This window comes from Daucus carota, chromosome 3, assembly GCF_001625215.2.
Source record: "Daucus carota subsp. sativus chromosome 3, DH1 v3.0, whole genome shotgun sequence".
Classification (NCBI taxonomy): domain Eukaryota; kingdom Viridiplantae; phylum Streptophyta; class Magnoliopsida; order Apiales; family Apiaceae; genus Daucus; species Daucus carota.
This window is the reverse complement of record NC_030383.2, coordinates 34,376,983-34,438,942: the sequence shown is the minus strand read 5'-3', so window position 1 is coordinate 34,438,942 and position 61,960 is coordinate 34,376,983. Positions and strand designations below refer to the sequence as shown.

Sequence of the window (61,960 nt, the reverse complement as noted above, 5' to 3'; positions counted from 1 at the left end):
ACTTAAAAATTGTTATATTAATTAATTTAAATCTGATTAACAAGTTAAACTCCGATCAGATTATTCCGCCGCGATTATTTTGTGACGATTGTATTCAACCCCCCCTTCTACAATCGTATCTGGACCTAACAATTAGTGATGTATGTTTGTTGGTTATTCTTTTATAATATTTGTTTTGTTTATCGGACATGTTTGTTATTGTTAATTTTTGTATGATTTATTTTGTATAAGGAAAATATGGTGGAGAAGCGAGGGGCGTGGATGTGGCGTCTCTCACATCGCTCTGTTCTATTTTTCCTAATTTTCTTGAATTTTCGGATGAAAAATATCAAAAATTAGAACTACCTTTTTTAGTTTCGGGTATATTAGAAGCAAGTTTCAGAATCTGATTTTGTTTCAGATTATTTACGGAATACAGTAGCTTGAATGTTTTAATCTGATTTTGTTTCAGATTATTTAATTATAGGAAAAAGTAGCACACAAGTCTCTCTGCACCTATAAATACCCCTATAGATAGTAAGGTTTTGGATCATCTAAATACAATCTCCTCTCTCTTAATACTACAATCTCACCAATTTAAGTTAGATGTTTTTGTGCACAATCAATCCCAAAAAATTGGCGGAAGGTGACAATGTAAGAACATGATTACTTTTCAAAAAAAAAACACAAATAAAATTAAGATTCGTCGTGTTTTAAATTGTTAATTACCTGTATAAATTTATTTTCATTTTTTCAACATGAATTATAGTCCAATTTTGCAAATTTGTATATTGGTATTGGTATTATATCAAGATTTTTATAATATAAAATTTATTTTATCTTACAAATATTAATTTTGAAACTTTAATATAGTTTTTATAGACACCACAAAATTATTTTATTCTACAAATATTAATATTGAATCATTAATATAATTTTTATAGGCCGCCGCAACGCGCGACTTCTCAACTAACCTTATATTTATGAATCAATTTAGAATTTAGAATATTTGTAGATTTGCTCTCTAATACTCTAGGTACAATCTATACTATACTATAATAAGCCAACATGGGTATAATTTGTAGTTCAAAATTTTAATTATATTTTTTGGTTTGGTACTCTCCTTTTGGTACTACAAGTCTTCAAATGTGGAGTCTATTAGTATTATATTGTTAAACAGTTTCAAATACTAAAAACACTCATAACATAATTCATTATCATATAATATTTCATTAAAAAATTATAATGATGTTATAAATAAAATTATAAATATACAATTTTGAATATCTTTTTTTAACAAGACCGTTCATATAACTCTTTTTTTTTTTGATTAAGTTCATATAACTCTTTTTTAACTTTAACGTGTTATATTTCAATATAAATATGAATCATTACATAGCTCTTTCTAATTCTAATTTAAAAGTTATTGCTGTCAAACAAACCAAAATTACAAAATTACGTTGAAATTCGATTGATTAGATTACCGAATCTTTCAAAGGTATTACACGATCGGCTATGTTTGGAAAAGATTTGATTTTTCTGATTTTTTTTAATTTTTAAATCTACGTGTACTAGATTCGGATAAAATGTACTAAAATCCTGACACACACGCATATATATATTTATTAGAGTTTGTCCATTTTCAAGTAATCGGGAGAAATATATAGATAGTTAAATAATATAATTTAATTAAAATTCAATCCATTAATATTAAAATACTAATAAAATGATGTTAAAATAAAAATTATAAATAATAAATTACGAACTATATACCCGCCCGTGCTTCACACGGGTTAAATGCTAGTAATGAATTAAATTATGAAATATCGCTAGAAAACAAAAGTATATGTGAATTTGAAAATATAATAATAACAACAACTTAGACTTATTAGTACGAAACTTAAAGGGAAAATTAAATTGCAGGTCCATGAACTATTGACGTTTTATTGTCTAGGTCTCTGAACTAAAGATTCCGTATTTCAGGTCACTTAATTTTTCTGTTTTCTGATCTAAGTCCTTCTGTCAAAAAGATTCTAACGGTGTTAACTAGGGTTCTTGAGTTTCATACAGATCAAAGCAATTTTAAAGGTGTTAGTGATATCCAAATTCAAAGTTCAAGTAGTCAAATCGAAGCTTGGGTCGCTGGCGACACTCATATGACACCAATTTTTAAAAATTATGTTTAATTTAAAATTTTATAAATTTAGGTCACTAAATTCGATAAAAAACCTTAAATTTATGGTCCAATTTGGGCTTTTTTAAAATTAAATCTAATTTGTGAAAATTGTTGTCATATGAGTGTCGATAGTGATTCAAGATTCAATTTGACTACTTGAACTTTGAGTTTGGATATCACTAACACCTTCAAAATTGCTTTGATCTGTAAGAAACTCAAGAACCCTAGTTAACACCGTTAGAATCTTTTTGACGGAGGGACTTAGATCAGAAAATAGAAAAGTTAAGTGACCTAAAATACGGAATCTTTAGTTCAGGGACCCAGACAATAAAACGTCAATAGTTCAAGGACCTATAAATTAATTTGCCCAAACTTAAAATAAACAGTAATTATATCGTTTCTCCGAGGTAAGGACCAAAGACCTTCGAGCCACCAATCTGGCCATAGCAACAGTGCTAAACTTAAAATAAACTTATACTGTGCTTCTTTTTTTTTCCCGCCGTCGCAACCCAAAACGATGCTGACGCCGCCGTCGCAACACGGCATCAAACTCGCCGTCAATCTCATATCCGCCTATTTCGGTGATATCGTCGCTGTAATTATCTATATCCTCTGCCTATAACTATATGTTATGTTCTTAATTTTGTTAGTAATTGGTTTTATTCAAGTTTTTTTTTTTTTGCTAAATGGTTTTATTCAAGTTATGATTGATAATTTATATTTGATTGTGTGCATAATTTGTGTGTACAGAAAGTTTGTGAATGTCTTCTTCGAAAAGGAACCCTACCGCTAGCACAGATTATACACTTCACTGAGCTTAGTAAACAGAATGCGGTTAATTCGTTACTTGTTCTTATTCAGCATAATTGTGTTCAGGCCTTCGCTACTCAGTCTGAAGGTGTGCTTTTCGTGCCTTTAATTTCTGTCTTTGTTTCGGTTATTATGTAATGTGAAATTGTCGAGCGGTATTGGTTATTTAAGTCACTTGTGTGAGTTAGGTTATAAGAAATTAAATAAGAATATGAGATGTTTCGTCTAAGTTAGTTTGTGTTGTTTGATTGGATTGTTATGTAAAAAGTTGCAGTGTAGTTATTTTTGTGTTAATGCAGGCAGGTTTGGAGGTGCTCCGAGGATTTCAACTCAGTATATGGCGCTATTTCATAATATCATTCATCATATGAGGTTTCCAAAATTTATTGCAATAGTAAATGAGGAATTGGGTAAAGAGGTAGGTTGGCGTGGTCTTCATCATTGAAGATTGAATAATTATTGGCGTTTAGGTTAATCGTGTTTTGGATTTTGTTCTTGCAGTGTGAAGAGATTTTTGTATGGTTGCTTCAAGATGGCAGACTTTCGGTGAATGATATCGTAGAAAGGCAGAAAGAGCCATCAAGTTAGTATTCCTCACTGCAACTTTGCATATAGTTGATTGTAGTTGTAATCACTAGAATAATTAATAGTATACCCTTGGTGATATTACGTATAAGTGGTATATCCAATTTCAAATCCTGGAATTTGTCACATATGTTCTGCTTGTAGTCCGCTATGTTACCCGGATTCGGCTGAAAGTGTCCAAACTGGATACATTTCCGAGTGGCGGACTCGGCGATAGTTTGAAAATTTACGTGGTTTTGGCTTAAAATAAGTGTCGGAGTTTCCATGCCCATGTCCTACACGGGTACTCGAGGCAAAATGAAGAGTTGGGGTAACGTGTAGGTAGTCGGCTATATTTTTTTGTTTTTGTGATGAGCATGAAGCAGTTTTTATTTTAAATATCTATAACATTGCAGTAACAATGGTGTCAAAGTGCCTCGTCACACTGACATCTAATTTGTATGTCAAACTAGGGACTTTTTTTGTTACTCGAGGGTCTAGTTGAAAAGAGAGAGTTAAACCTAAATATTATCTGCAGTTGAGTGGAATATAATACGTAATCATGCAAATGTGCATGGATAGGGGTTGGGGATTATTGGGTGCAAGGTATGCTGTAATATTCATAAATGACTAGAAGTCTAGTTTGCTAATGAATTGTTGCACTCTATTTAGGAAATTCTACAGCTTCAGATGCCTTGCATGAGTGTTTTAGAAAACTTGTGAATGCCCAGTATGTGGAACGATGCCCTGCTCATGAACCGTTTCTTGCTCCACCAACTGAGGAGGAAACTGCTGCAAAGAAAAGAGCTGCTAAATTCACCAAGGTGTTGTATCTTTTGTTTGATATTTTCTTCAGGAACAAGGAATATTGTGATGTACATAAGTGACTCTACCAAATTAGTGTCTATACCCTTTTGACGTTATCATTTGCCCTCTCCCTCAGACTCCAAACTAATAATATTTTAACTTTGATATTCTTGTTCGATAATTCTGGTAGGCATTGAAGATATTTTTTTGGTGAAAGCAGGCACGATCTTTGTTCAAAATCTGGAACTTGTGTTTAATAATATACTGATATCATCCCTTCCTTTCAAATCCATGAATACTATTACTGTCAATGTGATAGTATTTGAATCTTCCTATGTTTTGTTGCATTATAAATATTGGAGGTTACATTCGGACAGTAAATAAGTTCTTGAAACTGCAGACAGTGGAAGATACTATAGAGGCACGTGCTTTGGCAGAAGCATCTCCTATGGATTCAGTTAGATTTTTACTTGAAACAGATACATGGACAGATGATCCTGAGCAAAAGAGCAATGATAATTCCAGTAACTTGGCTTCTGCTGGAGAGAAGGTTGATCAAGAATTAGATTAGATTTGATATACTTGCTTGATTAAACATGTTAACTAATATGACTCATAACAGCGGAAACTGGATGCTTTGGAGTCTGAGACTAAATTATGGGCTACAAATCAGAAGAAAGAAGTTTTATGGCGGGTAAATTTTGAAGAATTTGTACGCCGCCTTAGGCATAAGGTAAGTCTGGCTCTCTTTAGTATCAATACAACAGGTGATAACTCTTGTTTACTTGCTAGATCTTTTTAGACATTAATCAACAGTTCAGGTTTTCAGAACCGTTTGGTGAATGAGTGAAAGATGTTTTGTTAATATCTGAAAGTTGCTGGTATTAATTTCTTAATGTTCTGGTATTTATAAAACCTCATACTAATCTACTTTTTTGTCATAGAGCTGCATTGAAAATGTCCGAGCTCGGCTTGATTCTGGAGCGGCAACTGTTTTGGGGGCAGTTCTAGAGGCAACTAGAAGAACAGAAACCAAAGTAAAAGTGGAAAGTTCAGGTAATACAATTATCTATTGCATCAATTTAAATTTTAAATTCATGTCTACTAGTGTATGTTAACGAATAATTGATACTGAGATTTTGGAAGTAGTAGATTACGATTATACTGGCAGTGGTAGATCCAATTACTATATCAGGGCGCGTGAAGATAGCTTCATTTTATCCAACAGATTATATGTCAGGAACTAATGAGTTCTGACCTAGCTTTGTTACTATATTTGGTGTTTTCTGAGTTTAGAAGTAAGATAACAGCTTGATAATAGAGATTTAGAGAAGAAATAGGCAGAAATGGAGGTGAGAAACAGAGTTCAGATAGATCAGAGTTAGATGAGAAGAGAAACTTGAAGAACAAGATAGATTTCTAGAGAGAGAGAATTGTGGAACAAGTTCCATTTTCATATTCATATTCAACATAACTGGAAATACAAAGCTTATCAAGTATTTATAGGCAAACCTCAACTATAACTAACTTCTAGTACTGAAATGACACAACTACCCTTACTAAAATGTACTACTGTGCTAAGTACTAATCCTGACTACTACTATTAGCAAGTACTGCAACTAATTGCAACTAAGATAGGCCATTCCTGACATATCTCCCTCCTTGAAAATAAACCATGTCCTCATGGTTAATCTTGCACTTCTCCACTTTGTGTCTTCAAGTATGTTGGATAATGATTGAGCCACTGGACTTTCTTTTTCCTTAGGTGCATAGGTCATTTCCCTTGACAAATACACAAATACAGTGACAATTGTTGAAGCTTTGGAATACCAGTCAAAACACCTTGGAGACGGCTTCAATTTCCTCCTGGATCAAATATGTATACTGTCAGTCTTTGGCTTTTCCTTGAGGCCTTATGGTAATTCAATCTCATTACCCTGTCCATTTCAAGAAAACCATATCTCATCACAAAGTACATGGGTGTCACTATCAGAGCAGCCCTCACAGATTGGTCAAACTGTTGATTAATTTCGCCAACAACTCTATTAATCTCCTCATGAACTCCCAAAATATCTTTGACCTTCAAGAATACCTGTTAAATTGATGTTTTGAACAAAACCACCCGGGTCAAAAATAAGCACACCCTTGCCATGAAAATTTCCAGTAGTTGGACTAACACTACATGGGGCATCCTCCATCAAGTCCATTAGATTGGTAAAAGTAACTGAAGTCACTTCTTCAGCATCATCTTGTCTCTCTTCAGCTTTGTAATAACCAAGCTTTGGTATGTCACCATCTTCAAATACCTCATTTGGTTTGTTTCTCACCTCTAATCTTTCGCTTGTGCAAAAATCAGACTGTGATAAACAAGATGAGTGTAAGTCATCTCCTCGTAAGATTCCTGAAATGAGTTCATGCTCAGGCCAGCACGCCTCCCCCTCCATCGGATCTTCATCATAGATAGGGTCATCATTTATAGATACGCTCAACAGCCACAAGGTGCTCAAAATCATATGATGACTCGAAGACTCTGGCACCTTCGAACTTGGGAGGTCTTAACTCAAGATGATGCACTGAATCCCCAATCTGATATTCTGAGATTGAAGAAATTATTTCAGACTTTTCCTCTGAACTTGGTTCTGAATTTTCTGGAGAAGACATCTCTTCTTCCCGAGTTATCATAAACAGTGGTATGGTTTCCTTAATTGCTCAGTATACTCCTCAAATTGAGTGAAATGAGAATCCAATGGTTCCTGTTTGGATGCGAAAGAATTTGGCAATCTAGGTCTTCTACTCTTCTGAGCCTCCCTCTTCTTCAATAACTCCATCTTTTGAGCAGCCAAAGCAACTAAATCCTCCAATTCCTGAAACTTCCTACTGGATTGTTCTCTGTACCAGAGAAATTGCTGTTGAACTTCTTGCAAGAGTTCATTAAAAGCCCTGTCACTTCCTATTTCCATTACTCCAATTAGCTAACGACTTGTTTGTAGTAGTAACTTCTTAGTACAACCACAATCAAACTGATCACCTCACAGTCACTTGATCAGACAAGTTGTTTACAGGACAACTAAAACTTCTCGTACTTCACTACACAGCAAATTACTCCACCAAATCCAGTACAACACAAACACACAGAGGCCACTATTCAATTCGCCACTCAGTTCTAGAATTTCCACTAGTTTCAAGAATATCAACTCACAACCAGTTCAACTCTGATCAACTACAAGAAACAGAGTGCTACAGTTCTGGAATGTAAGAAAACTTGATAGATCTAGTATGTTTGTGATTTTTCTCAATGAAATTAATCGGAACTGCTAAATTTATCTAAATGAGAGCCGGAAACTATCAAACTTCAACAAACAACTTTGAACTAGTTGAGACCAGAAATCAAACACCTGATGTGCACTCCTCCAGTGATTACTTTTCTTCACTGCTACACCTTTACTTCTTATTCCATTCACCAGCATTACCTCCACTACTACACAAATCTCCACTAGTGTTGCAGATCAACACACCAACAGCAAAACTATCAAACACAATTTCTCTTATAAGCACACTTACACAAATAGATTCTCTACACACAAGAGTGACTTCTGAAAATCACACCAAGACTAATATTCTCCTCTATTTATGTTCTTAGTGCCAACAACACAGATATGAATCACCTCTTCAGTCCAGTTCAAGTCACAGTAACGGCAATTCGACATAACAGAGTAGTACTATCTCCAATTTACCAACTCAGATGTAACTTCCTTCTTTTTGTGATTATCTTCGACAACAAGTACAAGTAACTACTAATCACTTCTAAACGACAGTGAATCAACACAAACTAACACGGAAATGCACAGATCTAAGAGAGTGACATAAAAACAAAGAACCTGAACTGTTGAGAACAAAGTTTCTGACTTGCTACTGCGATTACTACACTTCTAGTCTCGCTCGGCTAGGATTGATGTGCACAACATGATTGAAGCAGTGGTTGATTGATTTGTACAGCTCTGATACCAATTTGTCAGGAACTAATGAGTTCTGACCTAGCTTTGTTACTATATTTGGTGTTTTCTGAGTTTATAAGTAAGATAATAGCTTGATAATAGAGATTTAGAGAAGAAATAGGCAGAAATGGAGGTGAGAAATAGAGTTCAGATAGATCAGAGTTAGATGAGAAGAGAAATTTGAAGAACAAGATAGATTTCTAGAGAGAGAGAAACCCTAGAGAGAAGAGCGACAGAATTGTGGAACAAGTTCCATTTTCATATTCATATTCAACATGACTGGAAATACAAAGCTTATCAAGTATTTATAGGCAAACCTCAACTATAACTAACTTCTAGTACTGAAATGACACAACTACCCTTACTAAAATGTACTACTGTGCTAAGTACTAATCCTGACTACTACTATTAGCAAGTACTGCAACTAATTGCAACTAAGATAGGCCATTCCTGACATTATAGTAGTAAAAATGTCATCCTTCTGTGTTTTCTCAAGCAGGCTGGCCATCTGGGCGAACTCACAGGGTGAATGTATTGTAACATCCCACATCGGTTAGATGAAGAGTGTTTAGGCCCTTTATAAGCACAAGCAAATAATTAATGTATACCAATTTGCTAGCACTTTTGGGCCGACCTGTGGTAGGTTGTTGGGTCCGATATGCATCTAGTGGTGGACTTTGGGATGTTACAGTAATAGAATGGTTGTACCAGCCAAAACTCATCTACATATCCCATAAACTGAAGTCCTAAGTTGATCGTACTCCTTGCTAGCCAGGAGCAGCCTATTTTAAGAATCATTTATGTCTAACTGGAACCTGGTGCCTTCACACGAAAGGGACCGAACGGAAGAAGAAAAGAAGGCTTAGCTACTTGGTCTACTTCTATTTAGACTTACATGGCATCTTTTTCGACGTCTAGACTTGCTTCCGTAGCTTCGTTACTTTCGCAGTATGACCTTTAATATAGAGCCATGACCGAGGTCGATTAGAATTACATGTTTAACATATAACTGCTTTTCTTGTTCCACTTGTTGGCTGGCTGGACTCTGTTCTAGCTATTTAAGTGGAAAGATGGCTGTGTTCTGCTCATTGTCTACTTACTCCAATCTCACTCCATAAAATGATACCTACATATAGAAGCTTAAGATTATGTAATATATCGACTATCCTTCATAAAAATAATTAAGGTTTGTAAATCAAATGTTGAAGTTTCTGAGACAGTTGAACAACAAAGTTGTTTGCCATTATGACAAGAATTTAATTATTATTAATAAACAAATGGTTTATACATGTGCATGTGACAATCTATGATTTTTGCCAAGTATTGTCATCATCTGGAGGTTATGTGAGTAAGGTGGTAGGTGGGGGTCTGAGTAGCTTTTTTTAAAAAATATTTCTATTTTTTATATTAGGGGCGTATTCAGTATTCACCAATAAACTTTGGTAGCCTTTGGCTCATTGCACTTGACGTGTCGGGTTAAATTTCTAAATCTTTTACAGTTTTACCAGTTAGTAATTCTACCCTGCATGTTGCAGTTTGGATTATAAAATCTATTTAGGTGCCGCATCCATATGATAGGTGCTTGAATTTTTCATACTCTTTTATATATCTGCAGTTCCTCTGTCTATTGATGACATTATGCAAGAAGTGATAAAGAGCGAAGAAGGACGTACTATGAACTCAGATCGAGTTAGAGCATCCCTTGCTCAATTGGGATGTGATATGCCCAGTATTACTGGAATAGATGAAACATATAGTATTGGTAATTACAATGCATCCCATCTTATCCTATCATTTGAAGAATTTCAAGCGTATTTTTTGTGAATTGCTACTGAACTGTTGTTGAATGTAATTTAACAGTATTATACTCATTACAGATCTAAAGAAAATCCTTGAGTTGGCTCAAATTAGGGAGGTATAATTAATTGCTTTTGTTGCAGATATATAAAAAGAACTAAATAAGCCAATGCAAATCTGATATATGTTATGCTGCAGGTGGAATCTATTGTGCTGAAAAGATATGGCAAGGAAGCTTCTAGGATTTTCAAGTTACTTCTACAAGCAGATCGTGTTGTTGAGACTGAAATGGTAAAATATATCAATCTTGTGACCACTATTTGAATGAAGTCACAATTGTATATATTTTTCTTGTGGAGTGACCCTCAAGAGATTTGCATTTGGAACATGACAGGGATTAGCATCACAACATTCCCTGTCAAGGCCACTCTGTACCAGTTCTAGAGAGTGTAACTATGTGCAAATCCTGTCAGTAGGATTGCTGGAATAATCTATAATACTACAAAATTAATATAAATGGTAATTTTTCCTAAATATTCCACCCTCTTACTATCCAAGAATGCCGCTGTATCAGTTCAACCCTCCTGGACAATAAGCTTGCCTGTCCTAAGCTCAACTTCTGGATAAGCCTCCCCAAAAGTAACATCTTTCAGCATGGAGTAACTGAGTAAGTGAGTAACCCTTGTCTACATTAGGAACTTTCTACCTAAAGCTTGATGAATTCATGACTTTGCACTTGAAGCATGCCATTTGAATACATCAATTATTGATCAAACATTATTAGACGTGCCACTTGCTTTTACAAGCTTCAAGTTCCGTCTAAGAAAATGTCATTTTGGACCCCATTACCGGGCTCTCCACTTCTATGTTCTTCAAACAACTATAAATCCCAATTAACAATACAAGATTGATTCCCCAGAAACATATCAATGAACTTCTTCCACTCACTATTTAACTGACTCCTATTATCAGAAACTCATAAACCGTCTATAAAATAATTCTAGGAACAATCTCTTTATTCTCCATTAATTTGATTCCATTGCTTTTTCGTTTTGGAACTTTCTGATTGTTATATATTCTAGCATGTCGTGCAAAGATGTAGAATCAGTTATACCATTTTACGTCGAGCACTCTAGTGTAGGGTGTAAGAAATTACATCAGCCTTCACATACTTGTCGTTCTATTGTTTAAATAATTATATTGTGGTCATTACTACTAGATTGCCATCGCTTTACTTTCCATTGTATGTAATTCTGCTGTTAGTTTTCTTTGGGAAATATCTGGTTCAGTCATTCACTCAAACATGTTGTGTAAAGTTTTTACGTTGGGAACTCTTGTTTAGAGTATTCAGGAATCACCTCAGTTTTTGTGTGCTTATCATGTTCAATTCTTTAGGTATTGTATTGTGATCTTTACTTCTAGATTAACCATCACTTTCGTTGCATACTTCATTGCTAATGGTCAGGGTGGATGCCTGGATGGTAATAACCCCCGTGTTTATATGTTGCATGTGTTAGAAATTAGGAGAGGCTTATATCTAATATATCCTTTTTATTTGAATTATGCTCAGTTGTCTGTCAAAAAATTTTAATGGGATGTTTGTAACAAGTCATTTGACTTCGTTTTGTTTGAGATGACTACTTAAATTGATAGTTTTATCATATTTAGAATTGATGCATTTGTGAGGCAATATATTATGAATTGAGAAGGTGTTAACAGATGTATCTTATATTTTTTGGGTAGATTTCGAAGGACACATTTGTTGATAAAAAAGATGCAGCCAAGATTCTTCATCGGATGTGGAAAGATGATTACTTACATTTGCAGGTATAGATAGTTAGGCCTTGTCTGAGGAATTAAGGAGCAGCTTGATGCCCTCATAAAAAGTCAATTGTCTTATTTTTGTGTACATGTGCTGAGCGAGTGCATCAGTGTGTGTCAAGTAAATAGCCAACTTTTTGAACATAGTTTTAGGTGTTTTGTTTAGGACCTGTTTGTCATTTGAACTTCTGCAAGTTCTGATTATAAGTATAAACATAATATGAGTATCTAAAATAGCCTGATAACCATTGATCCAGTATTGTTGTTTCTTAATTGTGGTGCTTAGTTAGCTTGTAATTCTTATCTTATTTATTGCAGGTCATGGAAAAAGATAAAGGAAAACAGAAGTACCTGTTGTGGGCAGTAAAGAAGCCTGTACTTTGGCAACATATTCTAGATGATATGTACCATGCTGCCTTAAATTTACGACTTCGAAGTGCTTTTGAACAAGAAAAGGATAAAGAGGTTAGTATTTGCATCTAACTTCAAACACAAAGCAGTGGATGCATTGATAAAAGCTTTCCCTTTTTACATTAAGAGCTCGTAAAAAACAATTTTGTCTTTTAGAAGAACAAATGTTTCCGGTAAGCAGCCCCCAGTCTAGCTGGAAAGGACTGCAAACTATCTTTGAAGCACAAATTACAATCTAATTGTATTCATGGTCCTGTTCGATCTTGAAACACAGTCGGGAATTTTGATAGTTATCAATTATTTCCAGCTATGGAGATTGCATCTAGTCAAAATGCAACTGTCTTAGAACTGTGTAACGTGAAATTTAGCCATAGTACCTGGCACGACCTGCATTAGGAAAACCGAGGGCTATTGATAATTCTCAAAAACAGTTTATCCCAAATAATAATGTGTCCAATGTGAAACTACATATATTACTCAAAACAAGAAGTTTGGAATTGAAAGTTATTATTCTTTCCAGTCATAGAGATTGCATCTAGTCAACCTGCAACTATCTTAGACCTTTGGAGCATGATATTTGGCCATAATACCTGCATTCGGAAAACAGAGTGCTTTGATGATATGAAAAACTGTTATTCCCAAATAATAATGTGACCAACGTGAAATAAGTCGGATAAAAGCTTTGCAGGACAAACTTTTAAAATTAAAGAGCAAAATTTCTTTAAATTAGTTGTTTTTTGGTCTCTCTTTGGGAAGGTTTGCTCTTCAAATTACCTCTGCTAGCATTCTGAGCTTCTTTGCGCCATCAAGCTTTTCTTGTCTACATATATAATGGTTAAACATATGCACTTATTTTGTGTGAACTTGTGCCAGATTGCTCAGTTACCAAGAGAAAAGCGTGAAGGAGAGTTGGGGAAAAGATTTGATAGGTGGATGAAAATCAGACTTGTTTTAGAATCTTCATTGATGAAGCTTGATGATGCTATCCTGCTTTTCAATGACTTTTAAGTGTACAGCAAACATTTATCTAAGATATATTAGTCGGTAGCATAAATTGTAGGTTTCTTTTTCTGAACAAATAATACCTAATATATTTTGTTTTATGGTTGTAATATAAAAAAAAGGAGTTTATTTTCACATGGCAAAGGAATGTGTCATGATCTTGACAACTAGAACAAGCAATTTAAGCTACTGAACATAAAAGGAATGGGCAAAGGAGGGGTTTTGTTGATTTATCTTCTAGTACTTTATGAACTATTTGGTCTCTGTTTTCTGAATAATCTGTGTGCCTTTTAATCAACTATCGTATGTAAACGTATCTGACCTCATCCTAATCGTGGATCTGTTGTGGTTATTGCAATCTATATAACTTAACCTGCATATAAAGCGGTCACTTTAAAATCAAATTTATGCCCTCTTCAATATGCCTGTATATATGGTACTTGGTAGTCTCTTAGAACACAAGTCTATGCTCTTTTCATTGTTTTACATGTAATGATGTAAGTTAACGTCATGTTCCTTATCAACTGGTTGCCGGGAAGAGGTTATCTAACACACTGTACGGGACCATCTAACACACTGTACGGGGCCATTAGATTTAGATTTCAAGGGCTCAGATCCAATCTGAGTTTATAATGTATCTGCTATAAATATCCGCGGAATGAAAGTTTTCCTTTCCGCGGATATTATTTGCGGAAAGGGAGTACATCTTTCCACGGATAATATCCGTGGATACATTAAAAACTCAAGATTGGATCTGAGTCCTTGAAATCTAAATAGATTTCAATCTAACGCCCCTCGTACAGTATGTTAGATAACCTCTGGCAACCGGTTGGTAGAGAACAGGATCCGTAAGTTAACGCATTACATCAAAGTCTGATAAAATAATAACAAAAAATATTCTACTATCCATAATTAGTTGTGAAATTTTCGGTGTTTTGGAGTTGTGAAATTTACGGTGTTTTGGTTGTCAATATGTTTGTTCTACTTAATTTGAAGAAGAGAAGCCTCAAGTCTCGTCTCTCTTTTAATTTTCAACATACCATTTTATTTTGAATCACAATAAGGAAAAGCCACTTTTTGCTATATTTTATTTTTTGTCGATTCAAAATAAACTTAAACCAACTTATAACCCGTGCAATGCACGGCAATTATAATATTTGTTATTTTATCGTATATATTTTAAAATTAATTAATTTTATTGTGAAATATAATTATGATATAATAATATGATTAAATAATTTTTTTATTTAACAGTTGAATAAATTCTTAATAGTTAAGTCTATCAAATAGCTAATTAAAAATTATGTTAAAATTATTTCTAAATTTTAGAGCAATAATATTTCTTCTCCAATTTTCCTTCTATTAAATTTTAACCAAGTTAGGACCAATTACAAATCCCTCCTAAATTTTAAAGGGTCCCAAGTTAACCAACTTGAAAAAAAGAAGCCAACTCCTAAATTTCATCAGGGGACCACTATTTTCCGGGATAATTTTTATTCCGAGTGACTTGAGGAGCCAACGAAGAACTAATTTTTTGAATGTATGCAATTAAACTGGCAAGTAACTTTGTCAAAAAAAAAAAAAAACTGGCAAGTAACTTCTGTAATCAACTTCTAATTAAATTCATAAATGTTGCAACCAAACAAATGTACAGTGACCAACACAGCAGAAACTTCAAGAATGGGGGCAAAAATCTATTGCTTGAAAAATGAGCATCCTAATCACTGAGCTGTTGACGCTGAAACTAATTCAAAAATGTATAACGTATAACAAGTATACTGAAGCAGATAACCAATCATATGTGAATGTGAGTTTAGCAACAAACTCAACACCAGAAGGGAAGTATTAACTTGTACTGCATTTTGTTCTTTTGCCATTAGTGACCGAGGTCTAGGTACTCTTTGCTAACCAAAATATATCTGACTCTGTGCTTAAACACACATAAGAGTCTAGCAGGTGTCTCAAAAACGTTAAGCAAATTAGGCCAGCAGCAATACTTTCAGTACGTCAAACATGACCAGATAGTAGCATGTTTGCTAGTTTCCCGCCAAACTCATTTCCTTGTATTTTAGTTTAAAGTATCCAGCAAATTCAAGTTTCCTGTGTGCTAATACCAATTCATGGTTTGCGCCTGTTACTGCGATGTGTCTCCTTTGTGACTCCGTAGTACTGTGGCTGTTTTCTGTTTTTAAATGTGATATAGTTCCATCCTGTAAGCGAACCACCCACGATGTAAGAACCATATAGTCTGCCGCCACTCTCATATGTCATCTTTGGGCTGCTAGGAGCTGCAAAAAGCTTCTTATCATCTGCTTCCTTGGTGACTTGTTTAGCTTGATGGGTTGCTTTTTGTCTTCCCAGGCTCTGTTTAGCTGATTCAGATTGACGAGGTGCCTTGTCCATTTTATCTCTTTTGTTTGCCTCGGTAAGCATCTGTCTGTAATATTCCATCACAAGCTTCATCCCTGAGTTTCACAGGGCATATCCATGTAAACAAGAAAATAATTAGAAACAGCAGCTAGTGGCATCCAAGTGTACACTAAAAGATTACGCCAAGCATTCATTAATTTGCATGTCCATACAATACCAAGGCTGCTGTCAAGAATTATAAGAACAAGCGAGAGTAGGACTAAAAGGATACACCTGGAAGATGGCAACTAGGAAGATCTTGACCAGCAATACATTTGACAATTGTTGAAAATAAGAAACGCAATATTTGTTTGATGTGTCTATGTAATTGACATATACTATGAGCACAAACACGACTTTATAATTGCTGATTGTTCTCTGTCAGCTTTACAGATAAAAATCCGAGGCGGCATTTACCTTGTTCAATATCTGTAGCTGCTTCGCACTTGTGAAAGTCAGGTGTTTCGAGAACCTACGTTATAAAAGATTTGCAATTACAGTCGTCACAAATCACAATCCACAACAGCTGACTATTACAAAAGAATTTAGGAAATATAGTCGGTATCATATGAATAAAAGATATATATTGAACAGCATATCATAATCATTCAATTAATTATAGAATCATTCAAGTATCAAGGCTGAAGAAGATTAATTCTAGCTCTCCTGACTTTGATTTCAGCATAATCATTGAATAAATAACAAGTTGTTCCGAGACGACTACTGTACTTAGATGATATAAGAAAGAAAATAAAATAAAAAGAGCAAACAAATAGAAGAAAGTCATTGAATACATTGGAAGTTATTGTAATGATATATACACAAGTGAATATTGAAGAGAGACAGGGACCTGAAGAAAACGGGGACGAAGAAGAGAAACAAGAGCACGAATCTTGAAATAAGGAGAATCGCGAATGTCAACATCACCAATCTTTCTCTTGCTCACCGCCGGTTTCGCCATTAAACCACTTCTGTTTTACACACCGTTGTCGATGTTGTGTTGTCTCAATTGCTGCAGAAGTCCTGAACAACAACAACAAAAAAAAAACGGCTGCAGAAGCTTCCAGAAGCTTTCAGGGTTTATGCTCAAAAATCAAAATTCGACTCTCTCTCTCTCTCTCTTTCGTATTCATTTGTGGCTAGAGCTGTTCATGAACCGAGCCGAACCGAGTTTTGACATAAACGAGCCGAGTTTTTATATTTTTTCTGACAAACCGAGTCGAGCCGAGCTTTCTTATCGAACAAAAAAAATGTGTTCGAGCTCGAGCTCGTTAACTAACGAGCCGAACACGAGCTTGTTCCCGAACATATCGAGCCGAACCGAGTTTGTTGTTTACCGAACAGCTCGTTACGAGCTCGTTAAAATATTTACCCAACCCAAAAAAAAAACCCGGCCCAATAGTTAAAAACCTAAAGCAAGCGTATAATGTAGTCACTAGTCAGAGCCTCTTTAATCCCTCATTTCTAAATCCCCAAAAACGAATCTTTGATTCAAAACAATCTCCTAAACGGCTAAATCTCGCGTATGCTAATCTCTCGTGAAGTAAATGTGAGTTCCCGGCTTTCTTTATTGTTCCATTTCTATCATCTATGTGCTCTTACTTGTTCATCAATTAGGTTTACAAACTACTAAAACTTTGTCATTTACTTTGTAATTTGTGTTCTTATTTGAATTATTAAGTAGTTTTATAGTTTAAGTTTCTTATATGTGGGTTTTGGTCTATTTTCCCTTGGCTGTGATTAAAAGACTCACCTTCTGTTGTTGATGTTTGCGGACTTAGTTTGGTTTTTTTTTTTTTTTTTAAGTTGAAATGCTGATGATGAGTGATGACTGATGAGTGTTATGTACTTATATATTGTATCTTTATGATTTAATTAGGATGTGATGGCAAAAACTTATATTAAAATTTAGTTTACACATTAGGAATAGTAACAGATTTACAGATGAATTAGAGAAGTAACAGCCAGCTACAAGCCTATAACAAGCACAATGTATCTGAGCTGATATTTACACTCCTCCTAGACCCTCGTCCAATACTTTAAAACCCAAGGGCTTAAACACACTCTCTGTGTCTAACTCTAATGCTACTGCGTCATCTATGTTTTGTAATCCATGTCTTGTTCCAATGTCCACGTGGGCTTATGCTTCTGATTCTTCTGAGGCTGATGAGTGGGAGTATGTTGAAAGTTGTGATGTAGTTGAGGAGAAGGATGTGGGTTTGTGTTGTAATGAGAATCTTGTGTTTGGGTCTGTTCCTTTTATTGTGGTTGATGTGTATACAAGAGATCCCATTATTATTAGTGTAAGTTGAACCTTGCCAATTAAATTTGGGGCGGGGGGAAATTTGGGAACATTTTTTTGGGTACCTAGCATTTTCCTTAATCTTAATGCAAGATGCAATTTTAAATGAGTATCTGTGTTTAGGATAAAAGGAACCGGCTAATTTGCATCAAAATTTTTGTTTTTGTTTATCTATTAAACAAGAATTAGGTAATTGACTGCTTGTGTGTCTTTGTACCAGAATATTGACGGTCGTAGATATTAGTTGCACATCTGAAGATACTTAATTTTAAATACCAAAAACCAATGAGCAGATAGTTTGTTTATGCCAAAAATTGTGTTTGTAAATTATTGTATATGGATAGATTTTCATAGAAAAACTCTCTACTCTTGGGAGGGTAGTTTGTGTACATTTTATCTACTTAGCCTTAGGAATGATGCACCGGATACACTTGGTTAGATTTTGTTATTGTTAACTTCGTATAATGTATTTTGATTAGCATCAAAGACAATGCATGTGTAATTGCATGTGAAGTGAATTGCTGGGATAGCTACTTGTATTAACTTGACCTGGCTTTTGCGATGTTGCTTTGATCCCCTTAATTTCAAACTAGATTTCTGAAGCAAGTAAATAGTTGTTACAGTTACTTTATTGGCATAGATAAGAATTCACCAATGTTGTGCTTCTGAGCTAAATGCAGTTTCTTCTCTCTTGGCATCTGCCCAGACTTTACTAATATTTGGCTCCATCTAGGGTCCCTGACCCAGTGTTGTTCCAACAGGTTCAGAAATGACTTTAGTACACTGTGATCATTTTAGAAAAATACTTATAAGCTGCTTCTTGAACTTGTTCAAATTCCTTTTTAGTGCTCAAAGACTCAAGTCATCTAGTCTGTTGGAATTTGTTGTATTGTATTTACATCACAGGAACTATATATCGGCAACTCCTGATTTATTTGTCGTTGATCATATCCTAATGAATTTGTTAAAATCAGAACCAGTAGCCATATAATATTATTTCTTAGCAGTTATTCAGTATCATCTATTTCCATGAATTCTATACTTTCACCAACTTAATAGTTGATCATATCCTAATCTTGTTCTATGGTGTTGCAGAACTGTAATGGCGCCTTCCAAGAGAAAAAAGAATCACTTTGAAGTTATTCCAGAAAATGCAGAATTTGAACAATTAAGAAGTCTTGGTGATGAATCAGAATCTGAAGATGTCGGTGAAATTGGTGATAATAACGACATATCAGAACAGCAACAAGTTCAAGTGCCTGAACAAGAGGAAATCTCGAGAAAAAGAAAAAGTGGCAGCCATGAAACTCAACAATCACAGCCTTACCAAAAGAAGTCAAGGAAGAAGAAAGCTCGCTGCTGGGCATATATGGACCTGGTCGAAGAAAACCAACAGAAGAGTGCTATTTGTAGATTTTGCAAGCAAAAGATGAAATGTGATGCTACAGGGTGCACAACCACATTAAACAGACATGTCGATAAATGTCTGAAGCCATATGGACAAACAAGTCAAGCACTACTTCAGTTTCAACCGAGTGATACGAAATCGACGGAGGTAACACTTGGTACTTTCAAATATGATCATGCTGAAATGAGAAAAGTTATATCTCATTATATTTTAGTAAATGAACTGCCTTTTAGACATGTTGAGAGCTTTATGTTTGACAAGGTTATGAGAACAGCTACCCCTTTTTGGGAGAAATTTAGTAGGCACGCTGTTAGAAAAGATTGTTTCAGTACTTACGAAATTGAGAAAACTAAATTAAGAGAATTGTTTAAATTAGTTAGAAAGATTAATATTACAACTGATATGTGGACTTCCTCACATCAGAAAATTGGTTATATGGTTGTCACGGGTCACTGGATTGATGCTGATTGGAGGTTAAACATGAGAGTCCTTAACTTTTGTAATGTCCCTCCCCCACATAGCGGATTTATAATTTCAGAAGCTTTGTTCAAATGTTTGGATGAATGGGGAATTATTGATAAAATTGGGACGTTAACTGTAGATAATGTTGCTGCAAATGACGTTGCTTTAAGATATTTAAAACAAACCTTTAGTGTTAGAAGGTCATTGCCTATTGAGGGAAAAATGTTTCACGCTCGTTGCTGTGCACACATATTGAACTTATGTGTGCAGGATGGGTTAGACCCAACTGAGGAAATAGTGGATAAAGTCAGGGATGGGGTTAAGTATATAGCAGCCTCAGAGGGTCGTAGAATTAAGTTTGCTGAAATTTCAAAGTCATTAGGATTGAAATGTAAGAAGCTGATTTTGGATGTTTCAACTTGCTGGAATTCGACATATAACATGTTGGCATGTGCTATTGAGTTTAAAAATGTTTTTCTTATATATATCACATCTGATCAGGGCTTTAAAGTGTATGTACCAAGTGAGGAGGACTGGGAAAGAGTTGCAGGAGTGTGTTTCTTTCTGGAGGTATTTTCTGATGTCACTAAGGTTGTCTCCGGAACGGGGTATTCAACATCAAATTTGTTTTTATCAAAAATAAGAAGAGTCAAGAAAATAATTGACAAAAAAGCCATCGATCCTAATCTGCATATTCGAGAGATGGCACGAAAAATGGAATTGAAGTTTGAAAAATATTTGGGGGAAACTAACTTGGTAATGTGTTAGGTCCAATCAGACGTAGAAGGGGGGGGGGGGGGTTGAATACGTCGTACCAATTTCTTCGATTTAATTTAATTGCGGATAATTGATTAGTCCATATTTTTGCAAATTTAAGTGCTTATTTTTTGTTTATTTTCGTAGTATTAATCGCTTATTTATTTTATTTCAGGAAATTGTAGATAAATAAAGAAAGAAGAGAAAATGCAAGAAAAAGAAGAAAAGGGAAAAGAAAAGAAGAAAAAAAAGAGAGTTGGCAACTAAGGGACACATGGAGGGCCACAATCTTCCCAACACACAAGGCACATGGATGGTCAAGATTGAGCCACCCTACCCCTAAACCCTAATTCTTTAGTTATAAATACCCCCTTCTCTTTACTTGTAATCACCAACCTAGCAACCTAGCCACCTACATCTTTTCTACCTAGTCATTTCTATAGTTAGTATCTTAGATAGATTTACATTTTGCTAGCCCCAATTTCCTTTCCAAGCTTGTATACACTTTTTAATTTTTATGCAAATCTCTTTTAGCTTAATCTTGCATTGTCTTTTTAATTTATGTTCTCCAAGTTGAATGACTCTTCTAAAGTACCACCACATGCTTTTAAGCTTTTGGGAAATGAGGAATCATTGAGCTTGTGATTAGTGTAGATTTATTATCTCTTGAAATAATCAACTAAATCCTAGCACAAAATTAATTTGTGTTAGGGTTTAGCTAGAAAATTCAGGAGTAATTTATTACTTGTTCTCGGTTTGTATTTGTTAGTTTTGCCCTGCTCTCCTTGCTGTTCATTTCATTATTAAACTAAAGATCTCCTCTGTTTTTTTTACCTACAAATGAACACCCCTTCCCCTGTTTCCTTTTATGTATAAAAACTAAAACCCAAACCCCCCTTTTAAACTCGCCTCCCCTGTTCTTTTCGGAACAAACCCACTTCCCGAGTCAGTTGAGTCATCCGCTGAGTCGCCACCGCGGCGCTTCCGAGTTCTGTAGCTGATTTTTGGTTAATTTTATTTTATGTTTTGCTGCTTAAATTCGTTTTTGCTGAGTTTCTTTTCTCTGTTTCACCGAGTCGTTTCTACTGAGTTTGCAGCTGAGTAGATGCCGAGTTTCGGTCCTGTTTTAGTTGAGTGAGTTTTCTTTGAGTTTAACAGTAATTTGCCGAGTCGTGGTATTTGATTTGTTGAGTGTTGAGTTCATTCATTCTGCTGGATTTATCGTTTGTTATTGCCTGTTTCGCGTCTGAGTTGTTTGCTTTGTTATGTCAAGTGGCTGATTTGAGGAGTTGTGGTTGCTATGTTTTTGACTGATTTTAGTTTTGAAATGCTGGGTTTCGATTTGTGTTTCTCCGAGTCTGCTGCGTTCTCCCCGAGTTTATGATCTATGTTAGAGTCGAGTCTATTTGCTCTGTTTTTGTCACTCACCGAGTCAGTCGCCTGGGTTCTTTTGTGGGTGTTAGTTGGTTCGATTGTTGCTGCGTTTTAGGATTAAATTATAGAGTCTGCACTCGACTTATGTTGTGGCTGAGTCGTCGTGGGGTGTGGCTGCATTTTTACTGGGTTTTGTATTGAGTCTGCAGCTAATCGAGTCTAGTGTTTTATGGTTCTGTTTCTTTTGCTTGGGTTCTGATTAGCCGAGTAACCGTTAGTTTTGGTATTGACTCGTTTTGGTGTTGTTGAGTCAATGAGTTTGTTTATTTTGGAGTCACGTTGATGAGTCTGTTATTTTGTTTAAGGTTGCTTGACCAGTCTGTTGTGTGCTTTTGAGTCCCTGGGTTTTGTTTTAAGTTGTGATTTCGTTGGTTTTGTGAAATCGTTTTCCGAGTCAGCATGCTTTTCTTTGCCAGTAGCTTATTTTGTCACCAAGTGATGTCCTGAGTAGTTTATTTTTGGTTAGTTAAATTTCTTTAACTAATCTTGGTAATTAGTTTTGTTAATTTAGAATTATTTAGTTTAATTTTCAATTTAAAAGTTTTAAAATTAATTTTAGAAAATTAAGTAAAAACACCACTTCATATTAATTGTTCTAATCCGCCTAGGTTAATAATAAAGACTTGCGAATAATAATTTTAATCTCTGTGGATCGAATCATAAATATTAAAACAGTGATCGTGCGCTTGCGATTTATAAGGTATATTTTCTAGCACATCAAGTTTTTGGCGCCGCTGCCGGGGATTATAATTAATTTTTCGCACCTTTATTTTTAATCTTTCGGATTAGTTTGTTTCTCACTTTTTATTTTTATTTCAAGGAATTTGGAGGAATATTCGGGAATTGTGGAGTAAGTGGACAAATTTTGCTCGGATTTGGAAGCTTGCTTTGGTATCCCGTATCTCTTCACTTTTATCTTTCGCCTTTATTTAGAAAATCACAAACAAATTTGAAAATTGAAAAACACAAACAAATTAAAAATATTAAAAATCCAAAAATATTAGCTAGAATTACATAATTGTAGCATCATGCATTTTAACACTTAGGAGCACATTATCTAGATTTTAATTTTTGTTTTTAAATTTTCATACCTTAAATTGTGGTGATCGCTGGAGGACCCTAAGGTGCGTTAATTTCTTCCTTTCTTTAGAGTAAATCACGTAGTGTAGAAGCATCCATATTTGTTTATCGCTTTAAATTATCTCGTTGTGTGGTGCATCATTTTAAATAAATCTTAAGGGCAAAACCACTCATAAGATAAGGGAAGGGATTTCATCACTCTTTCCTTGGCCCACAACAATTTAATTCTTCATTTTGCATTCCCTAGCCTTTTAATAAAATTGAATTAGACGTTAGCCCCTAGGATTTCACGCTCAATTAGGAAGGTACCTAAAATACGAGGTAATCTTTAATTATTCCGACTCTTCGGTGTCTAAGGCAAGCGAAAGCTTACCTGGCCGATTAAGGTTTGGTGTCTAAGCGCGGAGATTGGCCTCTTGGCAATGCCTGCTCCAAACTGGCCAGACCGGTCCGAATAATTTTGGATTTATCGAGTTTTGGTGGTCCTTAACGTTAGGAGCAAGGTCTAGTTCATTTTTATTAAGGAACCCTAGAATTAAGTTTTTCTTTCACTTTTACACCCTTTCTTTTGTTTGTTTTAATTTCTTCGCACTTATTTGCTACGTGTTTACTATCTAGTTTATGCGAACTACTTGGGTTAGGAGCGAATCATCTAGATTAGTTAGACCAATCATCGAAATTCCTTCTTCGTCCTCTTTGGACTCCGAACCCATAGAAGCTAGCGAACCGATAGTAAACATGGCGTTGTCTCTTAAAGACCGTTGTTACCCGTCCCGTTCCGCTCAACCATCGTGCATCACCCTTCCTCCCGTTAATGGGAATAATTTCGAGATTAAGGCACATCACATTAGTATGTTGCCTAAATTTTTAGGGAGTGATGGTGAGGATCCATATCTCTTCATTCAAGAATTTGAGGAGGTTTGTGGTTTACAAAAACTCCAACAATTGAGCGAAGACTCCATTCGGCTTAGATTAATCAACTTTGCTTTAAAAGAAAATGCTAAAAAATGGTTGTATAGTCTTCCCGTCAATTCTATTTCCACTTGGGAGGGGTTTGTGGTAATGTTTCTTAAAAAGTATTTTCCAAACCATAAAACGACTCGAATTACAAATGAAATAAATCAATTCCATCAAAGGGAAAATGAGTCATTTTGGAAATTCTTTGATCGTTTCAAAAATCTTTTATCACAATGCCCCCACCATGGAATAGAGAAATGGAGACTTTGCAAGATTGTGTACGAGGCCTTAGATAGTCAAACCACCGCTTTATTAGAGTCTATGTGCCAAGGAAAATTCATGGAGAAAGATGAGGATCAAGGGTGGGAATTTTTCGAGGACTTAGCCGAGAAAACAATGTTATGGGAGTCTACTAGGGAACCTAAAAAGTCGATCGAGGCGTCTAGCTCTAGGGGTTTGCACTCGATAGGAAACAATGTGGCAACCGATGCCAAATTAGCAACCCTTACTAAGAGACTCGAGGCTTTGGAGTCTCATAGTAGCCCTTCATCTTTGCCTATGTTCCCGAATTATAATGCTCCCCATCCCGAGATACAACAATCTCACGATTTTGAGCAAGTGAACGCGATGTTCCAACCAAAGCCTAGAAATGACCCGTTTGCACCAACGTACAACCCCGGGTGGAAGAATCACCCGAATTTCTCGTGGAACCAAGGTCAAAACTTTCAAGCTCCACAACCTAATTTTCCTAGGCCCAATCCCAATTCTTTTCCGAATTATCAAAACCCGAGTCAAGCCCCGTTAAATCCTCCCGGTTTTAATGATTCGGATAAGAGACTCAATTCCTTAGAGAAGAGCATAGAGGCCTTAGTGAAATCGCAAACTAATTTGACCCAATCCCAGCAAACTTTCATGCAAACTTTAACCCAAGATAGGCAACTTTTGCATTCTAATGTGCAAGCCGTCTCTAAGTTAGAGTCCCAATTGAGTCAATTAGCGAGCACGTTGTGTGAACGAGAAAAGAACAAATTCCCTAGTCAACCGGAGCCGAACCCAAAATTTCCACTTAATCAAAGACCCCCGGATAATGTGCATTCGGTCATTTCTCTTAGGTCGGGTAAACAAGTTGATACCCAAGTTGGTGAGAACCTCGGTAAGAAAGGGGATTCGACTTCTAACCCAAGTCCACCCCGCACTACCATTAATCATGACAAACCCGAGTGTTCAAAAGCCCGTGAGGAGTCGAGTGACCCAAACCCGGAACCCGAGTTGCAAAGTGAAGTAGTCTATAAACCGAGAGTCCCTTACCCACAAAGACTTATTTCACCTAAGCAATCGGCCCAAATGGAGAAGATTTTGGAAGTATTTAAGCAAGTCAAGGTGAACATACCCCTTTTAGATGCAATTCAACAAATTCTTTCATATGCTAAGTGTCTTAAGGAGTTATGTACCCATAAGAGAACCAACCATGTCCCTAAGAAAGCTTTCCTTACATCTCACATTAGTTCGATTCTCTCAAACCAAATTCCCGTGAAATACAAGGACCCCGGTTGTCCTACAATTTCATGTGTCATAGGAGAAACTTTTGTGGATAAGGCGTTACTTGATTTAGGGGCTAGTGTTAATCTCCTTCCATATTCTGTCTACCAAGCCTTAGGTTTAGGGGAGCTCCGACAAACTAATGTCACACTTCAATTAGCCGACCGATCCGTGAAAATTCCTAAGGGAATGATCGAAGATGTGCTAATTAAAGTAGGTGATTTCGTGTTTCCCGTAGATTTTGTCGTCCTAGAGACCGAGCCGGTTAGGAACCCTAAGAATCAAATTCCCATAATCCTAGGACGACCCTTTTTAGCTACATCCAACGCATTGATTAATTGTAGGAACGGCTTAATGAAGCTAACATTCGGTAACATGACAATCGACCTCAACATATTTCATGTAGGGAAACAATCCGATGATTTCTATGATCAACCTATGGATGTTAATCTAATTGATGAAATAGTTGATCAAGATCTCATGAATCCTAAAGATGCCCTTGAATTTTGTTTAAAACATTTTGGAGAGGATTGGGATGCTTCCAACTATACACATGAGGTCAACCAAATGTTAGAATCCACCATTCCTACAAGTCAAGAGCGTGATGTTGAACCCGAGCATTTGCCTTTACCAAAGAAAACCGTTGAGTCACAACCGCCAGAGTTAGAACTCAAACCTCTTCCCGACACTCTTAAGTATGCTTTTCTAGGCCCTAACGAGTCATATCCTGTTATCATTGCCTCTAATTTGACTACGTCACAAGAGGAAGAACTTTTAGGAATCCTTAGAAAGCATAAGGGAGCGATAGGGTGGAGCATTTCGGACATTAAAGGAATTAGCCCGGCGATTGTCGAACATAGGATTCATTTGGTAGAAGATGCAAAGCCCGTGAGAGAACCTCAAAGGAGGTTGAATCCTCCCATGATGGAGGTAGTTAAGAAAGAGATTCTTAAGTGCTTAGACAATGGGATCATTTATCCCATTTCCGATAGTAAGTGGGTGAGTCCCGTTCATGTAGTGCCTAAAAAGTCGGGCATTACTTTGGTGACCAATGAGAACAATGAGCAAGTTCCAACCCGTGTTCAATCCGGTTGGAGAATGTGCATAGATTTTAGGAAGCTCAATGCCGTCACTAGGAAAGATCATTTTCCTTTGCCCTTTATCGATCAAATGCTAGAGAGGTTAGCGGGTCATGCGTTTTATTGCTTCTTAGATGGTTACTCGGGATATTTTCAAATCCCGATTGCACCCGAAGACCAAGAAAAGACCACTTTCACTTGCCCTTTTGGAACCTTCGCTTATAGACGTCTAGCTTTCGGCCTAACCACGGGCCCATCCACGTTCCAAAGGTGCATGACTAGCATCTTCTCGGAAATGATAGGTGACTTTCTAGAAGTCTTCATAGATGACTTTTCCATCTTTGGACCGTCTTTTCACCAATGCCTTAACAATCTAGACTTAGTTTTGAAAAGATGTGAGGAAACGGATTTAGTGCTAAATTGGGAGAAATGTCATTTCATGGTTAAGGAGGGAATCGTTTTAGGACATAAAATTTCTGAAAAAGGGATCGAAGTAGACAAGGCTAAGGTCGACCTAATAGCTAATCTCCCACCTCCCAAGTCCGTAAAGGAAATTCATTCTTTCCTTGGACATGCGGGATTTTATCGTAGATTCATCCAAGATTTTAGCAAAAAGGCCCGACCTTTGACCAACCTTCTAGCTAAGGATGTCAAATTCGAGTTCACAATCGAGTGTGTTCATGCCTTCGAAGACCTTAAGAGAGAATTAACTTCGGCCCCGATCATAAAGTCTCCCGATTGGAGTCAACCTTTTGAGCTTATGTGTGACGCATCCGATTATGCGATAGGAGCGGTTTTAGGACAACGAATAGATAAGAGGCCTCATGTCATTTACTACGCTAGTAAGACCTTAAATGATGCCCAACTCAATTACTCTACCACCGAAAAGGAACTTCTAGCCGTAGTCTTTGCCTTAGAAAAATTTCGCTCTTATCTTATCGGGTCTAAAATCATTGTTTACACCGATCATGCTGCTCTTAAGTACCTTTTCTCTAAAAAAGACTCAAAAGCCCGATTGATTAGATGGGTGTTGTTGCTCCAAGAGTTTGACTTAGAGATTAGGGATAAGAAAGGTTGCGAGAATGTCGTCGCCGATCATCTCTCTCGATTAGTGGTTGAATCCACTAACGACTTGCCCTTAAGCGAGTCATTTCCCGATGAACACCTTCTCTCAATTTCCACTCTCCCTTGGTTCGCCGACATAGTCAATTACTTAGCAACCGGTGACATTCCCTCGACATGGTCCAAAAATGATAAAGCCAAGTTCTTTTCTCAAGTGAAACATTTCTTTTGGGACGACCCATATCTCTTTAAACATTGTCCCGATCAAATCATTAGGAGGTGTGTCCCAAATAGTGAGTTTCATAGCATCCTCTCGTTTTGTCACGATCAAGCATGTGGAGGTCATTTTAGTGCGAAAAAGACCGCCGCTAAAATCCTCCAATGCGGTTTTTATTGGCCTAGTTTGTTTAAGGATTCCGCCGAGTATTGTTCTGCATGTAGTAGGTGTCAACATCTAGGAAGAATCACTAGGAGGAACATGATGCCTATGAGCCCAATCCTTGTTATAGAGCTCTTTGATGTGTGGGGCATAGATTTCATGGGCCCATTTCCTAATTCGTTTGGCCACCTTTACATCCTTCTAGCGGTAGATTACGTTTCTAAGTGGGTAGAAGCCATTCCGACCCGGTCCAATGACAACAAGGTTGTCCTTAGATTCCTTAAAGAGAATATCTTTTCTCGATTTGGGACGCCTAGGACTATCATTAGTGACCAAGGAACTCATTTTAAAAACCGTCAATTCGAGTCACTTCTTAAGAAGTACTCCATCACTCATAGGCTTGCTACCCCTTAACATCCTCAAACTAGTGGCCAAGTAGAGGTTTCGAACCGGCAAATTAAGCAAATCTTAGAAAAGACGGTCAACTCGAATAGGAAGGATTGGTCCACCAAGTTGATAGACGCCTTATGGGCCTATCGGACCGCCTTTAAGACCGTCTTAGGAATGTCTCCTTATAGACTCGTGTATGGTAAAGCTTGCCATTTGCCGGTTGAGTTAGAGCATAGGGCCATGTGGGCCATTAGAGAATTGAACTTTGACTTACCCACCGCCGGTAGTCATCGGAAGTTGCAATTGACCGAGTTAGACGAACTTAGAAATGATGCCTACGAAAACGCTAAAATTTACAAAGAGAGAACTAAGGCCTTCCATGATAAGACTATTTTGAGAAAATCCTTTTCTCCCGGCCAAAAAGTTCTTCTCTACAACTCTAGGCTTCATTTGTTTCCCGGTAAGTTACGTTCTAGATGGGACGGTCCTTACATTGTTCAAGTTGTGTTTCCTCACGGTGCTGTTGAAATTCACGATCCTAAAAATGGTAATGTTTTCAAAGTTAATGGTCAACGTCTTAAACCATTTTTAGAATTCCCTGTTGATTCGGAGGAAGAGGTCATCCACCTCATCGACCCTTGATCATGTAAGTTGCTTCAGTAGTTAATAAAAATCCCCTTCATCTCCTATTCAGGTATTTTTCCTCTCTACTCTCTCATTTCAACTCTCTCTTTTGCATACATTGAGGACAATGCATGATTTAGGTATGGGGAGGGCTTTAGTGTAATTCTAAAAAAATGAAAACCCTAAAAATTGAAAAATCATAAAAAACCAAAAATAGAGATGTTTTAGCTAAGTTGTCTTTCCCTCACTTGAACTTTAGGAGTAGTTGGTGTTTAGCATGTTTTCGAAAAGAATATATATATGTAGTGTCTTTTAGATAATTTGAACGTAGTTGAGTAAGGTTGTTTTTTTTTGAAACTTGTATCGACTGATTTGTACTCTAAATTCCAAGATGACACACACTTTGCACAAGACCTTTGATGGAGAGATTGTCTAGTGATATTATTCGATACCTGAGAGAGAACCCACATGTTGAAACAATGTCGAATCATACATTTGCGAATAAAAAAAAAGAAAAAAAAATAGAAAAAAGAGAGAGATAGAAAAAGAAAAGGAATAACTACTTCAATACCCATTGTTCTTTATAGATAAAATCTTTAGATAAATGGGCAAAAGTAGATTGGCTAGTCTCGTTTTGTGGCCTTTGTTACTCGAGCAATTAAGTCCGTAGGGGGATTTCAAAACCTAGTGCCCTAAGACCGTTTGGTTTGGGAGTCACTGACCTAAAGCTCGCTACATGGGTAACATTGTTTGCCTAAGAAAACGGACAAAATAAAGTCAATGCAAAAAAAAAAGGAAAAAAAAAAGAAGAATAAGAGTTTGTGAAGTTTGGCTAGATATTTGTTTCGATAGAGATTGGGTCAGTTCAAAATTGGTTGAAAAAGAGAAAGTGTTCTTAGACAATTAGGATCCATCAAAGGCCTTAAATTACTTACACTCCTTGGATTTCTAGTAAATCTTTGTGTCGATGCAAGTAGATTAGAGACAACTGTATCTTGATTATTAGTAGATGAGTCTTTAAGTCGTATTTTCCTTAAAAACACTTTTTGTTAACACCAACGAAATTAGAGTAGAGTCGAGTAGACACTTGCTGGAAGGTCTCGAAGATTTTATGGGTATATCTTCTGTAAACCCTTAGGAGACAGAACTCCTCTTGTAGAGATCGTCTACGAGTTTAACGGGTTGGTGAACCTAAAATCACCCGTCACGCCTACGAAAAGGAGCCTAGGAATCGCATCTAGTTTTCTTAGTTTATTTTCTTTTCTTTTGATTTTTACTCGAGGACGAGCAAAAGATAGGTATGGGGAAGTTTGATTAGTCCATATTTTTGCAAATTTAAGTGCTTATTTTTTGTTTATTTTCGTAGTATTAATCGCTTATTTATTTTATTTCAGGAAATTGTAGATAAATAAAGAAAGAAGAGAAAATGCAAGAAAAAGAAGAAAAGGGAAAAGAAAAGAAGAAAAAAAAGAGAGTTGGCAACTAAGGGACACATGGAGGGCCACAATCTTCCCAACACACAAGGCACATGGATGGTCAAGATTGAGCCACCCTACCCCTAAACCCTAATTCTTTAGTTATAAATACCCCCTTCTCTTTACTTGTAATCACCAACCTAGCAACCTAGCCACCTACATCTTTTCTACCTAGTCATTTCTATAGTTAGTATCTTAGATAGATTTACATTTTGCTAGCCCCAATTTCCTTTCCAAGCTTGTATACACTTTTTAATTTCTATGCAAATCTCTTTTAGCTTAATCTTGCATTGTCTTTTTAATTTATGTTCTCCAAGTTGAATGACTCTTCTAAAGTACCACCACATGCTTTTAAGCTTTTGGGAAATGAGGAATCATTGAGCTTGTGATTAGTGTAGATTTATTATCTCTTGAAATAATCAACTAAATCCTAGCACAAAATTAATTTGTGTTAGGGTTTAGCTAGAAAATTCAGGAGTAATTTATTACTTGTTCTCGGTTTGTATTTGTTAGTTTTGCCCTGCTCTCCTTGCTGTTCATTTCATTATTAAACTAAAGATCTCCTCTGTTTTTTTTTACCTACAAATGAACACCCCTTCCCCTGTTTCCTTTTATGTATAAAAACTAAAATCCAAACCCCCCTTTTAAACTCGCCTCCCCTGTTCTTTTCGGAACAAACCCACTTCCCGAGTCAGTTGAGTCATCCGCTGAGTCGCCACCGCGGCGCTTCCGAGTTCTGTAGCTGATTTTTGGTTAATTTTATTTTATGTTTTGCTGCTTAAATTCGTTTCTGCTGAGTTTCTTTTCTCTGTTTCACCGAGTCGTTTCTACTGAGTTTGCAGCTGAGTAGATGCCGAGTTTCGGTCCTGTTTTAGTTGAGTGAGTTTTCTTTGAGTTTAACAGTAATTTGCCGAGTCGTGGTATTTGATTTGTTGAGTGTTGAGTTCATTCATTCTGCTGGATTTATCGTTTGTTATTGCCTGTTTCGCGTCTGAGTTGTTTGCTTTGTTATGTCAAGTGGCTGATTTGAGGAGTTGTGGTTGCTATGTTTTTGACTGATTTTAGTTTTGAAATGCTGGTTTTCGATTTGTGTTTCTCCGAGTCTGCTGCGTTCTCCCCGAGTTTATGATCTATGTTAGAGTCGAGTCTATTTGCTCTGTTTTTGTCACTCACCGAGTCAGTCGCCTGGGTTCTTTTGTGGGTGTTAGTTGGTTCGATTGTTGCTGCGTTTTAGGATTAAATTATAGAGTCTGCACTCGACTTATGTTGTGGCTGAGTCGTCGTGGGGTGTGGCTGCATTTTTACTGGGTTTTGTATTGAGTCTGCAGCTAATCGAGTCTAGTGTTTTATGGTTCTGTTTCTTTTGCTTGGGTTCTGATTAGCCGAGTAACCGTTAGTTTTGGTATTGACTCGTTTTGGTGTTGTTGAGTCAATGAGTTTGTTTATTTTGGAGTCACGTTGATGAGTCTGTTATTTTGCTTAAGGTTGCTTGACCAGTCTGTTGTGTGCTTTTGAGTCCCTGGGTTTTGTTTTAAGTTGTGATTTCGTTGGTTTTGTGAAATCGTTTTCCGAGTCAGCATGCTTTTCTTTGCCAGTAGCTTATTTTGTCACCAAGTGATGTCCTGAGTAGTTTATTTTTGGTTAGTTAAATTTCTTTAACTAATCTTGGTAATTAGTTTTGTTAATTTAGAATTATTTAGTTTAATTTTCAATTTAAAAGTTTTAAAATTAATTTTAGAAAATTAAGTAAAAACACCACTTCATATTAATTGTTCTAATCCGCCTAGGTTAATAATAAAGACTTGCGAATAATAATTTTAATCTCTGTGGATCGAATCATAAATATTAAAACGGTGATCGTGCTCTTGCGATTTATAAGGTATATTTTCTAGCACATCAAGTTTTTGGCGCCGCTGCCGGGGATTATAATTAATTTTTCGCACCTTTATTTTTAATCTTTCGGATTAGTTTGTTTCTCACTTTTTATTTTTATTTCAAGGAATTTGGAGGAATATTCGGGAATTGTGGAGTAAGTGGACAAATTTTGCTCGGATTTGGAAGCTTGCTTTGGTATCCCGTATCTCTTCACTTTTATCTTTCGCCTTTATTTAGAAAATCACAAACAAATTTGAAAATTGAAAAACACAAACAAATTAAAAATATTAAAAATCCAAAAATATTAGCTAGAATTACATAATTGTAGCATCATGCATTTTAACACTTAGGAGCACATTATCTAGATTTTAATTTTTGTTTTTAAATTTTCGTACCTTAAATTGTGGTGATCGCTGGAGGACCCTAAGGTGCGTTAATTTCTTCCTTTCTTTAGAGTAAATCACGTAGTGTAGAAGCATCCATATTTGTTTATCGCTTTAAATTATCTCGTTGTGTGGTGCATCATTTTAAATAAATCTTAAGGGCAAAACCACTCATAAGATAAGGGAAGGGATTTCATCACTCTTTCCTTGGCCCACAACAATTTAATTCTTCATTTTGCATTCCCTAGCCTTTTAATAAAATTGAATTAGACGTTAGCCCCTAGGATTTCACGCTCAATTAGGAAGGTACCTAAAATACGAGGTAATCTTTAATTATTCCGACTCTTCGGTGTCTAAGGCAAGCGAAAGCTTACCTGGCCGATTAAGGTTTGGTGTCTAAGCGCGGAGATTGGCCTCTTGGCAATGCCTGCTCCAAACTGGCCAGACCGGTTCGAATAATTTTGGATTTATCGAGTTTTGGTGGTCCTTAACGTTAGGAGCAAGGTCTAGTTCATTTTTATTAAGGAACCCTAGAATTAAGTTTTTCTTTCACTTTTACACCCTTTCTTTTGTTTGTTTTAATTTCTTCGCACTTATTTGCTACGTGTTTACTATCTAGTTTATGCGAACTACTTGGGTTAGGAGCGAATCATCTAGATTAGTTAGACCAATCATCGAAATTCCTTCTTCGTCCTCTTTGGACTCCGAACCCATAGAAGCTAGCGAACCGATAGTAAACATGGCGTTGTCTCTTAAAGACCGTTGTTACCCGTCCCGTTCCGCTCAACCATCGTGCATCACCCTTCCTCCCGTTAATGGGAATAATTTCGAGATTAAGGCACATCACATTAGTATGTTGCCTAAATTTTTAGGGAGTGATGGTGAGGATCCATATCTCTTCATTCAAGAATTTGAGGAGGTTTGTGGTTTACAAAAACTCCAACAATTGAGCGAAGACTCCATTCGGCTTAGATTAATCAACTTTGCTTTAAAAGAAAATGCTAAAAAATGGTTGTATAGTCTTCCCGTCAATTCTATTTCCACTTGGGAGGGGTTTGTGGTAATGTTTCTTAAAAAGTATTTTCCAAACCATAAAACGACTCGAATTACAAATGAAATAAATCAATTCCATCAAAGGGAAAATGAGTCATTTTGGAAATTCTTTGATCGTTTCAAAAATCTTTTATCACAATGCCCCCACCATGGAATAGAGAAATGGAGACTTTGCAAGATTGTGTACGAGGCCTTAGATAGTCAAACCACCGCTTTATTAGAGTCTATGTGCCAAGGAAAATTCATGGAGAAAGATGAGGATCAAGGGTGGGAATTTTTCGAGGACTTAGCCGAGAAAACAATGTTATGGGAGTCTACTAGGGAACCTAAAAAGTCGATCGAGGCGTCTAGCTCTAGGGGTTTGCACTCGATAGGAAACAATGTGGCAACCGATGCCAAATTAGCAACCCTTACTAAGAGACTCGAGGCTTTGGAGTCTCATAGTAGCCCTTCATCTTTGCCTATGTTCCCGAATTATAATGCTCCCCATCCCGAGATACAACAATCTCACGATTTTGAGCAAGTGAACGCGATGTTCCAACCAAAGCCTAGAAATGACCCGTTTGCACCAACGTACAACCCCGGGTGGAAGAATCACCCGAATTTCTCGTGGAACCAAGGTCAAAACTTTCAAGCTCCACAACCTAATTTTCCTAGGCCCAATCCCAATTCTTTTCCGAATTATCAAAACCCGAGTCAAGCCCCGTTAAATCCTCCCGGTTTTAATGATTCGGATAAGAGACTCAATTCCTTAGAGAAGAGCATAGAGGCCTTAGTGAAATCGCAAACTAATTTGACCCAATCCCAGCAAACTTTCATGCAAACTTTAACCCAAGATAGGCAACTTTTGCATTCTAATGTGCAAGCCGTCTCTAAGTTAGAGTCCCAATTGAGTCAATTAGCGAGCACGTTGTGTGAACGAGAAAAGAACAAATTCCCTAGTCAACCGGAGCCGAACCCAAAATTTCCACTTAATCAAAGACCCCCGGATAATGTGCATTCGGTCATTTCTCTTAGGTCGGGTAAACAAGTTGATACCCAAGTTGGTGAGAACCTCGGTAAGAAAGGGGATTCGACTTCTAACCCAAGTCCACCCCGCACTACCATTAATCATGACAAACCCGAGTGTTCAAAAGCCCGTGAGGAGTCGAGTGACCCAAACCCGGAACCCGAGTTGCAAAGTGAAGTAGTCTATAAACCGAGAGTCCCTTACCCACAAAGACTTATTTCACCTAAGCAATCGGCCCAAATGGAGAAGATTTTGGAAGTATTTAAGCAAGTCAAGGTGAACATACCCCTTTTAGATGCAATTCAACAAATTCTTTCATATGCTAAGTGTCTTAAGGAGTTATGTACCCATAAGAGAACCAACCATGTCCCTAAGAAAGCTTTCCTTACATCTCACATTAGTTCGATTCTCTCAAACCAAATTCCCGTGAAATACAAGGACCCCGGTTGTCCTACAATTTCATGTGTCATAGGAGAAACTTTTGTGGATAAGGCGTTACTTGATTTAGGGGCTAGTGTTAATCTCCTTCCATATTCTGTCTACCAAGCCTTAGGTTTAGGGGAGCTCCGACAAACTAATGTCACACTTCAATTAGCCGACCGATCCGTGAAAATTCCTAAGGGAATGATCGAAGATGTGCTAATTAAAGTAGGTGATTTCGTGTTTCCCGTAGATTTTGTCGTCCTAGAGACCGAGCCGGTTAGGAACCCTAAGAATCAAATTCCCATAATCCTAGGACGACCCTTTTTAGCTACATCCAACGCATTGATTAATTGTAGGAACGGCTTAATGAAGCTAACATTCGGTAACATGACAATCGACCTCAACATATTTCATGTAGGGAAACAATCCGATGATTTCTATGATCAACCTATGGATGTTAATCTAATTGATGAAATAGTTGATCAAGATCTCATGAATCCTAAAGATGCCCTTGAATTTTGTTTAAAACATTTTGGAGAGGATTGGGATGTTTCCAACTATACACATGAGGTCAACCAAATGTTAGAATCCACCATTCCTACAACAAGTCAAGAGCGTGATGTTGAACCCGAGCATTTGCCTTTACCAAAGAAAACCGTTGAGTCACAACCGCCAGAGTTAGAACTCAAACCTCTTCCCGACACTCTTAAGTATGCTTTTCTAGGCCCTAACGAGTCATATCCTGTTATCATTGCCTCTAATTTGACTACGTCACAAGAGGAAGAACTTTTAGGAATCCTTAGAAAGCATAAGGGAGCGATAGGGTGGAGCATTTCGGACATTAAAGGAATTAGCCCGGCGATTGTCGAACATAGGATTCATTTGGTAGAAGATGCAAAGCCCGTGAGAGAACCTCAAAGGAGGTTGAATCCTCCCATGATGGAGGTAGTTAAGAAAGAGATTCTTAAGTGCTTAGACAATGGGATCATTTATCCCATTTCCGATAGTAAGTGGGTGAGTCCCGTTCATGTAGTGCCTAAAAAGTCGGGCATTACTTTGGTGACCAATGAGAACAATGAGCAAGTTCCAACCCGTGTTCAATCCGGTTGGAGAATGTGCATAGATTTTATGAAGCTCAATGCCGTCACTAGGAAAGATCATTTTCCTTTGCCCTTTATCGATCAAATGCTAGAGAGGTTAGCGGGTCATGCGTTTTATTGCTTCTTAGATGGTTACTCGGGATATTTTCAAATCCCGATTGCACCCGAAGACCAAGAAAAGACCACTTTCACTTGCCCTTTTGGAACCTTCGCTTATAGACGTCTAGCTTTCGGCCTAACCACGGGCCCATCCACGTTCCAAAGGTGCATGACTAGCATCTTCTCGGAAATGATAGGTGACTTTCTAGAAGTCTTCATAGATGACTTTTCCATCTTTGGACCGTCTTTTCACCAATGCCTTAACAATCTAGACTTAGTTTTGAAAAGATGTGAGGAAACGGATTTAGTGCTAAATTGGGAGAAATGTCATTTCATGGTTAAGGAGGGAATCGTTTTAGGACATAAAATTTCTGAAAAAGGGATCGAAGTAGACAAGGCTAAGGTCGACCTAATAGCTAATCTCCCACCTCCCAAGTCCGTAAAGGAAATTCATTCTTTCCTTGGACATGCGGGATTTTATCGTAGATTCATCCAAGATTTTAGCAAAAAGGCCCGACCTTTGACCAACCTTCTAGCTAAGGATGTCAAATTCGAGTTCACAATCGAGTGTGTTCATGCCTTCGAAGACCTTAAGAGAGAATTAACTTCGGCCCCGATCATAAAGTCTCCCGATTGGAGTCAACCTTTTGAGCTTATGTGTGACGCATCCGATTATGCGATAGGAGCGGTTTTAGGACAACGAATAGATAAGAGGCCTCATGTCATTTACTACGCTAGTAAGACCTTAAATGATGCCCAACTCAATTACTCTACCACCGAAAAGGAACTTCTAGCCGTAGTCTTTGCCTTAGAAAAATTTCGCTCTTATCTTATCGGGTCTAAAATCATTGTTTACACCGATCATGCTGCTCTTAAGTACCTTTTCTCTAAAAAAGACTCAAAAGCCCGATTGATTAGATGAGTGTTGTTGCTCCAAGAGTTTGACTTAGAGATTAGGGATAAGAAAGGTTGCGAGAATGTCGTCGCCGATCATCTCTCTCGATTAGTGGTTGAATCCACTAACGACTTGCCCTTAAGCGAGTCATTTCCCGATGAACACCTTCTCTCAATTTCCACTCTCCCTTGGTTCGCCGACATAGTCAATTACTTAGCAACCGGTGACATTCCCTCGACATGGTCCAAAAATGATAAAGCCAAGTTCTTTTCTCAAGTGAAACATTTCTTTTGGGACGACCCATATCTCTTTAAACATTGTCCCGATCAAATCATTAGGAGGTGTGTCCCAAATAGTGAGTTTCATAGCATCCTCTCGTTTTGTCACGATCAAGCATGTGGAGGTCATTTTAGTGCGAAAAAGACCGCCGCTAAAATCCTCCAATGCGGTTTTTATTGGCCTAGTTTGTTTAAGGATTCCGCCGAGTATTGTTCTGCATGTAGTAGGTGTCAACATCTAGGAAGAATCACTAGGAGGAACATGATGCCTATGAGCCCAATCCTTGTTATAGAGCTCTTTGATGTGTGGGGCATAGATTTCATGGGCCCATTTCCTAATTCGTTTGGCCACCTTTATATCCTTCTAGCGGTAGATTACGTTTCTAAGTGGGTAGAAGCCATTCCGACCCGGTCCAATGACAACAAGGTTGTCCTTAGATTCCTTAAAGAGAATATCTTTTCTCGATTTGGGACGCCTAGGACTATCATTAGTGACCAAGGAACTCATTTTAAAAACCGTCAATTCGAGTCACTTCTTAAGAAGTACTCCATCACTCATAGGCTTGCTACCCCTTAACATCCTCAAACTAGTGGCCAAGTAGAGGTTTCGAACCGGAAAATTAAGCAAATCTTAGAAAAGACGGTCAACTCGAATAGGAAGGATTGGTCCACCAAGTTGATAGACGCCTTATGGGCCTATCGGACCGCCTTTAAGACCGTCTTAGGAATGTCTCCTTATAGACTCGTGTATGGTAAAGCTTGCCATTTGCCGGTTGAGTTAGAGCATAGGGCCATGTGGGCCATTAGAGAATTGAACTTCGACTTACCCACCGCCGGTAGTCATCGGAAGTTGCAATTGACCGAGTTAGACGAACTTAGAAATGATGCCTACGAAAACGCTAAAATTTACAAAGAGAGAACTAAGGCCTTCCATGATAAGACTATTTTGAGAAAATCCTTTTCTCCCGGCCAAAAAGTTCTTCTCTACAACTCTAGGCTTCATTTGTTTCCCGGTAAGTTACGTTCTAGATGGGACGGTCCTTACATTGTTCAAGTTGTGTTTCCTCACGGTGCTGTTGAAATTCAGGATCCTAAAAATGGTAATGTTTTCAAAGTTAATGGTCAACGTCTTAAACCATTTTTAGAATTCCCTGTTGATTCGGAGGAAGAGGTCATCCACCTCATCGACCCTTGATCATGTAAGTTGCTTCAGTAGTTAATAAAAATCCCCTTCATCTCCTATTCAGGTATTTTTCCTCTCTACTCTCTCATTTCAACTCTCTCTTTTGCATACATTGAGGACAATGCATGATTTAGGTATGGGGAGGGCTTTAGTGTAATTCTAAAAAAATGAAAACCCTAAAAATTGAAAAATCATAAAAAACCAAAAATAGAGATGTTTTAGCTAAGTTGTCTTTCCCTCACTTGAACTTTAGGAGTAGTTGGTGTTTAGCATGTTTTCGAAAAGAATATATATATGTAGTGTCTTTTAGATAATTTGAACGTAGTTGAGTAAGGTTGTTTTTTTTTGAAACTTGTATCGACTGATTTGTACTCTAAATTCCAAGATGACACACACTTTGCACAAGACCTTTGATGGAGAGATTGTCTAGTGATATTATTCGATACCTGAGAGAGAACCCACATGTTGAAACAATGTCGAATCATACATTTGCGAATAAAAAAAAAGAAAAAAAAATAGAAAAAAGAGAGAGATAGAAAAAGAAAAGGAATAACTACTTCAATACCCATTGTTCTTTATAGATAAAATCTTTAGATAAATGGGCAAAAGTAGATTGGCTAGTCTCGTTTTGTGGCCTTTGTTACTCGAGCAATTAAGTCCGTAGGGGGATTTCAAAACCTAGTGCCCTAAGACCGTTTGGTTTGGGAGTCACTGACCTAAAGCTCGCTACATGGGTAACATTGTTTGCCTAAGAAAACGGACAAAATAAAGTCAATGCAAAAAAAAAAGGAAAAAAAAAAGAAGAATAAGAGTTTGTGAAGTTTGGCTAGATATTTGTTTCGATAGAGATTGGGTCAGTTCAAAATTGGTTGAAAAAGAGAAAGTGTTCTTAGACAATTAGGATCCATCAAAGGCCTTAAATTACTTACACTCCTTGGATTTCTAGTAAATCTTTGTGTCGATGCAAGTAGATTAGAGACAACTGTATCTTGATTATTAGTAGATGAGTCTTTAAGTCGTATTTTCCTTAAAAACACTTTTTGTTAACACCAACGAAATTAGAGTAGAGTCGAGTAGACACTTGCTGGAAGGTCTCGAAGATTTTATGGGTATATCTTCTGTAAACCCTTAGGAGACAGAACTCCTCTTGTAGAGATCGTCTACGAGTTTAACGGGTTGGTGAACCTAAAATCACCCGTCACGCCTACGAAAAGGAGCCTAGGAATCGCATCTAGTTTTCTTAGTTTATTTTCTTTTCTTTTGATTTTTACTCGAGGACGAGCAAAAGATAGGTATGGGGAAGTTTGATTAGTCCATATTTTTGCAAATTTAAGTGCTTATTTTTTGTTTATTTTCGTAGTATTAATCGCTTATTTATTTTATTTCAGGAAATTGTAGATAAATAAAGAAAGAAGAGAAAATGCAAGAAAAAGAAGAAAAGGGAAAAGAAAAGAAGAAAAAAAAGAGAGTTGGCAACTAAGGGACACATGGAGGGCCACAATCTTCCCAACACACAAGGCACATGGATGGTCAAGATTGAGCCACCCTACCCCTAAACCCTAATTCTTTAGTTATAAATACCCCCTTCTCTTTACTTGTAATCACCAACCTAGCAACCTAGCCACCTACATCTTTTCTACCTAGTCATTTCTATAGTTAGTATCTTAGATAGATTTACATTTTGCTAGCCCCAATTTCCTTTCCAAGCTTGTATACACTTTTTAATTTCTATGCAAATCTCTTTTAGCTTAATCTTGCATTGTCTTTTTAATTTATGTTCTCCAAGTTGAATGACTCTTCTAAAGTACCACCACATGCTTTTAAGCTTTTGGGAAATGAGGAATCATTGAGCTTGTGATTAGTGTAGATTTATTATCTCTTGAAATAATCAACTAAATCCTAGCACAAAATTAATTTGTGTTAGGGTTTAGCTAGAAAATTCAGGAGTAATTTATTACTTGTTCTCGGTTTGTATTTGTTAGTTTTGCCCTGCTCTCCTTGCTGTTCATTTCATTATTAAACTAAAGATCTCCTCTGTTTTTTTTTACCTACAAATGAACACCCCTTCCCCTGTTTCCTTTTATGTATAAAAACTAAAATCCAAACCCCCCTTTTAAACTCGCCTCCCCTGTTCTTTTCGGAACAAACCCACTTCCCGAGTCAGTTGAGTCATCCGCTGAGTCGCCACCGCGGCGCTTCCGAGTTCTGTAGCTGATTTTTGGTTAATTTTATTTTATGTTTTGCTGCTTAAATTCGTTTCTGCTGAGTTTCTTTTCTCTGTTTCACCGAGTCGTTTCTACTGAGTTTGCAGCTGAGTAGATGCCGAGTTTCGGTCCTGTTTTAGTTGAGTGAGTTTTCTTTGAGTTTAACAGTAATTTGCCGAGTCGTGGTATTTGATTTGTTGAGTGTTGAGTTCATTCATTCTGCTGGATTTATCGTTTGTTATTGCCTGTTTCGCGTCTGAGTTGTTTGCTTTGTTATGTCAAGTGGCTGATTTGAGGAGTTGTGGTTGCTATGTTTTTGACTGATTTTAGTTTTGAAATGCTGGTTTTCGATTTGTGTTTCTCCGAGTCTGTTGCGTTCTCCCCGAGTTTATGATCTATGTTAGAGTCGAGTCTATTTGCTCTGTTTTTGTCACTCACCGAGTCAGTCGCCTGGGTTCTTTTGTGGGTGTTAGTTGGTTCGATTGTTGCTGCGTTTTAGGATTAAATTATAGAGTCTGCACTCGACTTATGTTGTGGCTGAGTCGTCGTGGGGTGTGGCTGCATTTTTACTGGGTTTTGTATTGAGTCTGCAGCTAATCGAGTCTAGTGTTTAATGGTTCTGTTTCTTTTGCTTGGGTTCTGATTAGCCGAGTAACCGTTAGTTTTGGTATTGACTCGTTTTGGTGTTGTTGAGTCAATGAGTTTGTTTATTTTGGAGTCACGTTGATGAGTCTGTTATTTTGCTTAAGGTTGCTTGACCAGTCTGTTGTGTGCTTTTGAGTCCCTGGGTTTTGTTTTAAGTTGTGATTTCGTTGGTTTTGTGAAATCGTTTTCCGAGTCAGCATGCTTTTCTTTGCCAGTAGCTTATTTTGTCACCAAGTGATGTCCTGAGTAGTTTATTTTTGGTTAGTTAAATTTCTTTAACTAATCTTGGTAATTAGTTTTGTTAATTTAGAATTAATTAGTTTAATTTTCAATTTAAAAGTTTTAAAATTAATTTTAGAAAATTAAGTAAAAACACCACTTCACATTAATTGTTCTAATCCGCCTAGGTTAATAATAAAGACTTGCGAATAATAATTTTAATCTCTGTGGATCGAATCATAAATATTAAAACGGTGATCGTGCGCTTGCGATTTATAAGGTATATTTTCTAGCACATCAATAATCATGTTTCAGTCCATGTTAAATCAATCGTAAATAGATAACTCCAGCAAGTCGGGGAATATTCTTGTATTAGAAATAATCCTCGGGTGCTACAAATTCCAACACAAGTGTCAGCTGCAGAGACTACAATCACTCTATTACAAACTCTCGATAAAAACGATATTCTAATTTAACTCTCGAGAATGTGTATAGTGTGTGCACTTACAAAGTGTGTAGTTGTTTTCAAATGAAAACATCAACCTCTATTTATAGGCTTTCCAACAACTAACCATGGTTAACGAGTTCGCCCTGGACGACTTGAGTTCGTTCGGGACGGATTCGATTTATAAAAATAAATCTAACTCAGGTGTATTCAAGAAGTGGCGCCACTTTCATATACATATATATAAACATATATATATATATATATATATATATATATATATATATATTAGTTAAGTTCTATGGAGTACATAAAAACATTGGAGTATTGGAGTACAAATCATAATTTTTTAGTTTGATCCTATATAATATCTTTGATTATCCAAATTTTGATATAATCTATCATCTATAAGTTGTCTTGCACATAATTGTCAATTAATCATTAATATCTTTCAACTTTAACAAGTATTAAGATTATTGTTCTGCTTATTAGTTATATTGCAGAACATAGAGTCCTGTGATTTATAAAAGTAATTATTTCACCATTTGATCACGACGTTTATGTTGCAGAACATAATGGGCAGATTGTCAAATATTTACAAATATTATTGGACAAAAAAAATTGAAATTTAGATGACTAGCTTACATTTTATCAAACTTTGTACTCCAATACTCCAATTTTTTTTGTACTCCATAGAACTTATATATATATATATATATATATATATATGTAAGTTGCGCCCAAATGCATCCATTCTTCATTGGAGGTCAACTGGTCAAACCTTGCACCTATACAGTGTCCTCATGTAGCTGTACTTAGAAAAAAACTTCAAGAGACTTGCGCTTTGCCCCAAGGTGAGAGTGAGGCGCAAACTTTGACTTTGAGTCAAAGGTTGCGCCCACAAGAACTTTCACTGTGTCCCAGTAAATGACTTAGAATATTTCTTGAAAGTGAATGGGAGTCGCAACCTTTGACTTAGTCAAAGGTTGCACTCAATGTAGTGGTGACTCCACTGTAGAGTACTTAGATAATTTTCTGGAGTTGCGCCTTTCTTCATTAGGGGGTCAAAGGCGCAAACCTTGACTAAGTCAAAGGTTGCGCTTTGACCTCCAGAGTACTACCACCTCACAGTATAGATACTTAGAAATATTTCTAAGTAGTAAACTTGCGCCCCTTTTCTCCTTGTAGTCTTTTGTATCATATACATATGTATATTTATATATATTATTAATTGACTTAATAATTACTTGAATTAATTTCTTATTCAAGTAATGATCAATTAATATCACATATATAAATATATATATATACATATAAACATTTAGATACAATTCCTTGAAGTCACTTTCAGAGACAGCTCAATTGACTTGATCAAATAATTCCTTGATCGAATCCCCTGAATACTTTCGTATGTTCTGACGTCCTGTGCACTGGTCTGGTTCACGAACGACTCGAACTGAAATAATTCCTTGAATCCTTTTGCTTGATAATATACTTGATCAGTCATTCCGGGTTAGATGTTGCTTCGATAAATTTGATTATAAATAATCAAAATAAATATACTGGAATCTTCTGATCTTTGATACTTGATCTTCAGGAAATCTTGATAGCAGAAACATATTGTACTTTATTCTTCACTGAGGCTTGAACATGTTAATGAACTTCTTTCAGTGGACGGATGCTCGTCTCAGATATCTTGATTGTCTTTGTCTGTTCTTATCGAATCTCCAACCTGTAGATTCCTGTATTATACTTACGTATTGTTTCCTGTCTTTTGTTGTGTTGAGTTATCGTAATTACATTTACGTTACATTATGCTTTACAATCTCCCCCTATTTGATTGTTAGAGTTCGACAAGCAAATCCTTTAAGAGGATAACTCAACTGACACAAAGAAAAAGCATACTAATTTAAACAGGAAATAATACTAAGTACAGTCTGGATTATATCTTACAATTTCCAGAAATCAAAAGTAAATACAAGCAGCCATTGTTCCTCTAGCCTGAACTAATCTCTCCTTGGTTTCTTGGCTCTTGCATTAATCAGCTTTTGCTCTGCTCTTCTCTTTGCAGCTTCCTCTTCTTTCTTCTGAGTGAGCTTGTTCTCAATTTCTTCAATCCTTGCAGTGATGGTACTCAGTGCCACTTGCTCCAGTGTGTTCTCAGGTGGAGGTTGCTCTAGATTCTTCTTCATCTTCTCTAATGTTTGGACATGAACCATTTTCTTCAACTTCTTAAAGGTGATATTCAGTTCCATTCCTTCAATTTTCATGATGATTCTTGATGGATGAGCACGAACCCTTGAAGTGTTATGGACAGTCTCTACAGCTTTTCTTATCTCTACAAGATCAATCAAATCTTTGAGCACGCTCTTGTCTTCTTTCACAACTGACAACTTAACAGCAGCAACAACACGAATAATTCTTTTGGAAGAGAATTTTCCAATTTCTGTAAGTGGAATAGCAGTGGCCTCAGAGTCTTTCTTCTTTTTGAATATCACAGAAGTAGGATTGTAAGTGACAACAGGAGCTTTTGGATTTTCAGGAACTTCAGGGTTTAGTGGAGGCAGTGGATATGGTGGTTGACGATTGATGGCTGATAGGTCTAAATCTCTCAGAGCAGCAAAGTTCAGACGATAAGCATATAGCAGTTCAGCAGTTAGTCTTCCCTTGCTTGTCCTTGAGCACTTCTCCCTGACTTGAGCTTCCAGATATTTCAGTATACGAGGATTGTATGTTGACAATGCTTCATCAGTGAGTCCAATACTCTGAATCATACCATCCTTGAAATACTTGATAACTGAAGGCTTGTCATGAATTTCAACTCCAATATCAGAGATCCATTCTTCCACCATATCTCTGAATATTTCATTATGCTTTCTGCCGGTTGAGATGATCTTGTTTCTTACCACAAACAGCTCAGTTAAAGAGAGATCTCTGAGAAACTGACTTGACACATGCTTGAGTCCATGGCCTTCTCTCTGTAGCTCAAATGATATGTTTACCATCTATCCTCTCCTGGGAAGAACAGCAACAGACACAGTAGAAATGATATCATTTAACACCTCGTGATAATCATGTAAATCCTTGTAGTTGTTCCTGAAGGAGTCAAAGATATCTTTTACTTCGTCATCATCATTGTCTTGAGTGACCTCTGGAAAATCAAACACAGATCTAGCAATGTCCCATTCAGCTCCATCTTTGTGTAAGTTGGCAAGTCTCCTTTCCCTTCGAATTCGTCTTTGATTTTCTAACTTCTCCCTTGCTCTCCTTTGCTCAGCATAATCCCTAGAAACATCAGCAATATCTTGTGGATTTGCAATTTCAAACTCTTCAGGAGGGAAGATGTCATTGTGATATGCAAGTTCATCAGCAAAGACTTCATTGTCTGGGATTTCTCCTTCTTCAAGATCTTCATTCTCAGCACCAACCATCCTTATCACTCTGTCATCCACAAACTCAGGGATGTATTCATCATGACTGTAACTGAATTGATGTTTAAGAGCAGAATCAATCAGTTCTTCAGACACCCCTGTGATCACCCTTTTTCCCTTTGCTTTTTCTGCTGCTTTCTCCCCCTCAGTTGAGTAATCCTCTCTGGAAGGTTGAGATGCCAGCAACTTAGCTTCAAGAGCAGCCAACCTTTGTTCCATTGTTGATTTGATTTCCACTAACTCCTCCCGTAGAACAAGATTCTCAGCTTCAAGATGTTGAACTTTGAACTTCAGAGCTTCAAATTCTATCACAGATACAGTTGGAACAGTAGATTCAATTGTAGGTTGGGTTGATGGGTTCTCACTCGTTCGTTCTGCAGGTGTTTCTCTCATTTCACTCAAGACTAGAGCACTCAGTGGGTCAGAGGGTTTCTGTATAACAGGTTCTGTAAGTGTTTCCCTCTCACTCAAAGAAGTTCCAGCTTCTGTGGATGTACCTGCAAGGGAAATCTTCTTAGCCTCTTCTAGAGAGGTCACAGAAGGTGCAATGAAGGTTCATGAGCCTTCGTCCTCAGTTTCCTCGTCAGATGAACCTGAGTCATTAGAAACAAGTTGCCAACTACTCGAAGGTAGTGAGTCCTTTGATGGATCCTGAGGTGGAATCTCAGGGTGGGTAGACACAGGGCTCGAAGGATGTGATCCTTGAATAGGCGAAGCACCCTGGTTTCCCACAACTGCCTTTGACGGCGAATGAATTTGTGACAAGTCCTCTATAACTCGCACACTTCCTGATATGAAGGGCTCAGAAACAGATTGCCGTTCACCTTCGAGAGGTGAAGAGTCCCTTAAAGGATCTGGGAATGGTCCTCCCAGGGGGGTAGACAAGGATGGAGAATTTGTCAATTCATCCAAGTTTCCTCCAGAAGCCTGTGAAGGCACTTGACCCTGAATAGGATCAGAAACAACAGTGTCTATCCCTGACATGGACAACAAAGTGTTAGCAACCGTCAATTCTTCAACTGTGTGTGCAACCTCACTATGCATTGTAATATTATGTGGCTGAGGTGGTGAAGAAATAGACATATCTGCAATTGTCTCAGGTTCTATTCTCCTTTCCTGACTAGGAGACAGAGCTGCAGTTTCAGAAACAATCTCCTTATGTGGTGCACTTAAGGCACTTTCTCCCTCTTTCTCAGAATTAATAATTGGTTGGCTGAGGGGTTGAGTAGTTTCTGCTTCAAGTGTTTGTGAAGTGGTGCCTTGGTTATGAATTTGGGAGATTTCAAATTCATTGGCACTTGTGATAGGTGGTGAAAGCTGATTGGAATCCAAAAGATTCTGAACCCAATCAGGTGCACTGAAAGACAAGTTGTCAGAGTCAGAAGGGATACCTGACTGTAGCAGTGGATTGTAAGTGTTGGTGAAAAGCTCATCAACATCCATCATGAGATCATCAGAAGGTGCAGCTTCAGTGGTTGGAATAGGACTATTCACTTCATCCTCAGAATCAGTGGAATTATCCTGTAATGAATCCTCGCCTTCAGATTGAGCATTGTTGTCAGAGGATGTTTCTGCATCTTCCACTATCACTTTTTCTTCAACTGGAGAAGTTTGAGCCTCAGGAACATTGGCTTGACTAAGTGGCTCAGTAACTTGCTCAGTTTGTTCTTCAGGGACCTCCTCAGCAACCTCAGGAACAACAACATTCTGAACAGGTGGTGGAGGCAAGTTCTGGTTGTTTAGAAATTCTTGCATTGCCTCCGGAAGGACCACATGTTCATTATTGGTGTAGTTCTGATGACTTTCCACCATAGAGATTAACCTTGTGGTCATGAAAGAACAGATGACATTGTCGATATTTGGATATACAGCTCTTTCAGCAGGGGTCAGCATCTGATTCAGCACTATCTGGAAGAATCGAGGGTAGAGAAGTAGATGTCTGTTCTTCCTTAGAGAGTCCTGAAAAGCTCCCATGATCAGATGACCCAGATTAATCCTTGTGTTCTGTGCTATTGCAATCCCAATTTCCTGGTTGAAGGTAGTGATGCCATGGAACCCTCCAGTCTTTGGTGCAAATACATGAGAGATGGAATTAAAGAAGAAATTCCATTCTCGAGGTAAGTGCTTGACATACATCTTTGATGGAAGATCACCATCTGGCTCCCTTTGGCAGTGAATAGCAAAGAAGAAGTTGATTCTTTCAGCCCTATCTGGAATAGCTTCAAAGTTTTCAGTTGGCAAGTGGAGTGCATTGTTCAGGGTGTGTTCAGTTATAATGAGTGTTCGTCCCTGAATGACACACTTGAGTCCAAATACCTGTCCTTCATTCACAACAGAAACAGAAGACAGAAAATCTCGAAGTAGAGATTTGTTAAGATAAACTGACTCTGTCATAGCAAATCGTGCAAATGAAAATTCAGACATGTATCGAACCCAGCGTCGATAATTCGCTTGCGTAATTAAATTATTATTTTCAACAATAGTGAAATTTGTTTTCGGAATCTCAAAATTTGCAGCCATTTTTAATTAGAATTAAAAATGATTATAAATTTCGTTTCACGAATAATAACGAACAAATTTTCAACTTATGTCACGAAAATAATTAATTAATAACGCTCCGTAAAACCCTAATTCCAAGAATTTCAGATTTCGATGAAATTAAAGTATGTTGTACTTCTTGAAATTCTAAGAATAATGGTATCGGTTTCGCAAATTTTCGATACTTAAATCACGTATAAATTCGTCCTAGAAGGTGAAAAGGTTTGAAAAACTCTTACGAAAAACGGTTATGGATCGTAAAAAAGTTTATATGTAATGAAAGCTCTTGTTATGAGGAACCTAAATCTGGTCTCAGAATTTAAAATGGACAAGGTTTTGTTCGAGTTTTGTGGATCCAAAATCGTTCGAGTCCGAGAGTTTGAAAATGGCTGTAGAGTGTATGTATATGCGTGTGTCGACTGGAGTTTGAAGATAATGAAAATAAAAAGCTAAGTCGTGTACATATACATTTATACAAGTGAGGCGCAACTTGGTTATTTACCAAGTTGCCCCTCATAGTGCATACAGGAGAGAAGCTTTGGCGCAAGTATTGCAAGGTCGAAATTGCCCTCTATACATAACAGTATAGAGGCGCAAGTTCCTGTGACTTAGAAGGTTTCTAAGTCAAGAATCATACATACATATGCACATGTAGTAACCAGGGGCGCAACATTTGACTTTAGTCAAATGTTGCGCTTGGTTGAACACAGATCAAATGTTGCGCTCTGTTTCAACCAACGAACGCACTATGAACTTAGTGAAATTTGGTGAAATTTCACCAAATTCATTATCAATTTTGTCAAATGTATTTTGATTAAATTCAAAATAATCTAGCAGATTGATATCACAATTAAATTAAATAAAATGTAACTAAATTAAAACTTAGTCAACAAATATTTAATAAATTATGCTTCAATTATTTTAACTAAGATTTAATTAATGGATAACATAAAATAATTTGTATTGCTTCAAATCCATTAATCAAATATAATTAAAATATGAACTAAATAAACACTAATATTCATTAATTGAATATGCTACTTAAATGATTCAGGAAAATTAATTCTAAATATCTACCACTTAGCAGTTAATCACAGAATCACATAAAATCATGTAAGTCATATAAATCATGGCAAATAATTAAAACTAATTATCAGATTAATATGTAAAATACTGGATGCACTTTGTAAATTCACAAGTCCTGAAAATATGTACCTTTTAAAACTTGTGAACTTACGAACAAATTGCAGTTATTTCTTGTCTAATTAATTAGACATATTTAACATCCCAAGTTCACCAACCAGTCTAGAGAAAGTGGTTTCGTCTAGTGGTTTAGTGAAGATGTCTGCAATTTGTTGATCAGTAGGTACGAAGTGTAACTCTACTGTTCCATTCATGACATGCTCGCGAAGGAAATGATACCTGATATCAATGTGCTTTGTCCTGGTGTGTTGAACAGGATTGTTGGCAATGGCAATGGCACTCGTGTTATCACACAGAATCGGAATTTTATCCAACATAAGTCCATAATCTTGTAGTTGATTCCTCATCCATAAGATTTGAGCACAGCAACTCCCAGCAGCTATGTATTCAGCTTCAGCTGTAGACGTAGACACGGAGTGTTGCTTCTTGCTATACCATGACACCAACCTTCGTCCAAGAAACTGACAGCTTCCTGAAGTACTTTTCCTATCAATCTTACATCCTGCAAAGTCAGAATCTGTATAGCCAATTAGATCAAACCCTGTATCTTTAGGGTACCAAATCCCTAGATTGGGGGTTCCCTTAAGATACCTAAAAATACGCTTAACAGCTATAAGATGAGACTCTTTAGGATCAGCCTGGAATCTAGCACATAAACAAGTTGCGAACATGATATCTGGTCTACTAGCAGTTAAGTACAAGAGAGAGCCAATCATACCTCGATACTTCGTGATGTCAACTGACTTACCAGATTTGTCCTGATCAAGTTTGACAACAGTTGGCATAGGGGTTTTGGCAGTAGATGCTTCTTCCATTCTATATTTCTTCAGAAGATCCTTGATGTATTTAGATTGGCAGATAAAAATACCGTCAGGCTTCTGAATGACTTGAAGTCCTAGGAAGAAGGACAATTCTTCCATCATGCTCATCTCATACCTGCTCTGCATCAGCTTAGCAAATCTCTCGCATAAAAGATCATTAGTAGAACCAAATATAATGTCGTCGACATATACTTGTACAAGAATTATATCATCCTTATGCTTTTTATGGAAAAGAGTTTTATCGATGATACCTCTGGTGAAACCATTTTCAAGTAAGAACTTGGAAAGAGTGTCATACCAGGTTCGAGGGGCTTGCTTCAGGCCATAAAGTGCTTTGAAGAGAAAGTATACGAAGTCTTCAAATTCTTTGTCTTCAAACCCAGGGGGTTGTTCAACATAGACTTCCTCTTATATATCACCATTCAGGAAAGCACTTTTCACATCCATCTGATATACTTTGAAGTTGGAGTGTGCAGCAAATGCTAAGAACATCCTGATTGCTTCAAGCCTAGCAACTGGAGCATAGGTTTCATCATAATCAATTCTTTCTTCTTGCGAATAACCCTTTGCAACCAGTCTTGCCTTATTCCTCGTAACAATACCATCTTCATCCAGTTTGTTTCTAAAAACCCATCTAGTGCCAACTATAGATTTTCCTTTAGGTCTTGGCACCAGCTTCCAAACTTTCTGCCTTTCGAATTGATTGAGTTCTTCCTGCATTGCAGATACCCAATCTGGATCATTTAGAGCCTCTTCAACTTTCTTTGGTTCTGTCTGAGACAAGAATCCAGCAAAGTTGCATTCATTCTGAGTTGCTCTTCTAGTCTGCACTCCTGTGTCTGGATCACCAATAATTTGTTCAACAGGATGGTCTCTACTCCATACCCTTTGTCTTGGCAGATTCAATCTTGATGATTCACCAAAATCATAGTTGTGTTGAGTGTGATGACTAGTAGATCCACTTTGATTTACTCCCCCTGAGCTGATGTAAATTCTATTTGATGATCCTCCACTTTGACCACTGTGACCATGATGATCATTTGTATTGTTGCCAATACTTCCTCCAGATGGTTCAGGATCAACATTTCCTTCATTTGTATTAGGTTCCCTTATATCAGCTTCAGGTTGATCTACTCATAAATAGATGTCTTCTAAATTCTCAAACTCCAGAGAATCAGATTCATTTTCCTTTTGGAGACTTGGGAGTTTGGTATCATCAAATCTTACATTGATGCTTTCAATCAGCTTGTCGTCATTGATCAGATAAACCCTATAGGCCTTAGACTCTAAAGAATAACCCAGAAATATGCCTTCTTCAGCTTTGGCATCAAACTTTCCCAGATGCTCTTCTTTTAACACAAAGCATTTTGCACCAAACACATGAAAGTAACTCAGTGATGGTTTTCTGTTGGCCATTACTTCATAAGGAGTCTTATCCAAATCCTTGTTAATCAGGGTACGATTTTGAGTGTAGCAAGCAGTGCTTACAGCTTCAGCCCAGAAATAGATTGGAAGTCTTGATTGACTAATCATAGTCCTTGCTGCTTCAATCAAGGTTCTGTTCTTCCTTTCTACGACACCATTTTGTTGTGGAGTCCTTGGAGCTGAATACTGACGAGAGATGCCCTTATCAGTACAGAAGTCATTAAGAACAACATTGCGAAATTCTGTTCCATTATCTGATCTGATTGCCCTTACTGGCAGATTTGCTTCCTTTTCAATCTTCTTTATATGATCAATGATGATGAGTGCTGCTTCATCCTTTGAATGTAAGAATAATACCCATGTGTATTTTGAGTAGTCATCGACGATCACAAGAGCATATCTTTTCCTTGATATAGAAGGAATGTTGACTGGTCCAAACAGATCCATATGAATCAGTTGAAGGGGTGAACCAATGTCATTCATGCCTTTGCTCCTGTGTGATGCTTTCTTTGACTTCCCTTTTTCACATGCATCACAGAGTCCTTCTTGACAGAATTCTTTCTGTGGTAGTCCTCTCACAAGTTCTCTTTTGACTAAAGAGTTCATAGTCTTAAAGTTCAAGTGTGAGAGCTTCCGATTCCATAACCAACTATCATCAGTAGAGGCCTTGCTGTAGAAACACTTGACCTCCCCCTTACTTGCTGAATCTATGTCGGCTATCAACAAACTTGATTTTCTTACACCACGGAGTGTAAGATCCTTGTTCTTCCGGTTCTAGATTAAGCAAACTTCCTTCTGAAAGATTACGTCGTATCCTTTGTCACAGAACTGACTGATACTCAGTAAGTTGTGCTTGAGTCCTTCCACCAGAGAGATGTCTTCTATGATGATATTTCCAACTTTCAGCTTACCATATCCCGTTGTAAAACCTTTGCTGTCATCTCCAAAGATTACAATTGGGCCGGTTCTCATCACCACATCTGTGAGCAGGGACTTTTTTCCAGTCATGTGTCTTGAACAACCACTATCAAGAACCCACACAACTTTACTTTTCCTTCCTGTGCCCTGCATTCACAAATGGATTAAACTTTCTTTGGTACCCAGACGTTCTTGGGTCCAGGTGGTTTAGTAGAAACAGGATTATCAACAGAAACTGGTTTAACATGTGCTTGTTCAGGGGTGACTGGACTCTTCTCCTTTTTAGTCTTAGCAGAAGTGCTTTTAGACTTGGAGTTGGGAGTTTCCTTCTTCTTAGAAGGACTAGCAGTCTTTGCCACAGGGGCAACGGAAGGTGCAGGCATATTCATATTCATGGCAGATTGTGCAGAAAAAGATGCATTCAACATGGTAAAACATGCAGACATCATATTCATAGCACATAGCATGCAACCTACTCTACCACATGGCAAATGAACACATTCATGTTAACAGTATTAGGCATGCTAGAAACAGAATTATCTACTTTAATCACTTTACATGCATGAGTAAGATGATTAGCAGAATTGCAATTATTACAAACCTTTCTAGCATTAGAATTCCTAGAATTGGTGTTCTTAGGATCTAACTTGCCATTCCTGTTGTTCTTCTTTTTGTTGGAACTAGTACTTCCTAATCCAGTTTTATCTGAGTCATCTCTGACTTGGAATTTAGAAGGTACATCATGTGATTCCTGTTTTACTTGAGGCTTAACAACTTCCTCATTTTTCAACTCTTCCTTGGTGACAAGGTCTTCTTCTATCAGAGGTTCTGTTTGTGCCTTTCTAAAGATAGGGGTCTTGGTGTTCTTCAGAATTTTAGGTACATTTGTTCCTTCAGGAGCATTCTCAGTTCCTGCTGAAACAAATATGCCTTCATTCTCTTTTCTCTTCTTTCTTTTAGCACTTTCCAAAGAACTATAGTCAAGGCCAATAGCAACCTTCTTATCAACCCTTTGACTATTCAAGATCTCTTTCTGTAGAAAAGCAGAATTCTGATAGGCCCTAAGCTTAGTTTCTAGGTCAGCAATCTGAGACCTAAGGGACTCCTCAATTTCTGCACTACACTTCTCCTTATTCTCTAGATATTCAATTCTATCTTTAAGGTTAGTGTTCATGAGTTTCTCTAAAGCTAATTCATCTACTCTTTCTTCAAGTTTAGCTATCTTTAGAGAGAGACTACAGTTATCTGATTCTGAAGCTAATAAACTAGTGTGCAAGTTATACATCTCTTGACCTAGTTCATTTATAGTCTTTTTATAATCAGCAGTAGTCATGTCATCAACAGAAATTTCAGGAGATACCTGAGATGGAGATTCCTCGACAGTGTCAGCCATTAATGCAATTGCATAATTGCTCTGGACAGGTTCATCATCAGAATCTGTGTCATCCCAGCTTTTTCCCTCAGCAATGTAAGCCCTTCCTTTATGCTTGGCCACCATTGCTTCCAACTTAGCTTTTAGCTTCTCATTCTCTTTCTTCAGATCCTCATAAGAATTCTTCTTATCATATGAGTTGCTTCTTTCTCTGACAGGAGCCGCTTTGGGTTTCCTGCACTCTGTTGCAAAGTGCCCTAAGTCATTGCAGTTGTAGCATCTGACCTTGCTCTTGTCATACATGTTTGGTTTGAAACTGCCAGTACTCTTTGACCCTGACCCTGAGTATCCTCCTTTACCCTGAAACTTGTTCCCTGAAGCTTTCTTGTACCGGGGGTTCTTCCTGAACTTGATATGCTTGAACCTTGCAGCCATATAAGCCATTGACTTATCTTCCAGCTGCTCCAGCTCTTCATGAGTGTAGAACTCATCCTCCGGTTCTCCAGAAACTTCATCAATTTCAGCTTCTACAATCTCAGTATTGGTAGAAGGATAGTCAGCTTTGATGGATGAACAATCACTCTGAGCAACAGTGTGATCATTGATACCATATTCAACTAATTGTTGATAACCAAAGTATGGTTGATCAGCAATAAGTGCAGTGGTCTTCTGTAAGGCCATACTCTTGGATTCTGTTGATCCACCACCATATATGATCTTTCTTTGTTCAAGTTCCATCTCAAACGTCTTCAGTTTTCCAAACAGCTTTTCCAAAGTCATAGTTCTGAAGTCGCTTCTTCCCCGGATGGTCTCTGTCTTTACAACTAGATGGGGTGGCATCACAAATGAGAACTTTCTGTTAATCTCTTTCTGTGGATAAGTCTTTCCATGCAGGGTGAGTTCATTCAACAACAGCATGAACCTTTCATAGATTTGAGAAATGTTCTCTCCAGGTATTGCCTGAAATGCTTCATATCTGGCAATTAGCATATCGTATCTGTTTTCCCTGACTTCCCTCCATCAATGCCTCTATAGTGTCCCACATCTGCTTTGAAGTTTTCAGACTAAGTATCAGATGTGTCATAGTCTTGGTCATTGATTCAACAATTATGAGTTGCAGATTATGGTCATGTGCAATATACTCCTTATCAGTCTCAGTGTATTCGCTTTTCACTTTGGGAACAGACTTTTGTGGAATACGAACACCATTTTCAACAGATTCAGGAATAATCTTCATAGGAAAAAACGGACCATTTTCCAGAATCCCAATGTACATGGGATTAGCAACTCTGATGTACAGCAACATCTTCATCTTCCAGTTGTTGTAGTCATCCTTGTCAAACGGAGGTACTTTGATTCCTAACTTATGTGTCGACATTGTTATCAGATAAAATTACGATTTTACGGACAGCTAGCTTTTCAGATTGGTTACGGATCTCAGATCTGTATATCGATCAGCTAAGCTCTGATACCAATTGTTAGGTCCAATCAGACGTAGAAGGGGGGGGGTTGAATACGTCGTACCAATTTCTTCGATTTAATTTAATTGCGGATAATCTTGTTTCAGTCCATGTTAAATCAATCGTAAATAGATAACTCCAGCAAGTCGGGGAATATTCTTGTATTAGAAATAATCCTCGGGTGCTACAAATTCCAACACAAGTGTCGGCTGCAGAGACTACAATCACTCTATTACAAACTCTCGATAAAAACGATATTCTAATTTAACTCTCGAGAATGTGTATAGTGTGTGCACTTACAAAGTGTGTAGTTGTTTTCAAATGAAAACATCAACCTCTATTTATAGGCTTCCCAACAACTAACCATGGTTAACGAGTTCGTCCTGGACGACTTGAGTTCGTTCGGGACAGATTCGATTTATAAAAATAAATCTAACTCAGGTGTATTCAAGAAGTGGCGCCACTTTCATATACATATATATAAACATATATATATATATATATATATATATATATGTAAGTTGCGCCCAAATGCATCCATTCTTCACTGGAGGTCAACTGGTCAAACCTTCCGCCTATACAGTGTCCTCCTGTAGCTGTACTTAGAAAAAAACTTCAAGAGACTTGCGTTTTGCCCCAAGGTGAGAGTGAGGCGCAAACTTTGACTTTGAGTCAAAGGTTGCGCCCACAAGAACTTTCACTGTGTCCCACTAAATGACTTAGAATATTTCTTGAAAGTGAATGGGAGTCGCAACCTTTGACTTAGTCAAAGGTTGCGCTCAATGTAGTGGTGACTCCACTGTAGAGTACTTAGATAATTTTCTGGAGTTGTGCCTTTCTTCATTAGGGGGTCAAAGGCGCAAACCTTGACTAAGTCAAAGGTTGCGCTTTGACCTCCAGAGTACTACCACCTCACAGTATAGATACTTAGAAATATTTCTAAGTAGTAAACTTGCGCCCCTTTTCTCCTTGTAGTCTTTTGTATCATATACATATGTATATTTATATATATTATTAATTGACTTAATAATTACTTGAATTAATTTCTTATTCAAGTAATGATCAATTAATATCACATATATAAATATATATATATATATATATATATATATATACATATAAACATTTAGATACAATTCCTTGAAGTCACTTTCAGAGACAGCTCAATTGATTTGATCAAATAATTCCTTGATCGAATCCCCTGAATACTTTCGTATGTTCTGACGTCCTGTGCACTGGTCTGGTTCACGAACGACTCGAACTGAAATAATTCCTTGAATCCTTTTGCTTGATAATATACTTGATCAGTCATTCCGGGTTAGATGGTTCTTCGATAAATTTGATTATAAATAATCAAAATAAATATACTGGAATCTTCTGATCTTTGATACTTGATCTTCAGGCAATCTTGATAGCAGAAACACATTGTACTTTATTCTTCACTGAGGCTTGAACATGTTAATGAACTTCTTTCAGTGGACGGATGCTCGTCTCAGATATCTTGATTGTCTTTGTCTGTTCGTATCGAATCTCCAACCTGTAGATTCCTGTATTATACTTACGTATTGTTTCCTGTCTTTTGTTGTGTTGAGTTATCGTAATTACATTTACGATACATTATGCTTTACATAATGGCAATTGGCGCTGTCATGGACCCGCGGTTTAAAATGAAACTTCCAGCCTTTTGTTTTCCTACCCCATATCCAATTGCAAGTGATTCAGAAACAAATTTGTCATACTTAGGAAATGCCTTGACTGATTTGTATTTAGAATATTGCAGGGAAGAAAAGGATGCTAGCAAAGAAAAGAATGAATCTGGAATATCTTCTTCTGATGCAAATTTCATGGCTGAACATATTGAAACACCCCAGGGCATCAATGATTACGAGAGTTTCATTCGGGAAAGTGGCGGCATTCTGGAGCCTACAAAGTCTGAACTAGAAGAGTACCTGAGTGAGAAAATTGTAGCTCCGACTTCAAAGTTTGATGTTCTTGCTTGGTGGAAAGGAAACTCATCAAAGTTTCCAATTCTGTCCAAAATGGCAGCTGATATACTGAGTATTCCTATTAGCACAGTTGCGTCAGAGTCAACATTTAGTGCAGGTAGTAGAGTGATAGAACCGCATCGCTCTTGTTTGAAACCCGAAATTGTTGAGGTGCTGCTGTGTGGAGCAGACTGGGTTCGTGAATTGTATGGATTGAAAAAAGCTAAACAGGTAAACGGATACCCTTGGTAGTATACACTTAATAATTAAATATTTCTTTAGTCCTGTATGCTTTAATTTGATCTTTTAAAATGTTTACAGGAGGAGGACAAGGAGATTGTGATACATTTGGATTAAACGACGATAACAGGGTACTTCTTTTGAGGTATGTAGCAATGTCCTTTAACTCTTCAACTCTTCTTGATCTTCTGGCTCAGCATTTGGCTTAGAGCCTTGCTTTCACTGCCTCTTATATGATGTGTTGGAGCTTGCAACAAAAGCAACTCCAAATTTTCAATCTGTTATTTCAAATCACAGTCTTGTAATTGATCAGCTTGTGAGAATATAGTTGAAATTAGACAGCTAGTCATATTATACTTATATCAAGCTTGTTGGCAGAAGCACTAAGACTAATAATCTGCAAAATCAATTAAATATTGTTTGATTAAATCTCAACTACTGCATAATTGATATCATGTGAGATGCTGCATATGTTATATATGAAGGTAAGCTTAATTACCACCGCTTTTGTATTTTTATGAAGCTTTAGAAGCCATCACAGCCTTGCTGATAACTTAAGCCATTGCTAATAAACCACACCTGATTAGATAAAATTATTTAACCACTGATCTTGAGGAAGATACTCATTAGTCATTTCTTCAATATTTTTTTATTAACTGCAATAGTTGCTTGTCAGCAAAGTTCCTTTTTAAGATCTTGCCATTTATTTTGCAGGTTTATCAAGTTTCGAGCTAGAAATGTGAAGTAGTTGCATTGCATTCTATTTTGGACTTTTGGTTGCTAATTTTTGAGATGCAATCTAGAATGACTTAAGATAGTATATTTTTGTCTAGACCAAGTGATGTAAATTATGATTAGCAAGTCCTTATTATGTAATTTTTATCTTTAAACGTTAGAAAGCTATGTACAAGTATTATAAAAATATTCTGGGCACAAAAAATTCATAATTTTCGAGCTTTTAATGAGCGAGCTCGAGCCGAACGAGCTCGAGCCGAGCTCGAGCCGAGCTCGAGCCGAACATACTGAAGCTCGGCTCGAGCTCGTTTTGCTTAACGAAAAAATTTTCGAGTTCGAGCTCGATTTTATTAACGAGCCGAGCCGAGCGAGTTCTTAACGAGCCGAACACGAGCTTGTTCGCGAACAACTCTGTTCGTGGACAGGCCTATTTGTGGCCTCGTCTCGGCAAATATGGCCCAACAGATAAACGTTTAAGAAATAACACGAATATATTTTCTAAGGGTGTGTCACGGAACATTTATCCGACACATCATTTTTTAATCGTTGGATCGTTGGTGTAAAAGAATTTTTTTTTACTGATCCGCGCTTTTTCTCCGCGGAACAGCTGATTTCTCTACCTCATCCGCGTATATTTTCCGCGGATCCGTGACACGTTTTTAAATGATCCGTGGTTAATATACGCGGAGCTAGCAGACAAAGTTTAAACAACATAAACCGCTCAAACATACGTATATCAGTTACAATCCAACACTTAATCAAAACAGAACAAACCCAAGTGCGATCACCCTGCGAGAACATCACCATCCTGCGATCATCATCCATCATCTCATCACCAGTTTCAAGCTAATTAAACAAGGTTCGTGGTGCTTGATTTTGTATATTATTTTTTTGTGCATGCTTGATTTTGTTCGGTGCTTCATTCTTTAGTTTTAACGATACTTAATTTAGGATTGGATGTGTAATGGATTTTTGGATTGTTACTTGATTTAGGCTTGATACATGTAGTCTAATTCATGTATTCTAGTTTGTTTATTTGTTTGAATGCAAAATGTTTGTGAAAATGCCTCAATGAAAAAATTGGGTTTTTTGGTTAGTTTTTTCGGTTATTTCATTGTATATATGTATAGGTCATGTACGTACAACACCTAAACCTTTGTATATATGTATGCGTGTTTGATTGATCAATGTGAACTGGTTTGTTTGATTTTTTGGTTTTTTTGTTGATTTTGATTAGTGCTTTTCGTATCGATATTTGACGGGATATGATCATATAAATGGTTGTGTGGATATTGTATATGTAGCTAGTTTGTGGAGTTTGTAGTGGAAGGAGGAGTTCGGTGTGATTGTGATTATGTCCCTAATTTACTTGATAGTTTTAATATAGTATAGGTGCTTTTGAACTTCTTATGAACTTTTTATGCTTTACTTGGTAGTTCTAATTTTATGTTGTCTGACGTTGATTTTGTGTTGAATTTTCAGGTTGGAAGATATTTTACCAGGGCCCGTTAGTCAGACAGTCATCTTAGATAAAACGTATCATGTCAGTAGTGATGTTTGGGATGCAGTTGACCGGGGTCCGCTGGAGTGTATATGTGGCAACCGGTCTATGAGGAGGTGGTTTCTTTCTGATGCTCAGAAGAAAATTCTACATGCTATAGGGTTTGGTGTGTTTGCCAATCCCGGGGTTATACTTCAGAATGACGTCAGGCTAGTGACTGCTCTTGTTGAGAGGTGGCGTCTAGAGACCAACACATTCTTCATGAGATAGGGGGAGATGACTGTCACGCTGGAGGATGTTGGTTACATATTGGGGTTACCCGTTCATAGTCGGCCTCTAGTGGGAGATGGTATTGATAGCAACAAGGCGTATTCTGAAAGAAACTGGTTTGAGGAGATGGCGAGAGATGAGGTGGAGTTGGCTTATAGTAGGGGCGGGGTAAGGTTCACGTGGTTATAGACGTACGGGAGAGCTGATCCCAGTCCTGATCCGGATCGGATTACCATCCACACATAGGCCTATTTGTTCTTTGTTATAGATGTTGTTCTTTTTCCTACTACTAGTAGGAATGTGGTGCATCACTGATATATCCGCCATCTTCGCAGACTGAGCGAGGTTCGTACATGGTCTTGGGGTTCGGTAGTGTTGTCTTACCTGTACAGGGGGTTGTATCACGCTACACACAAGGAGGCCAAGAAGATATCCTGTTGTGTATGGTTGCTGATGCTATTGTCCTATGAAAGGATCCAGATTGGTAGACCTATTCCAGATGAGAGCAAGGGCACCTATCCGGTAGTTGAGTTCTGGGCTATGCCTGACGAGGATGAGGAGGAGGATGACGAGGGTAAGGGGAAGAAGGGGAAGGTGGAGGTGAAGAGGAAGAAGGGGAAGGTGGAGGTTCCAGAAGGTGAATGTGACGACATGGCATGCCAACATGGTCATACATTCTACAAATGCATGAACCCCGTAATGACGCCTTATTAAATGAAACAAGATATGTGGTTCTCTGCGAACCACGCGTAAACGGTTTGTAACATTTGTAGAAAGTATCTTCAACATCTTCCAAAGACCGATCTCTATCTTTCTCCACAAAGTACTTATTTGCTTCAACCAATTGTTCTTGAAATCTTCGAAACATTTCTTTGGTATAAATGGAAGCAGCGTGGTGCTCCAAAGCGGTTTTCATTTGGATGCAACGACTTCTATGACACGTCCTGTAATCCTCGTCTTTCTCACGCATGAATTGCCTTTCCAAAGCTTTTTGTCCACCCTCTACAAAATCTTTCAAACCGGTGCAAGAACTGACGTAGATATCGAAAAAGGCATTCATTCCTTAACTTCTTGATGTGGTTTTTTGACCCGCAGAAAAATGTTTCTTGTGTAAGCCTCGACCCACTTATGTTTCAAAGCATATAACCCTTTTAGCCATGTATTGCCTTCCAAATTGTACTTCGAAATCAAAGCTTTCCACCGATCCTCAAACACAACTTCGGTCAATGAGTGATATATGCAATTGTTGAAATCAAATTTAAACCCTTCCTTGGAATAATACTCCCTCCGTCCCCCTTAATTGTTTACATTGGAGGGGGACACGGAGACCAAGACAATGTATGAAAAATGAGTAAAGTTAGATGAAAAGTGGGTAAAGTGGTGGGACCTATCAATATTTAATAATAGATTTGAGATAGTGGAGGAAAGTAGTGGGTGTAATAGTAGTTTTTATTGTTAAATATGAGATAGTGGAGGAAGATAGTGGGTGTAATGATGAGAAAAACTTACTATATATAGTAACGTAAAGAAAT

The 61,960-nt window shown here is 37.3% G+C and overlaps 3 protein-coding genes, 1 long non-coding RNA gene and 1 pseudogene across 7 annotated transcripts; 3 read left to right on the top strand and 2 right to left on the bottom strand.

The window, feature by feature from the left end:
• Positions 1 to 2,556: 2,556 nt before the first annotated feature.
• On the top strand, positions 2,557 to 13,499 carry LOC108214635 (uncharacterized). 4 transcript variants are annotated; one of them, XR_010289535.1, is made up of 16 exons: positions 2,557 to 2,750; positions 2,906 to 3,053; positions 3,265 to 3,383; positions 3,467 to 3,548; positions 4,202 to 4,353; positions 4,737 to 4,886; positions 4,959 to 5,069; positions 5,281 to 5,392; positions 9,947 to 10,093; positions 10,209 to 10,246; positions 10,327 to 10,419; positions 10,523 to 10,596; positions 10,703 to 10,795; positions 11,872 to 11,955; positions 12,268 to 12,414; positions 13,234 to 13,289. XR_010289535.1 is itself a non-coding variant. In XM_017386757.2 (14 exons), the coding sequence occupies exons 1-14, from the start codon at positions 2,673 to 2,675 to the stop codon at positions 13,366 to 13,368; spliced, it is 1,596 nt and encodes a 531-aa protein (XP_017242246.2). In that variant the 5' UTR covers positions 2,559 to 2,672; the 3' UTR covers positions 13,369 to 13,499. The 4 variants fall into 4 exon arrangements, 2 of the variants coding, with proteins under 2 accessions (XP_017242246.2, XP_017242247.2); XR_010289536.1 differs by lacking the exon at positions 13,234 to 13,289 and having other exon boundaries at positions 10,703 to 10,799; XM_017386757.2 differs by lacking the exons at positions 10,523 to 10,596; positions 10,703 to 10,795 and having other exon boundaries at positions 2,559 to 2,750; positions 13,234 to 13,499.
• Positions 12,770 to 13,273, bottom strand: LOC135151068 (uncharacterized). Its single transcript, XR_010289537.1, has 2 exons — positions 13,135 to 13,273; positions 12,770 to 12,950 (listed from the first exon to the last, which is right to left on the bottom strand). It is a non-coding gene; the product is annotated as an uncharacterized LOC135151068 (long non-coding RNA).
• A 1,447-nt stretch (positions 13,500 to 14,946) lies between the features above and the next one.
• LOC108214638 (uncharacterized) lies at positions 14,947 to 16,888 on the bottom strand. The gene is made up of 3 exons (XM_017386761.2): positions 16,622 to 16,888; positions 16,189 to 16,243; positions 14,947 to 15,827 (listed from the first exon to the last, which is right to left on the bottom strand). The coding sequence occupies exons 1-3, from the start codon at positions 16,730 to 16,732 to the stop codon at positions 15,481 to 15,483; spliced, it is 513 nt and encodes a 170-aa protein (XP_017242250.1). The 5' UTR covers positions 16,733 to 16,888; the 3' UTR covers positions 14,947 to 15,480.
• A 7,306-nt stretch (positions 16,889 to 24,194) lies between these two features.
• On the top strand, positions 24,195 to 29,074 carry LOC135151067 (uncharacterized). Its single transcript, XM_064088596.1, has one exon. It carries the CDS (start codon positions 24,276 to 24,278, stop codon positions 28,641 to 28,643), a length of 4,368 nt encoding a protein of 1,455 aa, XP_063944666.1. The 5' UTR covers positions 24,195 to 24,275; the 3' UTR covers positions 28,644 to 29,074.
• Positions 29,075 to 33,958: 4,884 nt separating this feature from the next.
• LOC135151066 (uncharacterized) lies at positions 33,959 to 40,768 on the top strand (annotated as a pseudogene).
• The last annotated feature ends 21,192 nt before the right edge of the window (positions 40,769 to 61,960 follow it).

Excerpts from the sequence above, each read along its gene's own strand:
- LOC108214635 (XM_017386757.2), top strand. The coding sequence starts at position 2,673 with ATGCTGACGCCGCCGTCGCAACACGGCATCAAACTCGCCGTCAATCTC. Across the intron at positions 3,549-4,201 it reads AAGGCAGAAAGAGCCATCAA|GAAATTCTACAGCTTCAGAT; the intron begins GTTAGTATTCCT and ends CACTCTATTTAG. Across the intron at positions 12,415-13,233 it reads AACAAGAAAAGGATAAAGAG|ATTGCTCAGTTACCAAGAGA; the intron begins GTTAGTATTTGC and ends AACTTGTGCCAG.
- LOC135151067 (XM_064088596.1), top strand. The coding sequence starts at position 24,276 with ATGTTTCTTAAAAAGTATTTTCCAAACCATAAAACGACTCGAATTACA.
- LOC108214638 (XM_017386761.2), bottom strand. The coding sequence starts at position 16,732 with ATGGCGAAACCGGCGGTGAGCAAGAGAAAGATTGGTGATGTTGACATT. Across the intron at positions 16,244-16,621 it reads TTCGTCCCCGTTTTCTTCAG|GTTCTCGAAACACCTGACTT; the intron begins GTCCCTGTCTCT and ends TTTATAACGTAG. Across the intron at positions 15,828-16,188 it reads AGCTACAGATATTGAACAAG|GGATGAAGCTTGTGATGGAA; the intron begins GTAAATGCCGCC and ends TGTGAAACTCAG.